This window comes from Takifugu flavidus, chromosome 7 (assembly GCF_003711565.1).
Source record: "Takifugu flavidus isolate HTHZ2018 chromosome 7, ASM371156v2, whole genome shotgun sequence".
Lineage (NCBI taxonomy): Eukaryota > Metazoa > Chordata > Actinopteri > Tetraodontiformes > Tetraodontidae > Takifugu > Takifugu flavidus.
Window position 1 is genome coordinate 2117626 of NC_079526.1, and position 72089 is coordinate 2189714.

General features: G+C 40.9%; 2 protein-coding genes across 4 annotated transcripts; one reads left to right on the forward strand and one right to left on the reverse strand.

Annotated features, from left to right (window-relative positions):
* Positions 1-733: 733 nt before the first annotated feature.
* farp2 (FERM, RhoGEF and pleckstrin domain protein 2) lies at positions 734-24404 on the reverse strand. 3 transcript variants are annotated; one of them, XM_057038743.1, is made up of 27 exons: positions 24276-24404; positions 23546-23766; positions 18199-18303; positions 17787-17829; positions 17630-17708; positions 17324-17421; positions 16962-17076; positions 15052-15199; positions 14875-14970; positions 14595-14758; positions 14409-14477; positions 13897-13954; positions 13539-13794; positions 8669-8799; positions 8435-8524; positions 7878-8011; positions 7723-7804; positions 7412-7649; positions 7136-7266; positions 5931-5999; positions 5756-5845; positions 5035-5117; positions 4842-4960; positions 4528-4691; positions 2335-2442; positions 2100-2251; positions 734-2014 (listed from the first exon to the last, which is right to left on the reverse strand). In XM_057038743.1, the coding sequence occupies exons 2-27, from the start codon at positions 23744-23746 to the stop codon at positions 1921-1923; spliced, it is 3117 nt and encodes a 1038-aa protein (XP_056894723.1). In that variant the 5' UTR covers positions 23747-23766; positions 24276-24404; the 3' UTR covers positions 734-1920. The 3 variants fall into 3 exon arrangements, with proteins under 3 accessions (XP_056894723.1, XP_056894721.1, XP_056894720.1); XM_057038741.1 differs by lacking the exon at positions 4528-4691 and adding an exon at positions 2765-2904 and having other exon boundaries at positions 8621-8799; XM_057038740.1 differs by having other exon boundaries at positions 8621-8799.
* A 2576-nt stretch (positions 24405-26980) lies between these two features.
* On the forward strand, positions 26981-38789 carry hdlbpa (high density lipoprotein binding protein a). Its single transcript, XM_057038739.1, has 28 exons — positions 26981-27129; positions 28198-28269; positions 30358-30470; positions 30559-30725; positions 31440-31655; positions 31767-31973; positions 32053-32268; positions 32354-32560; positions 32654-32761; positions 32990-33094; positions 33177-33255; positions 33354-33493; positions 33570-33674; positions 33757-33870; positions 33945-34031; positions 34113-34244; positions 34336-34554; positions 34630-34851; positions 34937-35155; positions 35238-35376; positions 35476-35624; positions 35852-35956; positions 36039-36173; positions 36278-36421; positions 36524-36703; positions 37129-37245; positions 37341-37472; positions 37565-38789. The coding sequence occupies exons 3-28, from the start codon at positions 30395-30397 to the stop codon at positions 37652-37654; spliced, it is 3810 nt and encodes a 1269-aa protein (XP_056894719.1). The 5' UTR covers positions 26981-27129; positions 28198-28269; positions 30358-30394; the 3' UTR covers positions 37655-38789.
* The last annotated feature ends 33300 nt before the right edge of the window (positions 38790-72089 follow it).

Here is a 72089-nt window from a genome sequence, read left to right on the forward strand (position 1 = left end):
CTTTAACCAATAATATGTCTGTATTACAGCGCTGCACCACTAAATTGAGGAATTTTAGATGTTAATCATACATTTAGATACAACCATTTTAAAAACCAAAGCACAGTACTGAGCTTACTTTCATTCCAGGCTGTTGTGAAGCAATATTGTTTGGGCAACTCCACACCCTAGATTCAGAAGGAATCTGTTCTAGCACCTGAAACTCATGCCCTTGGCAGATGAGTAATTACATCATTAAAAGGAAAGTTGCCACCACACCCAGTGCACACTGTGCTGACATGTACTGGGAATGCTCTCTGTTGCGTGGGACTGATATATTGACACAACTAAGAGCCCAGTGACATGTAGATAATGCAGAAATTCGTCACGCAGTAATAAATCATTCTCATCAGTTAAGGGAACAACACTGCATGTTATTGGGTAGAATATATTAAACCAGTCTACAGTGGTAGCCTGTAGTAGTTTCGGGCAACACGCAATTCTTGTCTGGTGGCAACAGCATCTGCATTTTAGTGACACTTCAAGATTGTCAACATTCTATCATTGTTTGAACTCAAAACTGCTGTGTTCTTCCCATATGGCCTAATCTGGACAAGTTACTGAAAGGTGCTTCACAAATCACCTGTGCTTGTTCAAATTGTATAACTGAAGTTATTAAATGCATAATTGTACAGTATATGCACTGTTACATTCCACTACAAGTAAAACAATCTTTAATGAAAAGTCAGACAAGTAATAATTGCATGTATTTATTTGTTAGGTGTTAGATGGAGTAACAATAGGTCTACATTTGTGTATGTAGGTGTACCACACCGGTGCCATTCCTCGTCTCGTCTTCTTTAGGCGCTTTAATCCCTTTCGGGGTCACGGGGAGGGCACACAATGGGCGAAGGCAGGGTCCACCCCTGGACGAGGGGGCCCTATATGAGCATTTGCGGGTTCTGAAGGTGTTCTGGTAGCTTCCCGTGCGACCAGATCAACTTTCACGTTTTGTCTGCAGTGGCGCACAAACCGGGAACCCTCCGCTTCTCCGCCCAGTTCCCAACAGACTGAGCTACCACCACCCACTATGATGCCATTCCAGGAAATAAATAGGAGGAAGAAACTGCACATTAACTGTTCATCAGAAAATTTCAGAGGAATTTGGGAGGATTTCAATCAGCCGTTTTAGTTATATTCCAGCGGCTGCTCAGTACAATCACACATGAATGCACGAAAACACATTTCCAGTCTTCAGATATAAAAACAAATAATATTGGTACATGTCAGATCACTGTCTTCACCTATAAATCCCATTAATTCTTAAAGCAACACGGTCTTTTTGACAAGAAAATTACTCTTAGAAATTAAGTAACTTACACAACCACACACTAAATTGCATTTCGCCGTGCTGTTATCCCTATATACAAATATAACACACATCTGATTACACTTTTAACAGAAATGTAGCACCAAACAGTCTATGTCGTGTAAGTAATCTGACTGAAGCAGAAAAGCCTTAACACTTTAAGAAATATCTTCCTCCCTCATCTAGAAAAGAAAAGGTAATGCCATTGTCAGCAGTTTTCATATTTTCTCCGAACACCTACCAAAACTTTCCAAGAATCTTTCTCATCACCTTCACCACTGACCCTTCTCCCTTCACTCTCCACATCCTGGATATCCTCTGTAAGCTGGAACTTTTATGACTTAGAAAAGAGACCAAAAATTTAAGCCTTTTAGGTTGGTCCCACACAACATTCCCCACCAGATATAGAAACAGAATATTTAATCAAAATATATTTTCCATTTTCCTTCTATACTGCAAACAATTCCAATTAAAAACCTTAAAATATCAACACTGGCAGCATTGAGCATCTTTACTTTGCGATTATAGTGATAACTGGACCAATGTCAGTAAGGCCCAGCCTCCACCAGCCTTCACTTTCCATTTATCTCCACAGGACTTCCTTTGGGAATGAGCAAACTCATCCGACCTGTAGTGCTGGCTGCACTCTTGATCACCTCCATCCACCTATAAAGGCAACGACACAATGTTAAAGTGTTCCTGCGGAACCGCAACGCTGCTTATTTCCCACTGTCAGACACACTTCACGTACCTTTCAAAAGTGTATTCACTTTCCGCCCTGAAGAAGTACACATGGGACTTAAACTGCAGTTTGAAGACGTACTCCTTGTGGATGCTGTCCGACTCCTCAGGCATGCCGACTGTGTAGCCGAGCAGAGGCAGGCTCGCCAGTGGGAAGTCGTCCTACAGCAGAGATGCATTTTGAGATGAGAACCTTCAATCAAATGGTTGTGCGCTGATAAAACTAATAATGATGCAGGTCTGACCTGGTGAGTCTTATAGAAGAACAAGCAGAAGTTGGTGAATACAACCCACAGTTTCTGCCAGCCATTACTGTTCTTGAATTTCCTTAGGAGATAACCTGATAGCTGGTTCTGTAAAGAAGACAAGTATAAATGTATGTTGGGGTGTGTGTGTGTGTGTGTGTGTGTTTGCCAGTGGTTACAAAGATGAGAATTAGAGTGCACACACACTCACAGACCATACAGCGCGAATAATTGTAATCCCAATAGGGTCCTCACCTGCTGGACCTTGTTTATGGATTTATTGTAATGGTTCACTTTAAGGATGCCCCCTTATGCTAGGCTTCGTTCCTACTTTTTTAATTTTGTTAATTATCTATCTTTAAGATGAATTATTTAAATTTATAATAAACCATTACTGGTCTCTTCTCTCTCTGATCTTTGACACTAGTACCTGGTTCATGTGCAGATAATCAGCGAGAGAAAGGTTCTGGTTTCGGTACCAACAAACATGTGTGATAGTGTTTGGTCTTTGGCCTTGTCCAAGCAGATAGCGTGGAGGAAGCTCTGGTGAGACGGCCGAAGAGCCAAAGACTGAAAGGGCGAGGAGACAAAACAAAGAGTGTCATGATGTTAGTGGATTAGTTTGTGGAGGAAGACGTGGGAAAAGGGAAGAGTTTCTTCTGTGATCTATAGGGAAAGAAGGTTAGTGTCAGACGTGACGACCTCTCAAAGCGTGCCCTCTTTCAACACATTCTAGCAAAAACTCAGTTTCGTTTAGAGAACCAGACACAGAGATGCCACATTCCTGTCACATACTGCACAACTATGGAGGGACAAGTAGATCAAATGTCAAATAATCCCAAGTTTAGCACGAAGAAAAAGAGGAACATGGGATTAAAGAAGCAGAAAGGATTAACAAGAAGTAAAAGATGTTATTCAAGCCCAAAGCGATACAGGTGTCCTCACTATCCTCATTATTGACAAAAGAGATCACATAACTCCTGTACTGGCGTCGCTTCATTGGCTGCCCGTTAAATTTAGAATATTTTTTAAAACCCTTCTTTTGACCTACAAGGTCCTCAGAGGCCTAGCTCCCTCCTACCTGGAGAAGCTAGTGACACCTTACCAGCCCAATAGACCGCTCCGCTCTCAGGATGCTGGTCTACTTGTGGTTCCCAGAGTCTCTAGGAGTAGAATGGGGGGCCGAGCATTTAGCTACCAGGCCCCCCTGCTCTGGAACCAGCTCCCTGTCCAGGTACGGGAGGCTGACTCCATCGCTACTTTTAAGATCAGACTCAAAACCTACCTTTTTGAAAAAGCTTATTGTTACTAATTCTGCAGTTCCAGTTAGTATCATGGACAGACAAATTATCATACTTAGGGGGTCGTCTAATCGTTAGGTCACATCTTAGCTATGCTGCTATAGGCCGAGGCTGCCGGGGTCCAGAAACATGATCACCTGACAGGCCTCTGTCCCCCCCCCACCACTGGGTCATGGTTTCCTCTCCTCTCCTCATCAAGCAGACTAGTTATGCTGATTCTTGTGTAGTTTTTCTGCTTCCCCCCCCCCCCCCCCCCCCGTATTTATTTGCAGGTATCGCCGCCCTCGGAGCTGCATAATGACCTCCGGCCCCGCTGAAGTGATTGTGCATCATATTTTTTGTGTGTGTTTCTGTGCTCTGTGCCTCTCCTCTCCTCTCCTCTCCTCTCCTCTCCCTCTCCTCTCCTCCTCTCCTCTCCCTCTCCCTCTCTCTCCTCTCCTCTCCTCCTCTCCTCCCCTCCTCGCCCTCCTTCTCCTTCTCCTCTCCTCTACCTCCCCTTCACTCTACTTCTCCTCTCCTCTCCTACCTATCCTATCCTCTACCTGTCCTCCCCCTTCTCCTCTCTCTTTACCCAGACGGCCATCAGCAGGAGGGTCCCCCTACATGAGCCTGGTCCTGCTCAAGGTTTCTTCCTGTTAAAGGGGAGTTTTTCCTTGCCACTGTTGCTTGTCTGGGGTCAGGCCCTGGGATTTTGGAAAGCGCCTTGAAACAATTTTGATTGTATAAGAAGTGCATAAATAAAGATTGATTGATTGATTGATTATTCCACCATTCAGGGATAATGGCAGCCACGTAAGAAAGTCATGCAAGAAAGGCTTTTGAAGGTCTGTTAACGAGAGGTGGAGAGCCGACATGTGTGAGTGTGCATGTGACATGGGCAAAGGAGGAGTACCTCCACAGCAATGCTGTGATCAGACATAGACACACTGGTGTTGCGGTGCCAGCACACATGAATGGTGGTGTTGGCACGATGGTGCGCCTGCTTATCCAGAGATGTGTGGGAGGAGTTTATGTCATCCTCCGACTCTTGCTCCACAGAAACCTCGTCAGATGATCCTGGGGGGGGGGGGGGGTAATGTTATGATTATGCATTATTGTCAGGGGGGAAAAAAACAGAAAAACACTGTCCATCTTCAGCTGTGGGGTGAAATTAATTTAGCAGAATTTTGCCATACGCACAGTTGCAAAATAGCAAAAAAAACTCACGGTTGGAGTGATCGCCCAGTCCAGGGTCAAGAAAAAAGCTGGACTTATCTTGAGACTTCCTAGCCATGTCGATAGCAAAGTTCAAGTCTTCAATCCACTTCCCCATCTCCACCTTGGAGCTGGAATCGTACAAACATAAGTTAAAAATAAATCCTTCCACAATTACTGGAAATCAGGACATCTCTGCTCTCACCTGGCAGCCACTACTATGGTTCTCTGTGCAGCGTAGATGGTAAAACAATGGGGCACCGACCACTCATTTTCACTCTCCTCAACCTATGAAATAAATACAAACCACAAAACATGATCACATAGAAAGCATTCAACATCCTCAAAAATAATCTATAAAACAAGGACTGAAGGGAGTTTGGTTGATGGTTCAGACAGATCTGCTGCTACTAAATACTTCCTGCCTAAACCCACTGATATTATGTGCACGGAAATATCAGCAATGTTTGAGACGTCATTTAAATGAGCTGCAAGGATCAATGTGCATCCTGAGCGATGCTTTAGATTTACCTACAAAATACTGGAGAAGAAAGGGTTATGATGGGTTTTGGGTCTATGAACTGGCAGACTTACCGGTCCATCCAACACTATGAGCTGCAGCCAGGTGTAAAGCAAAAACATGCAAGGTTAGGAGACCTAGGCCCCTCCTTTCCCAACACACTGCCACACCGATTCAATAAGACTGACAAACACTAATGTAAAGCTCACACGAGGTGTTTCCAGTATTCTGGCGTAGCACAAAGTAAGAGCAACCGTTTGAATTTGAATCATCTCTATAGTTAATAACAGTGCTAATCAACATCGGTATGACATGTTTGTTAATGAATAAAGCATACAGAAAAAGAGCATTATGTGTATAAAAATTGTCAATCCATACGCTTCCCATAAAGAGTGAATCTACTTACTATCATTCCATGAAGTGGCAGCTGACCATGTACTTTAAACTGATTGGTGGCTGTGACTCCTTTACTTGTATAGAGAAGCATGTCTGAGAACTGGAAAAGATAATAAAACCATATGGCAGACCAGTTTTTCCAAGACTAATGATCATTATTTGACTTTAAACAGCTCTATACCCACCAGAAAAAACATTCTTTGCTGCAGTCCCTTCTTGGTGAGCTTGTAAAGACAGCCCTCCCGTATGAATTTCTATGGAGAAAAAGATATTTGTGGTTCACTGCAAGCGTGCACATCCCAGCATGTTTAGAGGGGTTTGCCAGTTAAATACTGTAGGTAGGTAGTGGAAATCAGTCAATCAACAGACAAAGTGACAGACAATGAATGAAAATACTTAATGTGGTGGGTCATTACAGGAGAATAAAATAAAATATTTTATGAATGAAATGAATGAAATTTCCTTGTCAATCTGGGAGAAGCGGCCACAAGTTAAAGGTCACCCCACTGTTTATATCGAGACTTTGGGATGTACAAGTTACCCAGAGGAAGGCAGGGCCCTGCTGAAGTGACGGATTGTTAAAATATCAGGTGGACAGGAGCCAGGAAAGCAAAAAAAAGTGTCAAATGAATCGAAAATGAACCGAATTTCCTTGAATCGAGCAGCCAAAACCGCCACCACAGCTTCCAGAACAGCTCCAAGAAGCCACCGTTTTCCCCGGGTTTTGTGCAGGTTTCAGTTGGGAAGAAATCCAGATCTCATGAGGTGAAAAAGTCAAAGGTCAAGGGTCGTGTTTGTAAGTGATGTGGGATTAGTGTCACGTGGGAAGAGTCTGCCCGCCAGTTGGGAGAGCTGATAGACCAGGTGGAGGCTTGCCAGCCGCAAGATCCGCACTGCCCAAAAAGACGGAAAACAGTGCCTCGCTGCTCTGGGTAGCTGGCCTGAGCTGCCAGCATTCCCTGTAATCCCAGTTCCTCCGTGCAAGATTGAGTTGAAGGGCGGCAGAGCTCGTGAGGAGGTGAGGCCAGGTAAGCCTTTAGCTAAGTGAGGACTCCCCTGCGCTTACTGGGTCTCCGGCCATGAGGCGGTTAGGAGGAAACACGGCGTAGACACGAGGGTATGGACGTCAGGACAGGTGGAGGGTTGTCCTGAACTATCCTTCAGATGCACAAGTGGACAGATTACCCAGAGAGTCGGATATTAAGATAGTGAAAAGAGCTGTGACACATCCAGGGAGCCCTACAGGTACAGGGCCAGCCATACACGGGCGTGCATCTCGTTGACAATCGTGCTTTCTTAATTAACATGGATGTAGGACACTTTTGCCTAGACATCAAACAAAAGAAAAGACAAATACATGGGAAAAAGCCCAACATAAAGTTTCACCTACCCTGCCAGGTGCTGTTAAGTTCTCTATTCCAATTAGATCCCTCTGCAGCTCCGTCAGTTTCTGGAAATTCTCCAGTCGAATGAGACTGCTCTGGAGCTGAGTGGCTATGTCAGTGACTTCCTTCAGAGCCTCTGGAAGCATAAACCCAGATAAGACTTGACCAAAAACAGCTGGGACGCTGTATTTATTTCCGTACAAATGAATGTTTTCACACCGTTTCACATGAATTATCGACAGATGCTGTTGATGCTACAGACAACACTGATTAGAACTCACCCTTGCAGTCATCGTGATCGCGGTGCATGGGAGGGTAATGTTTGCACAGTCTCTCCAGGATGAGCTTGTAGTGCATGAGACGCTGGATGGGCTTGAGCAGGAACGTGTTGAGGGGCAGGTAGCAGACCTTCTGCAGTTCAAACTCCTTGTAAACGGTCTCCAGATTCTTCAGCCTCTTGGTAGCTTTCTCCAGCTCTGTTAACACCTCATCGTGTTTCTGTAGGTAGCTAGTGAACTCCTGATGATGCCAGAATGTAAAGTGTAAGGTCTGGGGCATTGTGCTTCAAAGAAACTGAGCAAATCCTCCGTACCTTCAGCGCACCCATGTTCCTCAGCATCACATCTCCAATCCTCTGGTAGTCACCTTTGACATGAGCGTTGGAGCGTCCCTCCCTGGGGAAACATTAAAAATGGGTTTTTAACATAATCATCATCTGAAAATGAAGTAAAGCAAAGCAGAACCTACCAGAGAGCCAGCCTCTGGTCTAACTCTTTGAAGAAGTCTCGGTGGAACTCATATATGGGGTCAATATTAGAAAAAAGGAGGGTCATCAGGCCTTCGGGCATGGCATTTTCTTTGATTACAGCACTGCGGAACCACTACAAGTGGAAGACAAAAACAATAACTAAAATGAGAGGAAACTGCGTGTCTAAATCACATCTGCATTTGCAAGGTTCTTTAATTTATGCTAAAGTTATTTTAGGTAGAAAAATAGAGAAATTGAGGGCAAAAAACCAAGATGAAAACTAAGACATGACCTATTAAAAGTGCAAGAAAAGGACAGAGCTTAATCTGACAGGCGATAATGTTAATAATAGCTTAATGATACCTCAAGATTAAACCCATTTAGCATTATTATAGTATCCTGATATGAAGGACAAACTGTTTTCATGCGTATTAACATCCAGAGATAATTGCTAGTACTAATTGTGAATATATTTAAAACACATTTATGATTCCGAATTGTAATATTTACCTGTGCTTCAAGCACATTTGGAAATTAAAACCTTTTAGTAACTCACCACTGTGATGACCTCAAGGTCTTTAAGGTAAGTCCGCTCTGTAGTGAGGATTTCTTTGGCGATAAAATAGGCCTTGTCAGTTGGATAACGCTGAAACAGAAACAAAGTAAGGTTCAAAACTGAGCGATGGACAATCCAACCACCATCAAAGGCACGGAATGGAAATTCAGCATGTTAACAGTCTACCTTCCTCCTTCCCTCTTCCTCCTCCTCTAGCCTGACAGTGCTGCCCACCTCACATAGATTGGGGCTTTGCAGCGGCGATGGGGCCTGGCCAGACAGGCTGAGGTTTGACATCTGGAGAGAGGGTGAGAGAGGACCTTTGGAGCTAAAGGGAGATAGCTGAGGGCTGTCCACAACGGAATCTGAAGGAATTCAAAAAGAAAAACTGTATGAATGGTTAGATTTGAATCGACTTTATCAAGATAACTAGAAAAAGAACAGCGCACACGCCCATACCCTGCCCGGAAACCCCATTTATTGCTTAAAGGACCACCTTCTACCATTTTTCAAGCATGAAGTGACTAAATATGGACAATGCTGCCATCTTTTTTTTCTACAATAATCCCAGTTCCATTCAAAATGGTGGTGCAACAAGACCACTCGCACCATGAAAGGGGAGGCAGAAGAGCAGACTGAGGCAGTAATCAGTCCCAGTTCCCCCTGCCAGTTTTTAGAGATCTCTACAAACTGGCCCAATGGTTCTTTGCCAAGTTTAACAAGCCTGTTGCTGATTCACATTTCTGGCTTTTGTTCTTTTTGGTAATTACAAAAATACTTGACTGTGCTCTTTCTTATTTCCTGGTCAATGCAACTGAAAAATGTAGGAAGGGAGAGGAAAGAAAGAGGGGGGACACGTCTCGACCCAGAAACAATTAGTGATTCTTAGTCCGAAGCTTTGTCAGGAATGTGCCTGGTCTGGATGACAAATGCCCATTAAAATACCAGAAGCCCTGCAGGGAGAGACACCATGGGTTTAAAAGAAAAAGTGGAAGCAAATAGCACAAAGAGGGAAGAACCTTTTCTGGATTTAAGCAGAGGAATCTTGCCTATGAACGAAACCACTTCCTAGCAGGTGACTCGTGCCGTTTTTAAAACAGTCCAGTTTCTCTATGGAAATGTCACCACGCTTGTCCGTGATCTAATGGGACAGCGAGGACGTTGCGGTGAAGGCAACTAATGAAACAAAACAGAAGAGGGATCTCAGAAGTTATATTTAGAGTCCAACGACTTGGTAAATTTGGAATTTAAAGTGGATCATGTGGCTTTTTCCTGCCTCACAGATAAAGCACAAAGGGTAACATTATCATCTGAACATGTCTGGAGCCAGAATGCCGTTTTTTAATCCCCCAATTAACGGAACGCAAAATTCAAACATCATAGCAGTTCTAACAGCTGGATCCTGAGAATTGCCTTCAACTTTCCTGCATCCCGAAAAAACATTTTTAGTCTGACATTTATGGTACCAAAAAGTGATTACTTTATTCTTAGTGTGAAACATACAAACATTAAGTTGTAACAGTAAAAAAAAATAAAAAAAATCAGTATACATGTCCAGGAATTACTGAATATTACTTAATTCCTAAAGGGCCTCGGCGTAGCTGGAAAACTGTCACCCCACTATTAAATAGAGTGGTAAGGAAAGGAATAACATGGCAAATAATTAATCAAGGCTAAAAAAAGAAGATACAAAAGATCAGATAAACTCATTCTACACAATATTATGAAAATCCCCCTTCCATACCTAAAATCTTCCATCCTTCATGGTGACAATAAGAGCTAGTGAGTTTAGATAATTATGAGCAAAATTTCAAATTCAGTTAGGCCCCCTGCCAGACGCTCCCTAGGATTAACAAGAAACTATTATGGGATGAACATGAACATACACCTGAGATGCACAGTGAGGCAAGTTGCATAAAAGTGAAAGTGCTTGAAAGCACTGGTGCAAGGCAAAAAGTAATACAGTAAATGCATACTTTAAATATCAATGCAAACTTTAGGACAAAAGGTTGGACTAAAATGGATTCAAAGCTATTTTGAGGAGACTGCAGCGACTAATCAAGAGTTTTCCCTTGTTTGACAACAGTAAATTCAAGACAAAGTTGACAAGGCCACATATCAGCCACAAATAAAAAGTACCATTAACAGACATAAACGACCGATCAAACGTTGCATTCATGTTCCCATAAGACGACATATTACAAATCTATCAGAACTCCAGCTAGTCAAGAGAAATTCTTACCTAAGTACCTGTGCAAAACATCCTCATTTCCTTCCAATAACCAAAAGTCCATGTGGTAGGTATGTTGTGCAGCAAAGTCATGCTGATACAGACCATAGTATGCACATAATATCAACCTCTAACTGTGTACCGATGCTTCACTATATGCATTCACTACTATATTGAGATTGCAGCTATAATCTTTAGATTATGTTTGTTAAAAATAAATATTAAGTACCAGTGTGCCATCAGTAACACCTTTTATTAATTATTCCTACAGGAGCACCAAGGAGGAAGATGGTACATTCAGGGGCAGGTATTTTATTTCAGAATTGGTGGGTACATTAAACAGGATATTTTCTCAACTGTAATTATTGAGGGGGACAAGAAAGTTGCAATTAAACATTGAGCAAAAAAGTGCTTACAAGTGGTAAACTGAAGGGGAAAATATCTCTATTTTGAATACTTGAAAGGCAAAGATTTTACTAAAGTAAAAAAAAAAAAAAGCATATTACCTAGATAAAGTCCAGTGACTTTATCTGTGCTGCATTTAGGATTAGATTTTATACAGCTAATTTATCTCCATATTTGGGCTGAATCTGAAATTTTGTAGTTTGACTATTTGCTACTTTCAAGTTCTCCGTCGTTTATAAATCCAACCCTACAACAATCATAACCGTGCTGTGTTTATCCATGTGTATAAAATCCCCCAAACTGCCAAACATCAAAACTCTATTATGTGCTACTTGCTGAACCAGAAGAACGGCTCCTTCCTGCCTGATGCATGTAGTGCACCAGCTGGGCAGAGGATCAAACCCCCGATTTTACCTACAACTAACACCAGTAGTTTGAAAAATATGTCATTTTTAATTACAGCTACATAAAATGGTTGATTTGGATTTTGGGGAAACGATTCTAAAGTGTGATTATTCCGGGTCCGGTGGGTCTGGACCCCCTGTCCCCCTGTTATTCCGCCTTTGGCTACATTCATTCACTGCTTACATTCTTTACCTTGAGAGCAAGCTCTACTGCATGATCGACTAATGTTGAGATGTTTGGTGAAGTTTAACAAAGATGCGCGGAGAGGGCTGAGTGACACCTGCCTGGCCAGCAGGTGGCAGTAATGCACACAGAAACATGGTGCAGCTGCAGCTTTGAGGCCTACATTTAATAAACCTGGATGACTTTCACTTTTACCCTGAGATTGAAGTAGAAAAAGTTTCATGCTTGTGATCTACAGGAAAAATTAATGTCATCTAGGAAATAAGACATAAGGCAAATTATTGTCATTATAACATATATATAGTAATCTACTGCACTACATAAACTTTACTATTAGTAACGTAAGTACTTGGTAAATTAAGATATCACATTTTAGTTGTACTTGGTCAAAACAAAATAGGTAGGATTCAACATAAAATACTCTGAATAAACTCTTTTTTAAAAAAATTATAACTTCCGTTCAATGTGCAGAAGCTCTGATGACAGGCAACCTAAAGGCAACTAATATGGTATGCAAACCTAACAAAATTGGCATTTGTTCACGTGTACATTCATGTTTTAATGAATCTGAAAAGGAAAGATAAAGCACTGGGTGTTTTGCGTTACGCAACTTGATTTACAAAAAAAATAAAAGCACTATAATATATAATAGGACCCAGGCAAGGGTATGCCAGGTCAAGTCACTGGGAGAACAATGACTAGATTTGCTAAACAGATTTTTTTTTGTCTTTTCCAACTTATAGACTCATGTTAGCGGTGTATATAATAAAGATGTGCAGCTATTAGATTGGAGTGCAAGCTATTGGAAGTCAAGTGCAAATAAATGTTCTATTGTAACAGCCTTTTACAATGAAAGGCTCTTTGAATGATAAGGGTAAACTATCCAACGGTAAATATGGTGCTGACATGGTGCCGCCAAAGTATTATTTCTATAATATGGAGTCGAGTGAAATCCTATGTGTGGATTATATTATATTTGAGAGGATCCAGAGATGTCTGCAAGTGCCAAGGCCTGCAGGTTCTGGCACTGCAGGATGAAGTTCTCTAATCCACTGCTCCCCGTCAGCGGATTACTACAAAAAAGGTTCTGCTCGGGGGGAAGTACGCTATCAGAGCCCCAGTCAGAGTCTGAGTCGGACTCACCGTTTCCAGAACCCTCAGTGGCAGTGGGTGGGTAGCTGAGCTGTTCCAGCTGCTCCACCAGGTCACTAAACTGCACAGCAGAGCTGCTCTCGGAGCGCACAGAGTAGGCTGGGAAGTTGACCATTGAACTAGCCTCTGAGTGGATCCCAGAGCCGGGCAGGCGTAACGAGGAGGAATCGTGGCCCCCGTAACCCACCGACATGGACTCGCCTGCAGAGCTGAGCCCAAGGTTATCCAGAGAACTGCACTCTGAACGGTTGTTGACCAAGGAACTGGTCTCAGAATGGCCTACAATGCCATCAGGGAAACGATTACTGCTCCTGTTTAGGTCTTCGATGCCTACGCTGAACAATCTGTTTTTGCCGTGGTCAGATTCCTCAACATAATCGTACTGATGGACTTTATCGTCGAGTCTGAAAGGGAAGGCCTCGGCCCCTCCACCATAAAAAGAAATTTCAGTGGGATCGTCGTCTATGAACTCTTCAGTGACGTGAACTGGAGAGCTGGACATGGAGAACATGGGATTTTGTTTGGTACGCAAAAGTTCTACCTGAAAAGCATCAGGGGTAAAAGCGCCTTTCCTGTTTGACCCGCTCCCTCCCACCATGCCCTCAGTTGCCCTCCTCCCACTGAAAGTATCCTCATTGCCATTTCTACATGGCTGTGATAGGGAGGTACTGCTCTCTACACACACAAACATGGGACTGCAGTGTCCTACTGCCTGACTACCGGGGGCACCTTGAAAAGTGTAGTGAGATGGGATAGCAGCCTTGACTGTTTCATCCTTCAGAGGGCTGGGGATCCTGGCAGCGTGAGGTTGGGAATGAAGCGGCTTCTGGAGAGTTGTCGGAGACTGGTTCAGTGTGGGCAACGGCCGGGGATGAGGTTGGACTTCCATTCGTGGGACAATGCTTGGGTTGTGCGTTGGGTAAATAGACACAACAGCCAAGGGAGGGGAGCCTGAAGCCTTCACGCTGTCATTTAATGACAAGCTCTAAGACAAGACACACAAACGACAACACAAAGTGTGAAGTTAGTGGGTAGAATATGCAACGCTTTGAGTTTTCACACTAATTAAACCTGGAGTACAACTGACTTGTGGTGGCGCTTCAGTGGCAAAGGAACGAGCAGACATTCGTACTTTACTGTTCCTCCTGAAATAGAGTTATTTCAAAACATGATTGTGGTTATACACAGAAAACAGTTACCGCAATGTCACCAATAGTGGGCAAACTGATTTTTAAAAGGTTGAATTCATCGGGGTAATGAATAAATTGACATTGTAAATGTCTCGATTGGGAAAGGCTGCAAGATCAGGTATTTTAGACCGCACCCATCAGCAAAGAATAGACTGCAAAAGTCCCCGAGGGACTAAAGTTTATCGACACATGTATAATGCAAATTTTCCCTAAGCAGTTTAAAATGGGATCTGTATGTCCTGACAGAAATGTGCAAGCATAATTTGAAATTTTAGGAATATTTGTTCGTACATATTGGGTGTGTCGGACTGAGTAAATACAGAATTGCTGAGAGAATTCTCCACATTATAAGTCAGTTCATCAGGTTTTGCCCAACTCTACTCTGCATATCGTGTGTGGAAACACGCACCTTTGATATGGGGTTCTTTTTGATCCATTTTCTCGGATAAACTCCACAAGTTGCTTCTGGGTCCTTCCACTAGCAAAGGAATTTTGAATTATAACAAAAATAAACAAAGAAAATGTATTTAGATGTCACTTATGTTGCTCAGGAAAAGGATAACAGTGAGTAACAGTTTCTGTCAATGACAAATACCTATATCTGAAGGACGAGCCCCGAGTGAAAAGGATAGCTTTGGTTTTAGGCTGGGGTTGATCAAACAGCCGAAAAAATGAATGGTATTCCACGCAAATCTTCCAGAATATTTTACACTGGTCTCGACTAGCCATCAAAAACTCCAGTGTGTCCTGATGGGGGCCCTAAAATCAAAATGACAAGAATGAAGTCACAGAGTGTGACATGAACAAATAAAAATGGAAATATTGAACATTTGAATCAACAGATACATCACTCTCATCTTTTAAATATTACATACGTGAACTTCTGGGTGGAGCTTGATAAGGAACCGTTTTCTCTTGAAGCTCAGCTTTCGCATTTTCGACCAATTAAAAGTGTTTATTTTTGTGTGGCCCTGTGGGGGGGAAATGAACTTTAAAACAAACTAAATCTTTTTAACAAAAGCAAAAGGGGTCATGGCAAAGGCTGGAGTTACCTGAAAAACATGAAGGCCCATGTGAGAAACGGCCAGATTAATTTTGGTGTCCTCCCGGTCAGCGGCTGGATGGAAACGAATGCCATACATCTCCAATTTACGAGCAATTTCCAGGATCTGGAAATCTGACTCAGCGGGAGTTTGACCCCTGAACAAGAAAATATTACAGGAACAACTACATTACCACCATCCAGCATCTGTGGATAGGTTAAAGTAAAAAGACGCTTATAAAAACAGTAACACAAGCATTTTTCTATGATTTAAGAAATATTTCTAGAAGCAGATAAGATAAATGCATGATCAGAACATCAGATACAGCTTTTTTAGTATTATTTATTTTTTTAGTAAGTATAATATTTAAAGGCAGGCTGCATTTTCGGTCAACAGGAAATGTAATTATATCAGTATCTCACTAATAACATTTTAAACTTTAGAGCAAAAAAATTGCATTTCTTAGGATGTAAAAAAGACTGCATTTTTGCTTTTATAAAGAGTTAATATTGGCCTTTTCAGGATGACAATATTAATTGGAAAATGACATGACTTGTTTGAAGTTGTGTGTCGTTAAGTCTTGAGTAACTAGGGTCTGAAAGGTCTAATCCAACACCAAGCAATAACAACCAAACAGCTTACAAGGAAGACATATCAATCTTATCATTGCCACATTCTAATTTTGTTCATCCGTTAAGCAGCAAAATCTCCTTAAGTCCCTCCCCAGCCAGTCTACTGTGGGGGGGCGGATGAAGCTTGAGACTCACTGCTGGTGCGTCTGCAGAGGACATTATTATGGGACTAGTTAAGCCACTTCTTATTAGAGCCAGTGGTCCATAATATGCATTAGTGCAACTCTGCGGTGATAATGGGATCTGTAGGTGTCCTACAGGTCATGGAGGGGTTGTGAACGCCCACAAGCGGTCGATGGCTACCAGTAGGTCACACTGTGCATAGCTCCAGCAGTCTGAGGCAGAAACCACCTGATGCTCCACAGTAGCATGAGCAAGTAGGTTATTGACCTAAAACTATGGGGAGAGATGGGCAGTAGCAAGAATACCCAGAGGCTGCAAACATGCCTTCCCTTGAGGAAACAGCCAGCAGACTCAGGGATGGGTGTTCTTATCTTAGAGGCGGAGGTCGCTGCGGCAGTTTAGCGACTCCACAGCAGCAGCATTCCAGGGACGGATGAGCTCTGCCCCCAAGTACCTTAAGTTGCTGGATGTTGAAGGCCTGTCTTGGTTGACATGCCTCTCAAACATTGCGTGGACATGAGGGCATTGACTGTAGAGTTGGTCCCCATCCTTAAGCCCTTCCCAGGTGGCTGATCCAATCCTTGTATTATATACGTGTGTGTGCTTGGCTCATATTGTGGGCAGGAGGTAGAAATATATAGTTATATAACTAGTTATAGCGATGCTTTTTAGGAGTAGCGAGATGGGTCAGAGGGTGAGGGTGAGAATTTAGTCCATCCTTTTTGAGAACGATGTCCTTTCGGCCAAAAGGATCCCTACGGTGCCCAACAGATTTCGCTGGAACAGGCTGAGTAGCGAGTGGCTGGGATGGAGATCAGCTCCTCTAAAGCTGAGAACATGGTTCTTAGCCAGCTCAGAGAGCAATAACGGCCCCCAGTGGGTGAGCTCAAGTATCACAAATGAGCAGGAAACAGATTGTGAGGTTGACAAATGGACTGGGGCAGGATTTACAGCCCTGCAGACACTGACCCAGTCTGTTGTGGTGAAGAGAGAACTATGAAAATTAAAAACAAATGGATTTTTTTTTTTAAATAAAAATGTTTCATCTACATTAATACATGGATTCGCTGCCTATTTCCATCGATTACGTGTTTATAGTTTGAAAGACATTAGTTCGACTCATTGTTCAGCTTTGCAACATTGAATAAAGAGAAAGAAACATACTGGTGCCTGCAGTGGAGCTCCATGATCCTCTCCTTTACCTTCTCTTGATAAGGCAAGAATTTGTTCATGCACAAAAAGTTCATGTCTGCTACATCATCATAGTCACCAATTTCCGCTATGGTGGAAGACAGCAAAAGCACAAGTACATTTAGAAAACGGTACATTTAAAAACCAATATCAAAGTTGGGATACATCAATAGTCCAGTACTGACAGTGTCTACCCTGGATATTTCATTTGATTTAAAATTTTACTTCAATTATATTTCCAATATTTACATTGATAATATAAGTTGTATTAAATATTAGATTCAGGTTCTTTTCAAATCTTTCAGAGTGGGATGCACTAGTTTTTAAACACCTACCCTGGACAAGGTGAGAGACCAGCAGTGCTCCAGTGTTTTCTGCACAGATCAATCTGCCCTCCATCAGATCTCTTTTCATCTGCATTGAGAAGAGGTATCTGTACAAAAGGTGTAGAGTCTTAGTCTCCACTCAGCTTAACAAAAACACACACATTTAATACACTTTGGTAATTTGAGTTGATTTGACCAATCAACCCTTTAACAATCTCCTAAATCATAATTGTGGACTAGAGCAATAAAGTGTAACCGCTCTCAAACCTGTTTGATGATTAAAGTAGAACCTTGTTAGCAATTACAGGCTCTCACCTGGTGTACTCTTCTTGGAGCTGACCAGGGTCTGGGGGGAAGAATTTCACTGCCAGTCTGAACATTGTGTTTGCAGGTCCTAGAAAACATGGAAGAACCATCACTGGATATCATCACTGACTGAATACTCACAGTAATAATTATAATATTCACTCACTTCTGACTTGTTTCACAATAGGTTTTGTGGGTTCAAGCCAAACCTAGAAAGAAGCCAAAAAGATTTAGCTGTTTGGGTTTTTTTTAGCATTTCACAGGTCAACTATTTTTTAGATGAAAATAAGACAGTCATCACTAAAGATAAGGTTTGAGGGTTTAGTCCTGGTCCTTCAGTTAAGGCTTAAGTTAGGTTGATAGTTAGGAATTTAGATGTTAGGGTTATGTAAGGAGGCTGGGTAATTTTTTTTTAACGAGGTCCTTACAAAGATAGAAGTACAAGGATGCATGTGTACATGTTAAAGAAGCTGAAATGGAGTCAGAGACAATTGATGTTGCATCATCAAGATGCGAGATCTGACGTAAACTCAACTCCATGTTTCAAAATGCAACAAATCCTATGTTGGTGTGCATACCCAGTTCATCTGCATGTTCTGAAACTCAAGGCCAAAGTAGTCACTCTCCGTTAGGTTGCCTCTCGAGAAAACTTCAGACAAGAGGGTCTGTCCAAGAGCTTTAGGCTGAAAACAAAGACAAAAACAAGGAGTTGTCTCAGCACAAGTCCACACAACTATACGGTGCATGTACATGTCTGGAACACTGTGTGTAATCAGCAGAGTAGCCCTCAAATACAGAAATGACTCGGAAATTAGAACCAAGGTTTCTGATTCACAGAGTGTCTTGAGACAAAAGCCCACATTTGAATACAATGGAAGAACCTCATTTTTCACAGCATTTTCTTAGGTTTTTGCCAAATTCTGACAAAAGTAGATGAGACATGTCTGTACCAAATTGTGTGAGCAGTTGATCTGTTTGTTTTTGGGTTCAAATAATGCAGTGTTTGAAATGCATGATGCAAAGACTATATTTACATATGTACACAATATTACTGAAGCAAATATGGAAATACTATGTTCTGAAGAAGTAATTTATGTCTTTTTCATTAACTATGGTCTGCATATGTAGTACAAAGTGAATTCAAATGCTTCTCAGGACTACTTTCAGAGGAGCGTGTGGGAATTAAAAGAAAATAATCCCGTCCAACTCGTACGGTGCAGCAGAAAACAGGAAAGGTAGGAAAGCTTCTGGGGTCGACCTTCTCTGCATTCTGGGGTTTGTTTTCACTAAACTAATTACCATGTACCAAAGACACGCTGCACTTGAGGTTTGGAATCAAAGCCTCCGAGTTTTTGAGAAAATTATAGCTTCAAACATCTGGTTGTAATATACAATGGTATTTTTAAGTGCTTATAAAAACAACTGCTTACACTGTAAAGCAGAGAGCGAACGCCAGAAGACTTAGTGCAGTTGGTCTTTTTCTAACCTTGATATGATCAGATAGTCTTAATTGAGGAGTCAGAAGTAAATGGATTACCGTTCATCTAAAGGTGTTCTTAATACTTTCTGTGAGCTGGGTGAGAGTGCAACTTAGCCCACTATAAACCAACGGCATCAGCAAATAAACACAAAAGTATGTCATTTCTTGGCAATATCGCAGCAACAAAAACGTAAGAAACAGTTTTAATGGGTCAGGGACACTTAGACGGGCTGGTCACTGAAGACAGAACCAAAGTTATTCCAGCAAAAGAACAGTTTAACCAGATTAACCCACTGAAAATGGGCCTAAGCAATCACTGGGATTGCTTATGTTTATGATTCAGTTCATTCAAAATGAATGAATATAACACAAAACACTCAAGTCCCAAGGAGGAATAAATACTATTCTAGGAAATTCTGTAGAAACACACACTCTTCTTACTAGCAACATCCTATTTTTTTATGTCACTTTTTGTACAGTACATAAACATTACTTGCTGTTTATCAGTTGAGCAAATGGAGGATAAAATCGTCTTTAAAAAGGCATAAAGTTACAAATAAAACAATATCTTGACATTTAAATGATTTCGGTCTCTGACATTTAAATGATTTCGGAGAAAGAAAGGGGAACCAAAGAAAGCAACACCCCGCTGCGTGGTCATTACCCTGGTAACTACGCTGTGGGATAACACATGCAATTAATCAACCTAGATGCACATTCAAGCCTCGCAACTTGTTGCTCAACCAACTAAAAGCCCACCTGGCATGTTCACGTCTTCACACGCAACTTGTGGCATGCGTCAGTCTCATCCCCGAGCTCTAACTGTAAGACAGGTCAACGGGTCACCCAATCCAGCTCTACAAGCAGCAGAGATTATGACAACCAGATGTTTCTCTGGGAAACAAATCTTTGTTCAGGAGAAAACACATGGTGGATTTGTTACAAGCTTACAGTCACTGGAACACCCTCGGTATTCCGATGGATAAAAATACCACCCCACATAGTTTTCGTGTAGGCTCTGGGAGTAGGGTGACAAGTTAGGCATAGTAGGTCATCTTTAGCCTCAACGGTGCATCGCTACGGTTGTTCCGGACTTGATCGCAGTCTTCTAACCAGCCCCGAGCAGTGCCTTAGTATAGCAGGACCAAATCTAATGCTAAACAATAACCACCGCCGCCATCAAAAGGTTGTTGCACCGAACCAGTTGCCATTTGCAAACACTCACACTGGGAGGAGCACCTATGACATTATCAAGGAAGCTGCTGGAGAAGGTCTATGGGAGGAAAGCGTCTTGTTATACTCCAGTACAGCAACGAGAAGGGCCAGAAAGTGCTGCTGAGAGTCATCAAAGGAGAGTCAGTGGGACCAAACTCCTCTCAGCCGAGGACATATATGAGGCACGCCGTTATAGTGGGGCCTTTAGGATCACTTTCAGCCCTCTCAAGCAGATCACTACATTCCAACCATTAGACTAAAACTTTCATCAAGGTGACCCACATTCTATTCTCATTTAATTCCTACACAGTGACGACCACCTTCACACTGTTGATTGTTGACTAATAATAATAATAATATCTGTACCAATTTATGTTCTTTTCCTGGCTTTGAGACGTACAGGACCAACAGTTGGCCAGTGTCCTATAGTCATATAAACATGGTATATTTGTGCACCTCCGGCTCTCATTACTGGCACCACATGGATATTTTCCAAGCAGAAGAACTTTCCACACAACATATGAGAACAGCTACAAGAGTAACAAAGTAGGGGCCCTTCCTGCACACACTACTTTTTAAAATCCAATATAAAACCAAAAACCTTTAACATCTTTAAAAGGACAAATAAGTAAGTATTACCTGAAGCAAGTGTTATAGAATTATTGTGAATCAGCCCCAACACACCAGCATGTCTACCCAACTAAAATCACAGATACAGCCAAGAAAACATCACAACTTATTCATCATGTAATATTCTCAAATGACCCAAAAAGAAAATCTGTGAGTTAAATTCCAAAAATGTCCTGCATGTCCCCTCCTCCACAAGAGCAGCTCAAACTTTGCCACTACAGTCTTAACACTAGATGCTCTGACTCCCTCCCTTATTAACACTAGATGCTCTGCCCCCTCCCTTATTAACACTAGATGCTCTGCCCCCCTCCCCTACTGTCTTAACACTAGATGCTCTGCCCCCTCCCTGATTAACACTAGATGCTCTGCCCCCCTCCCCGACTGTCTTAACACTAGATGCTCTGCCCCCTCCCTTATTAACACTAGATGCTCTGCCCCCCTCCCCTACTGTCTTAACACTAGATGCTCTGCCCCCCTCCCTTATTAACACTAGATGCTCTGCCCCCCTCCCTTACTGTCTTAACACTAGATGCTCTGCCCCCTCCCTTATTAACACTAGATGCTCTGCCCCCCTCCCTGATTAACACTAGATGCTCTGCCCCCCCCTCCCTAAGCTCCTTTGCCAGCCCTAAAGCACATCCAGGTTCCCTCCCACCGGCGCCCTGATTATCATGCGTTTCCACGTCCCACTCGGGGCTTTTTTTTGCAACTTTGGAGCTGAAAGTTCAGGCCAGCACAGGAGCCGCTATTAAGTATAAAAAGAGCCTGTGTTTGTGGCCCTGCCTCCCCGTCCAGTGACCACAAGGCTGAGCTTTCTCTGGTGCTGGCTGCGGGAGGAGCTAGTGGACAAGAGCCATGCGAGCAAATGTCTGACTCCGACGAGCGTGTGAGGTACCTGAAGTAGCTCACGAATGATCAAAGCACACATGCACTGATTCAATCTGCCTGTTCAAGGTCAACACGACCAACGCTGCACACTCAGACCTCCACAGTCTCCTAGACCATAGCTTTATGGAGCGGAGATCATCATTACAATGGCATGCGTTTAATTCAGTTTTTCATAGTCTTGAAAGGGATTTGTGACGTAAAAACGGCCAATTTGGCAGGTTAAACAATACAGACTAAAGCAATGTTGTTATTTGAGCAGCTGAGCAACTAAAATGACACAAAGAGGGGAGGCAGCCCCATGAATACCACAGCCATTTCAAAATTTCTATTTTTACAAAGCAAGTAGGCCAAGTGGAAGAAAAACTCCAATTACAATCCAGAAAAAGCTTCAAACACGTTTACTGTAAGGACCTGTGGTCCCAGAATCAAAGCTAAGGACACAACATCTTGGTGTGCACACAGACATTACAGAAACATGCTTGCTAGCGCTTAGCAGAAATAATTAGCAACATGGGCAGTCCTGAATATTAGAATGTCAAAGACCCTCGTGTCCACAGGAAGCCACCTTTTACATGACAACTGGATTACTGTCACTCTGCTTTTGTACCCGTGTATTTCTGTCAGGCGCCGCCTATCAACGGCACGCCCACAGCCTTTTTTCAACCTTTGCTGATGGTTCTGTTGCATATGTATCTGCAAGGTTAAATACCTGTTAAAAAACTATTTTTCCCATTGTTGCCACGTGGAAACCGTTTGGTTTCATTTCCAGCTTAGTACCTGACCTAGTTCCAGGTGCAGAGTATAAGTGACTCAGTACAGTGTAATAAATGGCCATCTCCTGCCAAAAGAGGGTGCTGCAGCACCCTCATGGTTCACCTTTTAGCACCCTTATCCAAGTTGATGCTAATGTACTGTAAGTGTCTGGCATAGGTGCTAATAACCAGGCACAAATATTAGAAAACGCCTGCTGTGCAGTACCTACAAATGAAATAAGCTACAATAATTATTGTTTTGCTTCAAAAGAACTTAAATCAGCACAGTCCAAGTTTTATACTTGGGTAAATAACACAGCACACAAAGTCAAGGCGTTGCAGCAGACATTGACTTCTTTTTAACGCCACTTTGACCTTGACTGACGTTCTCTTACCACAACAAAGCACAGGAAATGTTCTCTGACGGAGTGGTTTCCTTATTGCTTCCCATTTGCCTTCTGATTGGTTCGCAGCAAGCTTTTGGCAATGGGCCCAACAAAAGGAAAGTGCTGTCTCAGCACAGCAAACCATCACATTCTTTAATTGGACTAGACAACAGAATCATTATTCTACACACATGGGCTTGAATAAGAAGTAAATATTCTGTCCTATTTTTGCTTCTTGTCCTGGCACCTCCTGCTACCAGAACACCTTCCTAGTTTTTGCCCCAAACTGGAGCTGAAACCAACAACCTCCTGCTTCTGATTCTGGTCTCAAGCCTACAGCCGCTCCATTCCTTGAGTTAAACTTAAAAAATGTAATCTTTATAAAGCACCCTGGTGACTTACACCATGTTGCTCAAATAAGACGCCTTAAGGAAGAAGGGATTTTAGCGCCAAAGCTTATAAGACAGCTGTCAAAGCCCAAGCACACGCAATCACCGCTATATGTGTGCCGATAAGACAAAATGTAGGCTACTGAGCTTCAAACTACAGACTTATCCTTAGGGGGGACACTTACATCTACGTCAAAGAACTCCTGACAGTCGTCCAAGCCATGCACGCGTATCTGTAATGATTTAGCAAAATTTCTGTTCCCGCCGATCAGGTTGCTACCGGGGCTCTGACCGGGCTCCAAAGTACTGATACCGGGGCTGAACTGGGCTCCCAGCCTGGTACCAGGGGTCTGGAGGACCCGGAAGGACCCCTCAATCTCCCCCATCTCTATGCTGGAACTCACTCCTGCAAAAATAAGAAGCACAATGGACAATATTAGGTTAAAATTGGCCAATTTGATCCAAATGCCAGTGGATAAATTGACTGTTGCAGGATATCGGATGATAAAATAGCTTTAAGAGTCTTTGTGTCTTAACAGTGGATACACGTAATGAAAAACTACCCCGTAAACTACCAATATTTCCAGCTGCTTTCAGTCGGTCTAAGGGAGTTTCGAGTGGCTTCGGGACAGCATTAAAAACTAAAACAAAAAGTTCTAGTGTGTTAACCATTCGTCTAATTTCTGACTTCGAAAACCAGTACGAGGGATAGGTTTATAAAGTTTTTTAAAATTAAATTAAAACAACACTTTAGTCTCCAACAAACTCCGCCAAGGCTGGGGTTTAAGGAGAAACGCAGTTTCGGACTCGCGGTAGTTTACCGACTAAATGCAAGGCGAATAATTGGTAATCTACGGATTTCATTTAGTGAAAACTACGATGCCAACCCCGTAAATAAAAGTTAAATTTCCCTACCTTTTGGACTGTGTACAGATATAAAAGTTAAAAGTTTTGGAGACCGAAAAGTGGACTCCAACAGTCCATGGTCGTCGACGTCGGCCAACCGAGCGCTTGTGCCGACGCTGCTTTGTGATTGGCTGACACGGTTCCATCGCTCCCGCCCACGACTTCTACCATTGGTCAGAAAAGGGCAGCTTTGGCCAGATGCCCCTCCCCTCCGCTCCTGCAAATAGACTTAATGTGATGTGTCCATGTGTAGGTTCTCATTATCCAGGTCACCGTAATCCAGTTAAGGCCTCTGGTCCGTTAAAGAAAACGGGAAAACCTTCATCAGAGACGCTTCTTGAGTTGGAAAACCTTCATCAGAGACGCTTCTTCAGTTAAGATCGTCAGACCTCGGACGATCAGTACAGTTGACCCCCTAAATTTAGCAGAGTAGTAGTGGTAGACAACTTAATTATGTCCATAAAGTTGTCTGCCAGAAGGAAAAGAGGGAGAGCGAGGAGGGATGACTTGGTGTGGTTTCTCTGTCACTTGTTCTCAACTGTTTTTGATGCATAAAGAGAGAATCTGAGCTGTTAATACAAAGTCTGTTAATACATTTATACCAAAAGAAGTGCCAAGTCCCCTAAGAGTCTTTAATTTCAATATGACTACAAGTTTATGTTCAGAATGGTTTTTTTTGTATGTTTTGTTATAAACAATATGAATTCATTATTTGATTACTCATTTAACAGGAGGAGATTGTTTTTTACCCTGTTCCTCTCCTTGTCTGCATCTAGATCTTGATTTTTTTGTGATATTGACCAACTATTATTTTGCGGTGAAGGGATTAAACCATGTGGTGTGATGTTATTCATCAGAAGGCTCCGCTAGGACAGTCCCATACGGCTGCACATGTGGCACCACGTGGACCCCAGTAGAAGCGTATCACAACTGCTCCATGGGGCCTCTGCAGTTGTGGGCAGACGGACTGACCAGAACATCTGGGTCTAACTCTTTTAAATAGTTTTGTTTCCTTGTGCTGGTGTTCATCACCTCAGCCCCCCGTGTGTGAGAGTCGCTATCAGCTGGTGAGAAAAGACAGTAAAAGTCTTTTAAAAGGTTTCCCATGACTGCGTGTAAAGCAGCTCCTGCAGTCATTACATTTAAAAATGAGTGATTAAAGGGATTTGAAATGTTGCACTAACAAGTGAACATTTTAATGATCATATTATGCGTCATAATAGCAAATGTTTGTCTTTTAACATTCTATGGGAGGGGGCCAATGTCAATATTCCTAGAAGTGAACAAAACTGACGACTCATTTGTGAGAAGCGCCTATTTAGACAGTTTCCTTTAAATAATGGCGTGATTTCATGTCCTGTTGACTGGAATAACAAACCTCCAAATGTCTAAGATGAGAGCTGTTTTTCATTGTTTTCAAAGCAAGGAGATATTCAACAAGAAGAATGTGAATGGAGGTGTCGCAGTGCCGTCCCCCGGCTGGAATCACAGCTCTGAGCTGATGGGATCTGCAGACAGAGGGAATAATCCACCAGTTTAACAAGGTTCTACTCAGGAAATCAGACAAATTAAGAGTTTCTGACCTCACAGTGAGTGAGCTGAGAGATGTGACCACCTTCCTAAAACTAAAGGGGGCTATTCTTCTTTTTAAAGTTCCTTTTTCCCTAGAATGCTGTAAATTATGACTATGGGTGTCCTACGGAGAGTCTACATGTGTTGCTCATATGCAGCTGCACTGCATGATAACTGGGTTGTTTTCTTCTTTCTTACTGGAGGTTTTTTAATTGCAAACACTTGTTTGTCTTTGATTTTTTTTGTCCATAAATGTTGTTCACTGGAGATCCACTGTTTTGTTCATTAACCTGACACTGAAAGGTAATGGAGCCCCCCCTACTGTTCTTTTTTAAAGCAACACGTCTCTAAACTGGAACATTTTATTAAAGTTGTGCAAGACAACCTAAAATTAATCTTAGAGACAAGACATACAAACCTAGGAATGAATAAAAGAAATCAAATAAGACAACAGACTAAACACTAAAAGACTAATGCTACTTTAAGAAAATCCGCCTACGTGAATGATCAGAAGTATAACAATTGTGGCGTTTTGCTTTATTATTTAGAGCTTTTTAAATCAAAAATAGTCGACATTGAAACGCTGACATTATGTATACGGTGACAGCTTTATTCTTTGTAGCTGCAGATCTGTAAAAAGGAAATTATATTCCAGTTTCGGAGGACATTTTTATAAATATATTATTTTGCTTTTATTCTCGCTTGCTTGATCGAAGTGGATTTAACTTCATTTCAGTTCTTTATTATTATCAAAGCACCACGAATGACTTTAAGCAACATTTTAGTCAGCTTTTTGTCTTTGAATTTATTACTTTAGACCCTTTAAAGACCTGGTTGGCGATCTGAGCTGCATGTGAACTAAAAACAGACGAATGGAAGAGAATCAGAGACACAGCTGCCCCTTCAGTAGGTGTCACGCTGTCACAGTCAGCGTCACATCTGCAACGCTAAAAGCTGCACATCTGCAACCTTAAAAACTGCACATCTGCAACGCTAAAAGCTGCACATCTGCAACCTTAAAAACTGCACATCCGCAACGCTAAAAGCTGCACATCTGCAACCCTAAAAGCTGCACATCTGCAACGCTAAAAGCTGCAGTTGCATCGCAGTTAAGAAGTTGGGTGTGAAAGTCCAGGAGCGTTCGTTTGTAACCGGACACCACGGCGTGACGTCGGGGGACGTGATTGGTGGGCGGTGCTCGTATATACCCGCCCCACTCGAATCCCACCTTCTCGCCAGTTGAATCATCTCAGCTTCTGCACCTTCTGGGCAGACGAGTAACCAAACATAAGTAAGTACTTTTGGAATTTTCAAACTAATGTGATGGGCATTCCTACGACATACGTGCTGAAGTTGCTCTGGTACTGTGTGGCACTTGAGCAAGGTTTTGTTGGTGAAGCGTGAACGGTGCGTCCCGGCCTGTCTCCGTGTCATTTCTCCTCTCAGCTGTATGCCTACGTGGACTTAGCAGCTAGTGGAACAAACTGTAAGCTAATCGCTAGCTGAAGTTGAAGCAAGTACTTTTTAGCAATCTTGTTAACGTCGTCTCTTTTGCCTTACCGTGACGTGACCTTGATCTGCTAATATAGCGGAGATAATTTTTAATCCAGTGTTGATGTCACTGAGTATCTTTCGCTTTGTTAGTTAAGATCGAAGTTCTTGTGGGTCTCTGAGGGATTTGAGCAACATATTAGCTGACGAGCTACGTGTCACGTATACTAACGCCGTAGTTAAAGTTTTTAGCAAGTTTGCTAGCTAGCTTGGGCTCGGGCTAACCAATCCTGCAGTGCTTTTGATACGCAAATCCCTTCAAGTAAATTTAATTGCACATCTTTGCAGTACAACTGACACCAAGTTATGTTTTTAAGTAAATAAGTAATCGTCTTTCCTCAGCAAGGCTATGGCTATTGTGAACTGAATGTGCCGTACATAGTTCAGCCTGGATTCCTTCATATCTTGTTGGCTAGCACTGACACTAACTATCTACCTCAAGCCTAATCTGGGTTTTAGGTATTAGACGTGCTACGGACTTTGATGTCATACGGAACACATTGAATGATTATGGTGGAAATGTGACCTCGTAGGTTGGTCTCTGGGGGGGAGACTCGAATGCAGCCGTGTTTCGGTTACATGTGCCTGCAATGTATTTATTGTGTTGAATTATGGCAAGTAGATTTTCTGCTGGAGCTTTAAAACCTAATGGAAAATGTATTCAGGTGCACTAATGTTAAGATGCATAGTTTAGTGATTCAGCACTTTCACATTGTTTAAGGAAAATCTTCTGCAGCTGTGTGTGTGTGTGTATTGTATGTATGTTTTAATATACTCGTAGGACTGATTTTTCTTATATCGTCTTTAGGCAAAAACTGGCAGGCTGACGGGAGCTTGGCTCTTTACAGGACGGATTATCTGGTAACTGACCATTTAGCTGGTAAGTTCTTGTGTTCAGGGCGCTAACTTTAATACCCTCTTAAGCCCCTTTTCTCCTGATGTTTGCCCACCCACAGCTCAGGTGGAATCTCACCTCGTGGGAATTCTAAATCCAAAGTTTCTACCTTGAACTTGGCAGAAACGTCCTCGTATAGACTCGCAGTTGGCAGGGTTTTCTGTTTTAGCTTTAGAGTTTTTTTACATTCACTAAAATCTGCATTCATTGACCATCATTTTGTTAGTTTAAGTGTAATCGCAGAGACATGGACGAGAGGCAAATATTATTATAGCAAATATTATTATATTATTTATAGATTCGTCTAAAGTGATTAGAAATGGCTGACAAATTAGCTTTAATTTAAGCATCTTAAGGGCTTGACAGAAGAGCAATAAAATGAAACTGCAGGTAGATAAAACAAGAAAAATACTAGTGAGTAAATTAAATATTTTAAAGAATCCTTTTAGTCCAACAGAGGGGAAACCACACCTTTTGTTGCATACAGATGCTACAAAAGGTGTTAATGGAGCTGAGTATGTCTATGAGTATGAAGTTATGTCTAAAACACATGTTTACTTAGTAATACAACACATGTTTACTTGGTAATACAACACATGTTTACTTGGTAATAAAACACATGTTTACTTAGTACTTGGTAAACGTGTTTTAGGTGTCATATAGACATACTCAGTCTTGTTTGGAGAGTAGCTATTATCAAAAATGACACTTGGATGAATAAATAATCTCTCTACGCTGCAACAAAGCAGCTGTAACGTTAGGAAGTCTGTTGGGAGATGAAATCCAGCTCTGATCGTAAAAGGTCAGATCTAGGAACACCCCACATACTCTTTACATAGGACTGAGTGGTTCCTGCTGAGGCCGCGCTTGTATTTTCCACTACAAATGTATTGAAAAGCCCAGAGTAGTTCAGCATTTAGCCTGTTCATGTCCAAACTCCCGCTTGTGCCGATTCTGGGAGGACTTTGAAGATCCTCCTGGATTGTCCAGTAGTCACATCTCCACTCCCTCCCCCACTGGGGGGGGGGGGTCCTCTTTGTCTCAGGACTCAAATCTGATGTATCTGGTTACTCAAAGGACTTTTCTGTAGAATATCTGACTAAAATATTTGCATGTAGTTGTTTTTCTTTTTTAACTGACATTTATTCATTGACATTAAAGTGCAGCTTTCTTCTGTTTAATCTTTTCTCATGTAATAACTATGTAAGAACCACCACATGCCAACATCGTGTGTCCTGACCGTCTCTACCGGACTCGCGTGCACCTAATTTAAAGCAAACATATGAATATTGCACAGCAGCTACCTGTGCACTGACTAATGGAAGGTGGCCTTAAACCAGTGCTTCTCAATTATTTTCTGTTACGCCCCCCCTAGGAAGAAGAAAACATTTTGCGCCCCCCCCCCCCCCGCCGTGACTATAATTAGTATCATTTGTCTATGAAAGAAAACAAAAAAAGAAAGAAATATAGACCAAAGCGGGATGATTGTTGCCAATATTAGGCACGTTTTTGCCGAAAAAAAACTCAAGCAGCTGATCAGCGTGACTGGGGTGTAATGTCTTTAAGTGAGGGTTAGGGTTAACCAGGGTTAGTGTTAACCAGGGTTAGTGTGATCAGCGTGACTGGGGTGTGATGTCTTTAAGTGACGCCTTCATTTATTTGGCTTCATGCTGTCCGCTGGCAACATTTTTAGACACAGTAAACACACCGGTCTTTCCTCGTCTCCCACCGTAGTCACAGTGAAGCCAAGCGCTATATACGCTTCGTCATATTTCCTCGTCTTAGCTTTCGGGAGACTTTCGTATGTCTCATTATCTCCGTCTCTCTCCGCCTTTCTTTTCATCACTGTTAAGTATTTTTTCATGCTGTCTCTTGGTGGTTTGTTCACTGCACTTCCTATCTCTTGCTCTGTGGTGTGTGCGCGCGGGATGTGCAATTACACTTTATTCTAGTACGGCAAAAAAAAAAAACATGTTCTCCGGGGTCACACGCGCCCCCCCTGACATCGCACCGCGCCCCACTATTTGAGAAGCGCTGCCTTAAACCAACAACCTCTGCAATGTTTCCTTTCAGTGGCACACTCGGACTCTGTTAACGTGGGATTTTGACCATGAGCTCAGTCGCCGTACTTACGCAGGAGATCTTCAACGAGCACCGCAGCGGGCTTCTACCAGAGCAAAGTAATGGTGGGTGTAAAAGCTGCGCTGCATACCGTCTGTTGTGCGATCACAGCGATTAGCATGTTGATTCATTAGCATTTCTCCTCTTAATTAGCTGCTGTGGCAGGAACCAGTGTTGGGGAAGAGGAAGATGCCCTTCCTACTTACAAGGAGGCCTTTCCACCTCTGCCTGAGAAGGCCGCCTCACCGGAGGGGACCCAGGAAACCGCCAACGCCTGGACATCCAAGATCCGTTCCCTAAAGTCTTCTATCATTACACAGGCATGCCAATCCTCTCTTCAGTAATTAATCACACTGCTGTTGTAGTTGCATTGTGTTGCTGTATTTTGAAGTTTCCAGGGTAGCTAGATCCTTAAATCTGAATATCCAGAAGATCTCTGCACTTTTATACACTCAGTAGGCTTGGAAAAATGAATCATTGCATTAATGTGAAACTAATCCTGAACTGTACGTCATCTCGTTAGCCCGACGAAGGCTACATTCACGCTAAAGGCCTCAGCGCTCAGTTCCAATTAGTACGCTGCTTTGTTTGGCTGTTCAGGTGACGTATTTAATTCTGGCCTGGCTGCAGACGGCTGGACATTAATGACGTGCACAGAACATTGCTGTTGAAGGCGGCTGGAAGATGTTTTGCCTTTCATCCTAAAGGATTCTGTAGTTGCTTGGCTTTGCTTTTAACAGTGCAGATGCCTCTTCCCTAGACCCTACAGGATTAATGTGACCTGGATGAGTGGAAATTTGCATGGAAACTTGCATGCCGATACCAGTGGCTTGGTATTGGCCCAAAATGTGCCAATTTAATTGAATTTCACAGAAATTATCCTTTGTCAAAATAATTTTGAGGGGATTTTTAAAAAGAAAGGCAATGTGTTACCTATTTTTATTCAGCCTAGGATCCTACGTGTTTGTTCTTTTTTTAAATTAGTCTCTGACAGGGTAGGACACACTACTACTTACTTTTTTTTCTTGATTTAGGTTTTCCATGTGCCACTTGAGGAGCGTAAGTACAAGGACATCAGCCAATTTGGGGAAGGAGACCAAGCAAAGGTCTGTGTTGACATCATGCAAAAAACTGGAGCCCACCTGGAGCTGTCTTTGGCAAAAGATCAGGGTCTCTCCATCATGGTGTCTGGGAAGATGGATGCCGTGATGAAGGCCCGCAAGGAGATTGTGTCCCGACTGCAGACTCAGGTCGAAGCTGTCTTGTTTTTCTTTCTCTGCTCTTTTTATAAGGGCGACACGTGTAATGATTTAACATCTGAGCACCCATATTTATTTATTTATTTTAAAAACCTTCACCAGGCTTCAACGACTGTTGCGATTCCCAAGGAACACCATCGTTTTGTCATCGGCAAAAACGGGGAAAAGCTTCAGGAGCTGGAGCTCAAAACGGCTACCAAAATTCAAATCCCAAGACCTGACGACCCTAGCAACCAGATCAAGATCTCTGGTACCAAGGAGGGCCTGGAGAAGGCCAAGCACGAGATCCTGTTGATTTCTGCCGAACAGGTACGACTCATTTGAGCATTTCAGATATTCCTTTCAGATACTTCTGGTCTATTTACTGTTTTTCCCCTGACTATCTCAGGACAAGCGTGCTGTGGAGAGAGTGAACATTGACAAAGTGTATCACCCGTTCATCACTGGTGCCTATAATAAGTTGGTTGGAGAATTGATGCAGGAGACGGGTGCCCGCATTAATGTCCCCCCTCCAAGTGTGAACAAGACGGAGGTTGTCATCACTGGGGAAAAAGAGCAGGTTGCTCTTGCCATGGTGATGATTAAAAAGATTTTTGAAGAGAAGGTTGGTCACTGCACACTGTTCTCCTGCTCTCAAGGGCCTTTATTCATTTATTTTTGGACTGATTGTTTTCTCTTTGTCATTCAAGAAAAAGAATACCACCACTATTGCAGTAGAAGTAAAGAAATCTCAGCACAAGTATGTGATTGGCCCCAAGGGAAACACCCTACAGGAAATTCTGGATAAAACTGGCGTTTCTGTCGAGATTCCACCTTCTGACAGCAGCTCGGAAACCATCATCCTCCGTGGGGAACCAGACCGTCTGGGACAGGCCCTCACTGAAGTTTATGCCAAGGTAAAGAGCGTCACTGGGTTTAATTCAACTTAGTTTTTCACTTATTTTACAAAACAAGTGAGGTGCAACGCGGCATCTGTGTTTCTCCCACAGGCTAATAGCTACACTATTGGTATGGTATCTGCTCCTTCTTGGCTTCATCGCTTCATCATTGGCAAGAAAGGACAAAACCTGGCCAAGATCACCCAACAAATGCCCAAGGTCTGAACATAGCAGGTTCAACAATTGCCAACATTTGGGATTTTTGTTTAATCTGATTTAGTTTAAGCTTCTTTGCTTTGGCAGCATTGCCTAAATGTCCTCGCTACATGTCAGCAAAAAGTGGTCAGAATGTTTTGGTGCCGATTGGCATGAAGAATGTTGGCGATAAGCAATGTTTACGGTCGTTGGTCCACATTTTTGCTAAATGTTCATGCTTTGCGATAACAGGTGCATATTGAGTTCACTGAGGGAGAAGATAGAATCACCCTGGAGGGTCCCACCAAGGACGTGCAAATGGTGCAGAGTCAGATCGAAGTCACTGTTGCAGACTTGGTAAGGCATGTCGATGTGTGTGTGTGTGTGCATATTTGGATCCAGCTATTATGGTATTAATGTCCACTAATGTGCCTTAAAGATCAGCAGAATGGACTACACAGAGATTACTGTGGATCCCAAATTTCACCGACATCTCATAGGAAAAGGAGGAGTCAACAGTAAGTAATGATAAAGGAAAATTGTACATTTTAATAGGGAAACCTGCATCAATAGCTTTCTGAACTATATGTCTACTAATGTATCTTTTAATTCACAGTAAACCGAATCAAAGAGTTGCACAAGGTGACTGTCCGCATCCCTCCTGACAATGAGAAGAGTAACCTGATCCGTATCGAGGGGGACCCCCAGGGTGTGCAGGAAGCAAAGAAGGAGCTGCTTGAGCTTGCGTCGCGCATGGTGAAGCACAGAATTGGCGAGTAAGGTGCTATGACGTGGGTCCTGGTGCCATTATTAATGATACCGTGTCACACAGGAGAATGAGCGTACAAAGGACCTGATCATCGAACAGCGCTTCCATAGAGCCATCATTGGCCAAAAGGGGGAGAAGATTAAAGAAGTCCGGGACAAATTTCCAGAGGTGAGTTGAATACATTTTATTCTTCTGTCTGTCCTTGACCCCTTCACCCGTCTGTGCCTAAATGCATTTTTATTTGTTCCAGGTTATCATTAATTTCCCTGACCCAGCCCAGAAAAGTGACATTGTTCAGCTCAGAGGTCCACGAAATGAGGTTGAAAAATGTGCCAAATTCATGCAGAAGATAGTGGCTGAAATGGTAAGCCCTCCCTGATGTGGTTACTCTTGTCGTTATAGTAATTTTGAATATGAACCAGTACTTTATTAACCCAGGTGGAGAACAGCTACTCTGTCTCAGTCCCCATCTTCAAGCAGTTCCACAGGAACATAATTGGAAAAGGTGGATCAAACATCAAGAAGGTACCTTGTACAGGAATGCTGTGGAGATGAATGCTATCCTCAGTCGGTCACTGATAGCGATTCTGTTTCTTGGCTGTCTAGATTCGCGAGGAGACAAACACAAAGATTGATCTGCCTGCTGAGAACAGCAACTCGGAGATGATTGTCATTACTGGAAAGAAGGCCAACTGCGAGGCTGCTCGAAATCGCGTCTTGGCCATTCAGAAGGAGCTGGTGCGGTTCTAAATGTCTCGCTATATTTCCGCTCAAACTCTTTGGAAGACATTTTGAAGTTGTCTGACAGAAGTGACTTTTCTTTGTCCAGGCAAACATAACAGAGATGGAGGTCTCCATCCCATCAAAGTTGCACAACTCCTTGATTGGGTCAAAGGGTCGCTTTGTGCGCTCCATCATGGAGGAGTGTGGCGGCGTGCACATCCACTTCCCCACCGAGGGCTCAGGAAATGATAAAGTCACCATCCGTGGCCCAGCAGAGGAAGTGGCTAAAGCCAAGCAGCAGCTGCTTGCTTTAGCTGAAGAGAAGGTTTGTGGCATTCTTGAACTTTTATTCTTTTGGCTTTTTTTTTCTTTATCATCCTCTAAAATTCGTTTTCCACAGCAAACAAAGAATTTCACTGCTGAACTGCAAGCAAAGCCTGAATACCACAAGTTTCTCATCGGAAAAGGTGGCGGAAACATCCGCAAAGTTCGCGATAGCACTGGAGCGAGGATCATTTTCCCTACTGCAGATGACAAAGACCAGGAACTAATCACTGTGATTGGCACAGAAGAAGCCGTGCAAGAAGCCCAGAAGGAGCTGGAAGAACTTATTAAGGGTTTGGTGAGCCTCAGAACAACCACAGGACGGGGGGGGGCGGGAGTTTGCTCCTCAACAACTGCCAAAATCTGTTTTTTACTATTAACAGGACAATGTGATTGAGGACACCATGACGGTGGATCCAAAGCACCACCGTTACTTTGTGTCCCGTCGTGGCCAAGTCCTTCGGGACCTCGCTGATGAATATGGAGGTGTGATGGTGAGCTTTCCACGCACAGGCTCTCAAAGTGAAAAGGTCATAATCAAAGGAGCCAAAGAATGTGTGGAAGCAGCCAAAAAGCGCATGCAAGAAATAGTTGAGGACCTGGTCAGTAGATGCACACTGCTTTTAGTTTTGTTTTTTTGGTGGTCTCATGTGCCATCTTCATTTTCAACATCTTCTTTTTCAGGATGCACAAGTGACTGTTGAGTGTGTGATCCCCCAGAAGTTCCACCGTTCTATCATGGGCCCCAAGGGCTCACGGATCCAACAAATCACCAGAGATCACAATGTCCTAATTAAGTTTCCAGAGCGCGAAGACCTTCAAGGTAACTGATCAGGACAGCAGAGAACTTTATACCCCCATAAATTGTAATGTTTTGTGTCTATATATAAAAATAAAATGTAATCTCTTCCCCCTCCTGCAGCACCTTCTGCTGACATTGCTGTTAAGGAGAATGGAGAAACAAATGGGGAACTGAAGGAGGCTTTGGATCCAAACGCACCTAAGAAGTGTGACGTGATTGTAATTTCTGGCCGTAAAGAGCGCTGTGATACTGCTCTGGAAGCACTAAAGGTTTTTAACAATTTCTTTTAACATGGAGTCTGCACAGTTCAGTTGTTATATTGTTATTTTTGGACCTCAAGTGAGTTAATCCATTCAGTGGGTGATATGTTATATTGGTAATTCCTGGTTTCTGCTATGAGCATCATAGGGGAGGTGGAAAATGGTGGTAAAAGTTGTGCAATTGTAAAATCTGAAAGTGTAGGTGCCATTTGTACATGTTTGGGCTTTGTTTTTAGGCTTTGGTTCCTGTTACCATTGAGGTGGAAGTGCCTTTTGAGCTTCATCGCTACATCATCGGGCAGAAAGGAAGCGGGATTCGGAAGATGATGGATGAATTTGAGGTAGCCATTAACAAGCTTTGTGCAATAATTCTTGTTTTCTTGTGAACACTTTTGTTTGTTTACCGAACTGGTCTTTGTCCAGGTTAATATTCAAGTGCCTGCACCTGACCAGCAGTCTCATAACATTTCCATTACTGGCTTGGCCAGTCAGCTTGACCGTGCCAAAGAGGGCCTCCTGGAGCGTGTCAAAGAGCTGCAGGCTGAGCAGGAAGATCGGGTAAGCATTTGGGACGTTTGTGTCACTACTTTTATCTATATTAACCTGTTAATCATGAGTAAGTGGGAAACAGCCTGTTAATCTTTTAATTTTAACTTTTATAGGCACTCAGGAGTTATAGATTAACTATGACTGTGGACCCCAAATACCACCCTAAAATCATTGGCCGTAAGGGTGCCGTCATAACGAACATCCGCACCGAGCATGATGTTAATATCCAGTTTCCAGAGAAGAATGATGAGAGCCAGGTATGACGGGTTACAGCCATCAAAATAATGTTCTGTGTCTTGGTTTCTGTAGCAACTTTATGAAAATACTGTAAATTCATGTTGAATTTACCCCTTTCTTAGGATCAGATCACCATTACTGGGTATGAACAGAAAGCCATAGCAGCACGTGATGCCATTCAGGCTATTGTGGATGAGCTGGAGGAGATGATCTCTGAAGACATCACCTTGGACAGCAGAGTTCATGCTCGTATTATTGGAGCCCGTGGCAAAGGCATCCGCAAGATCATGGATGAGTTTAAGGTAAAGAAGATGCACTGGTAACACACAGCACTTGGGAGTTGGTCCAGCATTTGGGAATTGATGTGCACGGAAGGTTGGGGGCTTAATTTACAGCCAAGTGTCCGTCAGTGCTTACAAGAGGTGCTGCTTCAGTCACTATTCTGGCTCAGCTGACAGGGGCGAGCTTTGTTATGTAGCTTCACACAGTAATTTTATCAAGCTTTTTTTTATCATTTAAGTTTAGCTGGCTGCGTTAGCATATTGATCACTTTCTCAAGTGTCCCATTACATTTTAACTTCAGTTTTAGATGACTAGTCTTAAATAAACATTGTTTTGTTTAGATAGTTTGAAACATTCATCAACATGTGAACTACTTGATTGGAGGCATTTTTGGTTCTGTCAACAAGTGTCATGTCTTTCATGGGGGGTTATATCCCTTCTTTAGGTTGATCTCAGGTTTCCCCCTACTGGAGCTCCCGACCCAAACCTTGTGACTGTCATAGGTCGCCCAGAACTGGTGGATGAAGCCATTGACCACCTCCTTAACCTGGAAGAAGAATACGTGAGTTTCTGTGCATGCAAGAACATTAAATTGTTTTGTTCAGACACTGAGGGTTGCAGTTTAACCCCCCCCCCCCCCGTAATGTATTTTGTCAGATGGCTGATGTTGTTGAGAACGAGGCAAAGATGGCTTACAGGAGACCTGCTGCGTCCGCTGCGGATGAACATCGTGGTCCATCCAAAGGTTTTGTGGTGAGGGAAGCTCCTTGGGCCACTGCAAATGAGAAGGTTTGCTTTGACACACTTGTGTCTGCTTTTTATTCAATCAAACAAACAGTTTTTGTGACTTAACTGCTTCTCAACCACACACTACTGTTCAGGCTCCGGATATGAGCAGCTCTGAAGATTTTCCCAGCTTTGGAGCACCAGTGGCAACCAAGGCTTCTCCATGGGGTCCCAAGCGCTTCTAAAGTCTTCTGCTTCAGATGGATACACTTAACCGGAAACACCTTCCCATGTATTGTCACTTTTCACCAGGGCTAACCCTTAAAGTCTTCATTTCAGATCAGGAACTGATTCTTCTGTCATAAAGTGCTATTGGATCATGTAATAGGCTTTTGAGATTTGTTTTCCCCAGTAAACAAGACTATCTAATGATGCAAAAGTTTTGCCAACTTTGCAGTTAGGTCCTATCTGGGCAGTTAAGTGTTCTTTGGACAGACATTTCATTGTGATTTTACACCTATACCAAATTCAGAGGGAGCGGTGAAATATTAACATTATGCTGCTACCTTATCTTAGTTGCCTTTACAGGTTGTGGTCAAGGATTGCACAAATGCTAGATGTTGCATCTTCAGACACAAGATCTGAGCATAGCTCAGCATTGTCACCCACCCAACCTGTTTTTACTCAATAGTCCAGTGAGAATCATCAGTGTTTATCCCTCAGACACTCTAGTTATCATCCTATCAGCCTTCATTCACCAGGCTTCTGTGGAAGTAATCATATTATGGCACCCTGGAGCCTTATGATTTCATAGATTTTACAAAGGTGTAGGAGGCTTGGAAATCATGCCAGAACTAAATGTCTTACAACACTAAACCTGCAAACCTCTCACCAACTCAAGAGGTGAAGCTTCGAAGAACTCTAGCTATTACATGTTTGTGACTGAAAAACAACAGACCATCGTGCCAACCATCTGTCCAGTGATGTCCTCTGCTACTCTATAGGGTCAGTGTTGCATCCCTCTGTCTTCCACTTAAAAAACGGATTGTCCTGTTCAATAGCAATGCCCCCCTTTTTTATCAGCCTTATACCTAGAAGGATACAAACCAGGTACGTGATGTTTGTAATGGAGAACTGGATTTAAAAAGAAAAAAAAACACTCTAGAACCAGCTGTTTCTCTCCGCCTATGTAGTTTCTTATAAGCGGTGCAGATCTGGCTTGTTAGCTGCTAGTTACCTGGCATCAGCCTACCTTTGTTTATATCCTCCTGGGATTGAATTAAAAATTATGCAAATACCATTGAAGTTAACGGTTATGGGTGCGGTTGGGGGAAAAAAATGTTCAAAAACTCAATAAAAATTGAAAATGTTATAAATGCACTTGGAACTTTAGTGTATGTTTTGCAACATTTCTTTTTATAAGTAGTTTGTCAAACAATTTGCTTAAATGGTGGCGGTAGCTCAGTCTGTTGGGAATTGGACCGAGCAACAGAGGGTCCTTCGGAGCAGTGCCGAGGTACCCTTGAGCAAGGTACTGAACCCACAAATGCTCATATAGGGCCCTGCCAGGGGTGGACCCTCCCCGTGACGCTGAAAGGGGTAAAACAGTTAAGATGAGTCGAGTCTTAAAATAAATCTCTTTTAAAAAAATGCAATAAAATCAATGCCAAAAGAATATGGAACGCTAAAATCTGAATATATTCAAAAATAAAATGCTACAGTTAAAAATCCTGGTTACAGAAAACTCGAATGAATGCATTCATTAGATTCTGAACTGGACTGAAAATCAGTCATTGTCATCTCGATGGGCCTTACGGAAGATGACGGGTCTCGACCTGAACACGGTCAGTCAGGTGGATGCAACAGTACATCATAACCCAGCGTTGGGTTTCATATCTGAGGTCTGAGCGTCCGACGAGGATCTGCTTCCAGATGTTGCAGGCAGAAACCTGAACCCATCATCTTTGAACAGAACGGCACCACTGGTGAATCTGCCAGTTCAGATGTCCTGAACACACCATCGGGAAATCCATTCCATAATAGTTGTTGTTGGGGCTAATTGCCTCTCCGCTCCACTTGTCTCTCCAATTTTACAATTATTATTGTTTCCTAACTGGAAAGGATGTTATCTTGAAAGTGGGACTAAGTTAGATGATGATGATTATATTTGTGACCAGTCTGGTAACGACTGAGGCTAAACAGGAAGGTTTTAATCAGCAGTTGAGAAAAGGGCTGATGGGAGCACATCTTCATGGAATTAAACCAAACCCATTTTAAATAAAGATCTTACAGCGTTGCAGGTTACAGAGGTGATGAACTTATCGTTGCTAAGGCAACCATGTGTACATGCCTTCTAGACATAGGAGTGATGTATTGTAACTACGTCTAAACAAAGGTTGGGGCCATAAACGGTGGTTAAACAAAGGTTACATGTTGCTGGGGGACCAGAGGCTCCCTGACTTTGGTTCTTTGAGGATCAAGGGATGTAGTCATGCAGATCTGTGATCTCTGGGTCGATCCCCCACCACCACCTCGCGTTACTGGGCCTCAACCAGCAGGGCTTTTGTCCGTGCTTATTAGTATTACTGGTTTGGCTTTTCTTGTCCAGTTTCAAATTCCTAAAGTTAAGGAGGGGGAGGAGGGATACATTTTCTGCAAATCAAATAATCTTTATTTAGAGCCCAAGCCTAAAATCACAAACATTTTTTTTTTTTGCCTCGGAGGGCTTTATAACCCAGTCGTGACAACCTCTTTGTACTCTTGTACTGGGTCAGGAAACAGTTAAAATTAAAGCTTTTATGGAAAAAGAAGAAACCTGAAGGAGAGCCATGAGAGATCCCACTCCCTGGGATGGACAGACATGCCGTAGATGCCACATATACAGAAAACATCAATATTAACATCAGCAATATATCTAAGTTCATTATAATTAGAGATAAGAGCTCGTGTAGGATCTGTCCATGGGCCCAGGTGCAGAATGTTTCAACGTAAAGCTCGCACTAAAGCTTTAAAGCATAATCATGACACAATTAAGATAATTTCTTGAAGACTGCTCGTGGCGAGAAAAGCAATTTTAATGACTTGTAATCAAGTCTGGCTGTCAGATTAAGATAACAGGTGATTTCAGAGAATATTCCTTGGCTCACTGTTTGGACTGGGATCCAGGTGGCCTCAGGTTCCGGCTGAAATCTCTCCCTTGCCTCCTGACTTAAAGGAGACAAGTAACCTGTCGTCATCGTCATCATCATCATCATCATCATCATCATCATCATCATCATCATCATCATCATCATCATCATCATCATCATCATCATCATCATCATCATCATCATCATCATCATTTCTCTAATCCACTTAAAGCGTAACATGATGAATTTAAAGTCAAACACAGGGCCCATTACAAACAAAAACCAACCAAAAAAATCGAAACTACTTTCAGCAACAATTGGAATCATTATTTTAAAAATGATGTTGTTGGATAGATATATATTAATCAATGAAACATGTTTTTTGACAAATATGATTTTTCAAGAAACATGTTATGTGGTTAATAAGAATATACTTTTGAAAATCCAAATCTGGAGCAGAAGAACTGATTGTGTACTGAGATATTAATTTCATTCATAATATCCAATGACGTATTAATGCACGCGGATAGTGTCATACCATATTTGGCCAGTAGGGGTCAGTAAAGACCTGAATTGTGCTTCCGCCGCCGTGTTACCCATCAAAATACTGTATGTAAGAGTTTGTAGCATGGGCTACTGTCGGCAAAGTTCACTTCTTTTTTGCAGTCAAAGCTGTATTATCACACCTCTGTTGTAGTATTCTAATAAAAAAAGTTGCATAATTCATTATCAGCAGCTAAAAAAACACAATGATAGCGGCCACTAGTATTTTCTTCTTTGACCTCGTATTTGACCAACAGTGAATAAATGATTTATTAACCCCACTCACATCACTGCTAAATTTAAAAATACCAATTTTAAACTGATTTTTCAAAGAAATTAGCTGTGACAGTCATGTTGATGATGCAAACTTATTTGTGACCATCTTTGTTTTGTTTGTTTTTTTGCAGAATGACTTGAACAAAGGACAAATATAAACCACATTGATGTATATAGATTTAAACTTCTGATTCTAACATTTTATTTATGGCAAGAAAGACCCCATCTGTGTGCCTGTCTAGGTCGATTTGGATTTTCAGGCCCTGACAGCAAATGGCGCAGGCGGGCAAAGGAAATCCCTGTGATCGAGTCTGGTAGGGCTCAATCACATGCTGAGAGGCGACATATTCATATGCTAGTGACTACCATGTTCCCTGACACACTCCACAGAAAAGGCATGGCTATGTGAAATTTCACTGAACTTAAAGTCTTCTATTAAGCAAAGAGTGGGAAAAAAAACCATCCAATTTTCCTTCTGATTTGTCGTGCACTGGGTTGCCTTGGTCCAGTTTAAAATCAGCAACCCACTTTTTCTCTGCTTTGACAGGGCAGTATGATGTTTTAAGATTTCAGCTAGAGGATTGGTCCCCTCTATATCTGATTCCATCAGCACCTACACAGTGGAAAATGATGTAGGGAAAAGCTTCAATACTGGGACTCCTGAATTGTGACCAGCAGGGGTCTCATGTAGCCATGGAAATGTTGCCTGGTCAGGCAGGAGCACAATACTTGAGAAAAAGTACAGGTAGAAATTAAAAAAGATATATGTCCCTCATAATAAAAGATGGAAAATAATTAAATGTTTAAGGAAATAATTTTTTCAAAAACTCAATAACAACGTAAAATATTATCTAAAGCAGACAAAGACTATACATCACAAACTTGTTTCTCTTGTGTCGGCCTCATAATTAGTGTTATTTCAAAAATGTCTTTATTCAAGTCTAGCTAGATTGGTTTTAATGGTTTGTGGGGAGTAAATGGACTGGGTATAATTGTCAGAGAGGATAAATGGACTGGTGACAATAGGAAAGAGAGGGTAAATTAGTCAACCGGTCGGTAATAGTGGGTCAGGGAGTGGTTTTAATAGACTAGGGAGGATAAGTGGATCAATGGGTTACAGTTAAACAGAGAGAATATAAACTGGTTTCAATAGAAGAGATAGAGTTAGTCAACTGGTCCGACAACAAGGATAAATGGACTGGTTATAGTGGGACAGAGAGGATAAATTGAAGGGTTATAGCGAAGCATAGAGAATATATGGAATGGTAATAGTGGGTCATAAAATGTTAAATGGACTGCTTAGTAGGACAGAGAGGATTAAAAGACTGACTAGAAAATTTGGACTGGGTATTGGTGGCAATACTAGTCCAAGCAGAGAAAGGATAAAGGTACTGGTTATAGTGGGACAGAGAGGATACATGTACCGTCAAATGATTTTCAGTATACAATCTATTAACATTTAATCTTTACAGAAGGCACATTTCAAACATTTCTATACATATAATTTCTATAGATATCAATGATCCAAGTCACTTCCAGTCACATGTACTGTGATGAAATGTACCAGTGGAACTAACGATGCCTAATTAGTGAAAGGAGTCTTTATGATGGCTATCTGCTGCTGTTTCCCCCCCCCCCCCCCCCCTAAATTCTGTCCTGTCCTCCTCATCCCTGTTTTGCCCTCCTCACCTCCAGGTACTATTTACCCTCATCTCTCTCACCTGGCGAAATGGCCACCACACGTTGCCGATATGAGGAGTCTGTCTCAGAAACAGCCACATTCATAAGTTAGCCTGTCTCTCCACTCTCACACTTTTAGGTGTCCACTTCTTTTGGACTTTGAAGCTGATGAGACTTCCCTTAGTTATCAGGTTCTCCCCCTTTCCTAAGAGACCCTGTCACATTACAAACTTCCTCCACTGCAACAACAGTCAACAGAGACATTCTGTAAACTATTATACATGAGTACTCCCAGTAAGAGACAAGGAAGTTCTGTGGGGATCTGGTTGCTCCAATACCTCCTTCTTGAGACCCATCACATCAGTGAGCCTGATTTGAAGGATTCTCCTGTAGAATTCTCAGATCGTTTGTCTTCCTTGTTACCACATTGTGCCATGAAAGCCCATTCCTGGTTATTTACCTCCTAAGGGCCATCTCATGCTCACCAGTTGGACCTTACCCTCCCTCCTCCTTGACCATGCATTACAAAGGACTGAATGATGGAATGTGACACCTTCAGTGTGGATTATGAGTATTTTCTTGTCATTATCAGGTATTATTAATTCTCTGAGGTTTATGTAATAACATCATTCTCAAGGGTTTGGAAAATTGTTGGGGCATTAGTCATATTTTTCAAGGGTCGAGTCCATTATTTCATAGTAAATTATTTGTTAAGTTTGAGTTTCACATCCCCTACAGGTTGTTCCTCAGCTTTATTATTTCCAAAAGGCAACTTCAGCTGGCTTTGATAATCTTTATAGATGCTTTGCTTGGGGATCCAGTTCTGTGGCGGCACCTTTACACACCTAACCTTGTCTAATGTTGCCTTTACCTGCCTCCCCTGCAGCAGGGAAAGTTTTTGTGGAGCCAAAGCTTTGGAGCTTTGGTTTGGAGACGCGCTAATTCTCCAGCAACCAGACCCTCAGACTCAGCTTTCAGGATCCCTTGAACAATGGTGCAGGAGTTGTTTTGTCACTCAAGATAATGAAATTTATTTCTATCTCTACCTTTCTTGTAGGCTGTGTTGCTGAGCCGTTCCGGGTGTGGACAGCTAATGGTAGCTAAGAGCAAAGAGGCTAACCCTGTCAGGTAAACTGGATTTTATTTTTTCTCCCACTTTATCTTGCATTTATCTTATTGACCAGGGTCAAAGAGCATAAAATCTGAAGAGGAGAAAGCCTCAGCAATGAGGCCTGCATTCTGCCACCCAAAGGAGTAGATCCCACCCAGTTATTAAGAGTCTGTCCACCCCAGTTAACAGGTCAGGGGATACTTTGGGCACATGCTGTACCTGTCCTCCAACTGTCTCCTACATTTTCCACATCTGGGGAAGATTCTGGTTGCTGGGCATGCAGGTCATGCAGGTCAAAGGGTTAACTTAACTGCTTAACTTGAGCCCAGAGCACGGTGTTGCACCAGACCTGCTGTATCCCTGGGTTACCTCCATCTAGAAGTCAAACAATGCTGCTGCTAGTGTCCTCAGAAAAGGTCACTCCATCAGCTTCCCATTTGCTCTGCTGCTATACAAAATTCTGAAGAATAGCACCTGATTCAATACTTCATGGGCATTTCTTATTTCTTCGGCTGGTTCTTATTACTTTTACCAGTTCCTCTTACTTCTTTGTCACTGTATTTTCTGCATATGTGTAATGAATAGATTAGTAATAATAATAATAACAATAATAATAATAACGAAAAATCACATTATGGATGCAATTCTGCAGGATACCCCATAGTTTATGTATTCCTGCACAAATCCTAACTATTTATTTAAATTCCACATCATTTAAATGAAATGTACTCATTTCTGTTACTTCTACTGGACCGCCATATTAGTTCTTTCTGTTCTTGCTTTTTTAAAGCATTTCATGCCTGTTTAATGGAGCAACCAGAAGTAATACAATGCAGCACTTTTTCTTTTTCTAAGCTTGACATAATTTCAGAATGCATTATTTAAAAAAAGCAATTTGGTAAAAAAAAAAAATGCAGATAGGTTTTTCAAGGAATTTTAATTTGATTTTGTGAAAACTAGGGAAATGGTAACTTTTACAGCTGAAAAATTACACTTTGGACTTGCATTGTGCTGCATACTTGTTTGTTTAGTTACATTTAATTGATAGCCCTGTTACAAACATGTCCACGCTTGCAGTGATATTGTTTACATTTATTAAAAACCCTCCTCTGTAGTGCTTTTAAGTTTAACGTAGTCGAAATAGCACCACCTTCTGGACGTAACCTGACAGTGGAAACAGTTTTCACAGCTCGCAACTTTATAAATGCTTACATTTACAAAGTTGATTGAGGTCAAAACACCACGAGTCCATCTTTCATCATTGTATGCCACACTGGCATGGTGGCCATGCTGCCACCGCTCCTGTTCTGCAACACACGACTGGGGGATGCTGAAGCTCTCTGGCACAGTGTCATTGTCTGAACTGCAGCCCTGTCTATGTGCTGGGTTCCAGCGACAGCCCTTTAGTATTTCCTGTCAAACAGAGCTTTGTTGCTTTTAGTTCACCTTAAGTGTCTAGACAGTGGTTTTCCTGCTCTGTTGGTTTTCTTGGATTGAGGCCAAATCTTCAGTCTTGAGGCGATAAGAGTCTTATCTTGCTGTTAGAGGGGCTGGAGACTGGAGCAGAGCTCAAGTGAGTGTCACTCAGGTAGGAGTGTGGGCACCTTAAAGAGCAGCAGGGACAGTCAGCCAGCTTACACTGTTGACAGCGCTGACACGGAGGTGTGCAAACATCACATCCTTATTTTCACTTCCACTCATTCTTTAAGGATTTGTTTGAAATCAGGAGCTGTGTCATGTACAAAAAAGGAAAGACAATAATTTTGACTGATCTGTGTAGCTTGGCGTCAGAGCCCTGCCAGGTACCCAAGAATGACACATAATGTAGGATTTATATTCAAACCCAAGTTCACATCAGGAAAAATGTACTGTAGCTGGATAAAAGATCATGAGTAAAAGCATTATTGCAGAGGACAGTTTGGATTAGTGTGGATTCATGCACATTAATCTGGGATTCCATGCTAGAATTGTAAAAGATCCAGAGTATTGATCTCAGTTAATAAAATCATTGGTACAGAAGGTGACTGCCAGAGCTAACCAAGTGGGCTAGGCTAAACTGAGATTTTCTCTAAGAAAAACAGGCATCAATGCTCTAAGCATTCATGTAATACACTGTTACCGTTGATCAGTCTGGTCAAAGATAATTACTAATGTGTATAAAAAGTTCTTATAAGTTCTAAATCTTATCACAGCTTTTCAAATAAGTACCTTTTTTACTTTATATTTTAAATAAACACAATCAATTGATCAATCAATGAAATGTTAATGCTGACATCTGGAGTGGTTGCATTCACCTAGAACATTAACAGAACAGCAAAGTTCTGGAAAAGTATGTTAAAAAGCCTTTATTAAAGCAAATGTGGACGTGTTTACATTAGTAGAATGAACAGAAGACTCTGGGACCAGTAAGGTGTGGCTATCCCTCAGTACAAAAGGTCAATCGACATGATCCCAAAACCTCCAGGAGGAGGTGACCAACTTACAATCCTCCTTCAAAGGGGAGACAACTTTTCCAGGACTAAATGAAGAATGTGATTTTTTTTCCCGATTGCGAGGATTATTGTGCAATAGTATGTAAAAATGGCCTTTTCAGTACCTGCAGGTGTCTATCATCTCTGGTCCTTTTGACATGACCTGTGTTTCGGTGGGTTTTAACTCGTGGCTACTTACATGTCGACTCAACTCAACCTTTATCAACGCCTTTAAAACACCAGAGATGACCACACGGGAGCGTGACGAGTAGAGGAAGTAAACAAAGATGATGTATGTATTTCTGTATAATGATATAATAAGCTGCATTTCAGGCCAATAATTGGGAATTACATTAAAACAAGAACCGTATGTGTTAAAGGAGCTATATGTACATTCTTGGCCAACACTGGTCCTGGTAGTTTTAAAGTGATTAAACTACAGAGCAGACTGCCTCTGTTTTTACTCCTGAGAGACCATCGGAAGAGTGCAACCCCAAAGCCCATTTTATAATTAGAACAGACACCAATTTTTTTCTGTTTTTATACTTTATATTGAAATTGTAGTAAAGTAAGTACACAGTTTTCAGTATATAACCTCAAAAGTTAAGTAGAGTATGGGATGTCCATGTGTCCAGGGTGTACCCATGGGGGTAGAAGAGTACATTTCAACTTTATTAATTTATTTATCCTAAATCAAATACTAAAATATATCATACTTTTATTTTTTTAAATTATATTTCAGAGAGCAAAACATCTGCTCCTAACATGAGCTTTTATTTAATCAATAAGGTTGATTGAAGAGGCATTACATTTCCTTCCAATGGGAGACAATAGCCATTATTCACATATTTTCCTTTACTACATTTTATTTATTTAGCGGACTGTTTTGACCAGAGTAACTTATGTGTATCTTTCCAAGAAAATGTGTAATACTGAAAACGACCAAGGTCCCTGAGGTGACCACTTGCTGCTCCTTACATCAATCAATCTTTATTTATATAGTGTCTTTAACAATCACAATTGTCTCTAGGCACTTTCCAGAATCCCAGGGCCTGACCCCAACAAGAAACAGTGGCAAGGAAAAACTCCCCTTTAACAGGAAGAAACCTCGAGCAGGACCAGGGTCATGTAGGGGGACCTACATCCAACATCCAACAGACAAAAACAGTGCTTTTATTTATTATCTGCCACAGCTGATCCACAAGACGTCATCCAGACGATTCTCTCTCTGAACGGTGGAGCTGCCTCACAAGTGCAGGAGACCAGAAGCGATCATTTTTTTTCACGGGGTTGGAAGGAAGCAAATGACGGTGTTCTTTTAATGAAGGACTTTTAATTAAGGTCATTTTTTTAACAGCACAAGGCAAAACTCTGTTACTACTGAATTCATTCTGCAGTCACCAAAGAAAATGATTAAAGAGAGGCAGCATGTGTGTGTGTGTGTGTGTGTGCGTGTGTGTCTGTGTGTGCACATGAGTGTTTGTGATTAGCATTTTAAGATGCAACTTAATATTGTGATTATATTAAAGGAAATCTATCTATCTATCTATCTATCTATCTATCTATCTCTATCTATCTATCTATCTATCTATCTATCTATCTATCTATCTATCTATCTATCTATCTATCTATCTCTATCTATCTATCTATCTATCTATCTATCTATATATACACCCTGTATAATGTATATAAGGTATATATAATCAATGAATGACAGTTCCTGAAAATCCAGGAGGCCCACCAAGGTATATTCATTACTTTTTGTAGACCTGCCTGGGTTGCCAATCAACTTTTCATCTCCCATCATCTCTCATCTATTTCACTTTCTCTGAAAACCTGTTTTCTCACTCTGGCAATTTTTTCCTGCTCCACTCTGGTATGACCTTCCGGTTTAAATTGCTTGGCTTGTGTTATTCACAGGTTGAGATTTACTGAGAGTAATAAAGAAGGACAGGATTTCCCACACTCTTAGGTGCCCAATAACTTGTGACAGAATTTCTCTGGCCTGTTTGTCTGTATTTTCTCAGCTTAGCTGGAGGTGATGGCAGGTAAGCAAACATGGAACTGACCTCGGTAACATAAACTGCTGCGGTCAGTGTTTCTGACAAGGCTTTTATAAAATGAAAGATCATTTTTGGACTCTTGTCAACATGCTTGTCAGGTATGAGATCTAATATTCAACGCTCAACACAGTGGAACAAAATAAGAAAATCTAAATTCTGAGGACAGACACTTGGTGTGACAATGCAAAGCAATTTGAAATTTATTGGTATAAATATAGTGTAATTATAGTATATTTGCAGTGGAAGCTGAAAATTGAAAAAAAAAAAACTGGAAAAGTATTAAAATGTATTAAAGTACCTCAACTTGTACATTTATTTACAAATGATATGTTAAATGACCTATGTTGCCTGTAACTCCCATTAGTGTTACAACGCTTCATTTAAAACAGTAGATGCTTATCTCTGGTCCAGAGAGCATGAAAGAGAATGTGAGAGAGTAGACCTCATTGCAGTTGCTCTGCCTCGATCCTACAAAGAGGCTTTCACACTGTCATGCTCTCATTTGGGCCACATAATAGTGTCTGGAACTCTCTGCGGTCCATTGTCATCTACAGGACTGGTAGTCCATTTGGAACATCTAAAATACTGGGAGGGCTTTAATCTTTCTTCATTATTTTCCAATTTTGGATAAATGTAGTCATAATACGTCCTTCTTACTCTAAATGAATCTCGTTGACTCCCTTTCCACATCTGTAGGCTTTTCTGCCACTCTACAGTACACTTTGTGAACTTGCTTTCATCTTTTTTCTTTTCCCCTTTTCACACAGGACAAAAAAGCTGTCTGAGCATATGGTGTAAAGGTGGAGATAGAAGGATAATTTAGTTGATAAACAGTCAGGTCAGGGTAAATCATTGCTCGGGAGGTGCTCATGCACATATTACCATATTTCTGTCATTTTGACCTAACAGCGAGAATTGACCCTTGATGGCTGCTTTACAAATCTGTGATTGCGTGGGTGGTTAAGAAGACATTTGTGGGGTTACACGGTGACCTCCTGCATCCCATAATGCAACATGACACCACTATGCAATTGATTTTGATATCTGAGATGAAAAAGTTATGGTTACTCAAATTCTGCAGCAGACTATATTTATGGTGTGAAAATGTATATAATTTGTGACATCCTCGGTAGAAATAGGCCACACAAGATAATCAGTGTGCCTTGATCTGACCCCAGAGAGCGTTGTGACCATGACCGATATGATTGGATCTGAGTAGACAGGCTGCTGAGACTCCCACTCCACTCCCAGTTATTTTTCTTCTTATTTTTCATATTGTGCATTATTTTTAAGTTACAATGCTGTCATTGATTCTACGGAAGAGTGTTGATTGCTAAATATTGACTAAAAGTTAGTTGTTTTCCTACAGGTAACTACAATATCACCTGGATAATGTCAGTGGTTGTGGTTATGGAAAACAAAATCAAATGGAACTAATCTGTTTTAAAGAGCATCTTGACCAGATGTAAAATATTAGCAACTTGAATTTTAAAGTCATTATATTAGTTCTAAACATGAATCACTCCTTTGACATTTGTCTATTTCTGTGTGACATATTCAAAAATACTGTAAATGCAGAATGATGCTATCGTTGATGACATACTTCAATTAAATCCTGGGTAAACACCAATAAAATGGAAGCAATTGTTCACTGCAAGCAATGTGAATTAAAATTAAAATAAAAGACATTATTGCTATTACATAATCGCACTGCTGTATTTTAATCAGTTTGAAATTTTCCCTCCTGTTCTTCCATTTCTGAGGTTTGTACATTAATCCCTGTGATCACAAACCCCAAATTATACAATTTCTCTGGAAATGATCTAAACTTATATTGCAAGAAAGAGCTAATATGATTAAGTACACCAGCCTTATTTGAAATATGGACATTTTGCTTGAGATGTGTGTGTATGAGAGACACAAATTGTCTGTACCACATAAAAAGTCACCATGAGACACCAGCTAGAAATGATCAATATAACACAAAGATGAGAAATACCGAATGAAAGCTGATACGAAGGAAGCACGAGGGTATTTCTGAATTAAACCTTTCATCATCCAAAGGGGAAAAAAAGGTGTATTTTTGGGTCCTAATCTTTCACTCCAAGCACTGCACTGCTAAGCTCTGGTTTGGGATGACAGGTCCCCCACCTGGACAAGGTTGGACAATGTCTCATTTCGGCGGGAACAGTGCTGCACAGACGGCTAATCACATGCGGAACCAAAGACACCTGCCCTATCTGCTTCTGCATTTGGTGGGGAATCTTTAAAGAGGCTAAACCTCACTTTCATGCTTGTCTTTTATTCACGGTAAGTGCTTATCGAAAACCGAGCTGTTGCCACTGCCCCATCTTCCCTCCCACAAGCTTGGAGAATGCTTGACGTAAGTACAGCCAATCTGGGTAAATACGAATCTCTCCTTACTGTCACTGCTGGCATATTATGCCCCTGAGGGAACATTCTTTTCATAATATCATAAGCTGCTTAGCGGTGTGCTTCTATTTAAGGCATACATATTAATAGCTATAAGGAAATCATATTTGAACTGCTCCTTGCAATCAATGTCTTTGGGTTTGCTGTTATACTTTGTATAAGAAGGTGCTAATAACTTGAAGGCACTTAAACTGGGCAATCTAATCCCTTTGTATGATAAAGACTCATTTTGGCAGGAGAGTCTGCTAGATCATAGGACAAGGTGCTGCTGAGGTTTAGTCCCTCTAACACACCCCTGCTCTTTCTCTTGTGCTTTCTATTCCATCTTCTTTTCACTGGGGGCACTGTGAGGCCCAGCAGTCAAAGCCTGCTAATACTGAAAGTTGCCTGATGCACTTGACATCTGCTGCTTTAACCCTTTTCCAGAAAATCTGGCAGCACTTCATACTTACAGCACATTACATGCTGAGAGGGCAGCGAAGGCCTTTGGGAATTCATTGGAATTTTAAAATAACTTGCCGAAGCTAGCACACTTTCATTGCTAATAGATCTGCCTATAGCTTCAATGACATGTCTATAGATGTGGAACATTTATTTCAAATTTCAGGATTGTAAACATCAAATTTCAGCCAGCGTTGTAAATAAATTAAAAATATCTATCGATATTTGCCTCAAATTTGGCTGAGTTCAATACACACCGGACAATTATCAGCAAGCAAATCCTCTTTTGAAATAAATAAAATTACTACTGTTGCTCCTTTACTTAATTCACGTCAACATTGTTACAGGTAAACATGACACACTAAAAAGACACTTAATATGCATTTTATTACAAGATGTTGCCATTTCCTATATATTATATACAGACAATGCTAATATAAAATAAAAAGGCTACATAGGGAGCAGTTCTGTGTGTAAAAAGAGGAACCTTCAGCAGGGGATGGACGGTGGGTGGGACTACTTTGTGAGTGACACAAATGCAATGCAAATTGGATGTAAACAAGGTTGAGACTCCTAGTAGAACAAAATCCTGGGTGATTTCGATATTCGGCTCTGGACACATTTTTAGGTCATAAAAAGAGGATGTGTCCGGGCGAAAGAGAACGTCGGGTCACTGCAGGTTACGTAACTTTTGCTGTATGATCACAGCCCCTTGGTTTTGATCATCACCTATGATCTTGGGAAGATCAAGGTCGTAGTCCCTCTGCAAGCCAGAACAGCTTTAAATGTAGCGATATCTTCCTTTGCCCAATATCAGCGACATTTAGGTGCTCGCTGCTCTTTAGGTCTTTTTTGAGTTATTTCATCTTTTTGAGTTATTTTATTTAAAGCTCAAAACAAACAAACACTGGCTGTCACATAACCTCCTTGGTGGAGATTATACAAGGGCTGGTGTATTTGGAATTAATGGCCTACAAAAGGCTTAGTGACCAGAGAAAGGAAGGAGGAAACAAACCTCTCTTTAGAGATGATATTATATAGAGATATGGAAAATATTTTTTATATATTATGCTGTAAATTTTATATTGAAAACAAGTGAATTTTCTCAGTAATCTAGGCGGAAGAACTCCTCATAGGGTACTGGACTTTCATAGAATCGCTGCTCCTTCCAGCAGGAGGCGCTAGCTTACAGGACTTCAAGCCTACTTGCAGGAGGGGGAATGTGGCGGTTGTGGTGGTTGCTGGGGTACAGTTCCCTGAGCCCAGATGAGTGCTTCAATTGTGGGGATATTTTCCTCTAAGCCTGTGGTTGACAGCAACATAGTGCACTTATTTAAAGCAATTTCAAACATGTCTTGTCTGACAAGTTTTAAATCCTACTTAACACCCCGTAACAGCCACGAGTTTAGTGTCAGAATTAAAGAAGAGAATTCTCAAAGGAAAAGAAATGATCACTTTCATTTTGTTCACCACTGTTGTTTATGAAGGAGATGGCAGGGATGTTTACCTAGGGATGAATATTAGTATCAAACTGTTGTTCCATGTCGGAGAAAAGGCTGTTTAAATGTTTTTTTTTCTCAGTATCAAATTGCTTCTATTATACGCCTTAGTCACACACAGTAATATGCAAACAAGGTCAATTGCATTTTTTCTTTTGTGTTTTTCCTCTGCTTTAAGGTGCACATTTCTGTGGGTCTGTATTTTTTAAGCATTTTCGTTTATTAAGATATAGGGGAACAAATCTAGCAAATCTAGGCCTGCCTCAGCAGCTGCTCATGTCCCGCCTCCATAGACGGGCATTTCTGTTCAAATTCCACATTCTTTATCTGTGCCCAAAAGGAAAAAAAAAACAAATCAACAAATGTAACAATCTTCCCCCTGTCCTTCTTGTGATTGCATGTGAGGCACTGGGATGATAAACACTCTGGTACGTGTTGTTGCTGTGTGAAAGACACCCTTTATCAGCTCATACCTCTGACTCGTGCTTAGTCTAGTAAGCTGGAGAAATATGACGGAAATCTGATAGTGGGACGAGTCCCATCTCCAGATCAGTGCAAAAATGCACGCCTTGCAAGCCAGTGTTTATGCTTCCTGGGCCTTCTGTTCTTCAGGGTAAAAATGTCAATAGAGTGTCACATGTTTCCAGTGAGAGGGTGTCTCCTGGTCTAAATGGCACATACAGAATGTGAATGATCGTTGTTTGCAGCTTCTGGAAGAGCACACGATGGCTCGTCTCAATTAGACTTTTTCTTAAATAGTGATGTAGATCTATAAAATAGCACCATTTTTGTGTTACCACAACAAATACTATTATTAATACTAGGAATGTGTATTTTTCCCTAAAGACTTTTAAATGAACATATATTAGATATATTTTTCCAAGGCTTTCTGCTAATATCAGGGAATTTCCTATCCTTTATTAGAACAATTCACCTCCCTCCTAGAAACCATAAAGTTTTCCAGCATTCATTTTTGTTGATGTAAAAACTCTTTCTTTTAAATGTACATCACTTGAGGATGCAATGAATACATTGTAGTGTATTTGTAATAAAACATAATTTTTTTTTTTTATTGAAAAGCAGGATTTTGTTGTAAAAGGTTTAGTTGTAAAAAACAAGATAATTTAATACAAACCCAAAAACTAAATGTACAAGTTCTTCTTAAGGCAAACTGGATATGTTAAAAGATTAGTCATAGATTTAAAAGAAACTGTTTTTCTTAATTTTACTTTACAAAAGGCTATAATTCAGCAAACCTATTGTGTGTTTCCTCCTTTCAGTCTCTGATGACTGCAGAAAACTCGTGCATTTTCTTTTTATCTTTGGTGTTTTTGACTTTGTGTCATCGCTGTGATTCCACCATTCTTTTGAGGTGTCCCACAAAAAGGGGGTGGGTGGGTGAGGGGTAGGGGGGGTTCTTGTGGAGAAGGACTGAACAAAGGCGTTTGTTTCCATCTATATTGCCACCATCACCGGCAACATCTTGGTCGTGCAGAGAGAACGGTGATGTGTATAGGGGTATTTGTAGGTGGAATAAAGGAGATACTATCCCAGGTAAATGAGGGAAGATTCACACAGTATAATGATGGCTGGACCCATGGTTTCACAGCTGATATCCATCTAAAAGGTCCTGATAAATACTCATTCAGAACAGAAGGCTTTATCTGCAGATATACGTATCCCCTGCAACCACTGGCCCCCACATGAGGGCCAAAGCTATCTTCTAGATCACTTTTATTCGTGGTTGTTATCTAAAAGGAGCGAAAATGTTAGAAAAGTTCCTGTAAGAAATCTGTCATTTAAATCAAAATAAACCAAAAAACAGCTTAAATTACGTCTCTGTATTTGAATCATAAAAGTACTTATCAAAGTGGCAGAAGTCAGCTTTGCATTTAAAGACATATTCTATACCATTCTATACTACCAAATGTCAAAAATCAAGTGTCGCTCAGCAGACTATATTAAGTTAATGTAATTTGTAAGTGGGATTCTGTACTGATTCTCGAGCCATGGTGTCATATTGAGGGCATTATGAAACATATTTATTTAGGTAGGACAACATAGAACATCACTGAAGGCCTGGATGTGAAATGCACAGCCTGCCACTATTAATATATGAAACCACATGACAGCATCAAAGGGGAGATGATGTGATGTGTCCATTAAACTGAATATTTGTTTCATGTGTACTTCAATTTTCACCTCTCTGTAGTTTACTTTGATATCATTCAGTGCCAAATATGAAAATGATACAACAAATTTTAGTTGTTTTTTTAGGGTTTATACTTTGACCTTGGTTTTAGTTATCTTCATACATGTGAATGTCGTGAAGTGAATATAATATCCACATACTGTATCATATTTCAATAACTGGTTATTGCATCTAAGACTGATTTTTTTTGTCTGTATACACTTTAAAATAGTGTTTACAGCTTTTCAGTCTATGCAATAGTTTTGTAACTGGCTATCTATGAGGATCTGTCTGCCTTCTATTTTAGCTTTATTATTTTGTCAGTTTAGTCTGTCCTCTCAAGTGATTTACCTGCTTAATTGTCCGTACTCCATCTACCATTACCATTAGAGTCCTGCTATTAGTGCTTGGATTACTGACATGATTCACTGTCTGCTGATTCTAATTTGTTTGCCTGTTTGCACTGCCTGTTGGTAAGACCTTTGTGAAATAAAACATTGCATTCTACATGGAGTTCTGTCTAACTAGTTCTGACAGTACAGCATTGCCATCTGTTCTACTAGGTCCAGCATCTGACCCCTCGTTTCCCACCACCTCACAATCTGCTGCTCAAAGGCAATGATTAGGATACGATAAAGAGAGAGAAGCATTCTGGATTACACCATGCAGTTATACACTCTTTCTGCACTGTTTAGTCGACAGCTTTTTGAACTGATCACCTCAATACAGGAGATCTTCCCAATGAGCTGGTCGCTGGAGGGTTGGTCTTCTAAGATTGACATGGTCATTGCTGAACGCCATTGCTCCGGTTGCCCACCATGGGAGAAGTGCTCACCTCATCACCATCTGAAAAAGGAGATGATCCCATATGCCATTAGTTTCTCCTCCCAAATTGATGGAAGTCTAAATTCGCCCCTTAAGTGCGATGCTGCAGAGTCACCATTGACTGCTGCCTTTACTGTGTTCAGTCAGGTCACTCCTCGGCAAGAAGCCCCATATACCTCGCCAAAAATCATCGAAAAGTCATCATGTCTCGCTAGTCTCTTGAGTTCTTTTGGACTCCGAGGCTGACTACAGCTCCATTTGTCATCAGTACCTGGCCCAATTCAGTAAAATAATTTAATCCTTTATTGCACCAATCTCCCACTGTAACTAACCTTCTTAGATGGTGACTTTCTTCCCAAAATGTATTAAGCAGTCCGACTTCAAAGATGGAAGAAACCCCAGATCGGTCACTTGTACTCAGATAGCAATAGGATTTAACAAATGTTTTGTCAGAGTACCATGGCATCAGCTGCACCTTTGACCTCCTGGTTCACCACCTAAATGGTCATCTTTGTTCCCTGACTGGTCCACATTGCCTACCACCTGGTTCCGTCTTCTCTGCCCTCAAGGACTTGCATGAGGGTATTGAGTGAAGGTGGCCTTTATTACACCCTTTGGGCCTTGTGAATATTAAGTAATAACTTTTTTTGTTAATACAATAATTGCCTTCTAAGCCTTCAATAACAATGTGCTACACACATGGCTCAAATTTGTATCCGTTTATTTAAAGACACTCACATCAGTTATATTCTTTAAAATTTTAACTTGGATATTTTAGATCAATCATTTGTAAAACTACAGATAGAGCCTGGGAAGGTATAGGCAAAAACCTTTTGTGCTACCTCAGCTTTGCAAGTTTTTATAGGTGCTTCACTAGGGGGTTCATTAACCACATCTAATGTTTCCTTTTCTTGGTCCCTTGGGAAAGCCTTCAGGGAGTTAAAGCTGAGGTTCATGGAAACTCCAATCCTTGGGGTCAAAGAACACAAACCCAGATTCTTTCTTAAAGGACCCAAAGCCTGTCCTCACTGACCCAAGAACTGATGGTCTGGAATCTCACCTGAGGGCTACCAGATGTTGAAATTGACAGACATAAATAATGAGTAAGCACCAGGTTTTAGACCTAGTGGAAATTGGTATTAGTTGCATGAAGCCAAGACCTTGCCATTCAATGCCAGGGCTTTTACTTAGATGGGACAGGTTGTATGTCCTTTTTGTGAGAGATTGCTTCCTTTTTTCTTGTCACTGCAATTGAGCTATTGGCACTGAGGAAAGGAGAGTAGGAGAAAGGTCAACTGTATGTGAAGCTACCATTATCAGAAATCTTCCCCTGCCTTCCTTAAGCAGCTTGTTTCTGAGTTGCAGCCTAGCCAAGCATGAAAAGAATATAATTTCTTCTCCCGGTAGCCTGGGGCAAAAACCATTGTAAGAACAGTAAAACAGCCACAATATAGTCACTGGCCTTCCTGATAAAGATCTACATAGGAGATGTCAGGGCAGCAATGAAGGCAATTTTTTTTTAGCATCCTCACATTTAACAGCAGGACTCACTGACTCGTAACACATTCACCAGTCACACAAAACAACCAACAGTTTCTATGCTTGGAAGGTAACTATTAGATCATTAAGAGTTCTTTAGCTGCTATCCAAAACTCATTATTTTGTTGTAATCCCTCCCAAACACTGGCTATATTTTGAGTGCACACCTTATAGTTTTCATACAGTAATATAATCCTTTTTGTCCAGCTGATTGTTTATTATGAGACACACATTTCAAACATTTTGCTGTCCAACAGCCTGTCATATGGCAGATATATTGTATGTGTCAAGTTAATAGAAAAAATAGATCTTTTTTTTTTTTTACACAAATATAGACGGTAATGTCTACAATGTAGCAGACATAGGGTGATACAGAAGAAATGTCCAGCAGGTGAAATTCAACACAGCACAGACAATGAAACCAGTGCAGAAAAAAATAAAAAACCTCAAAAAGTCCACACAGACACAGAAAAAGGCGCATAAAAGCAGAATCCATGGTTGGGGACAGAAGGCTGAGGACAATCCCAGGATTCAGACAAGGTTGGCAAACAGAAATCAGCCCATTCTTGCACACAAAGACCAATCTGGCCGGTAACCTGGGAAGAGCAGGGGTCTTTATCGTGAGCCAGTCTGACTGAGAGCAGGTGACTGGAGTTGCCTTGATCAGAAAGGTGTGGCTGGCAATTGGGGTTGGTTTGAGGTGGGTTGCATGGGAACGGACTGCAGAAGGTGAGCAGAATGGCAGAATTGTGACAATTAAGACATTGGAGCCCAAGACAAAAAGAGGAGATTATTATGTATAAATGCACTTTAGCATTATAGGTAAATCACAAATTAAAAACAAAAAACCGACACCTGCTCTCTGCTGGTTGTATTTGCACCTTTATTAAGATTAAGGTGGAGAAAGTTCATGTGCAACCATTGGACTATTAAAACACAAGCAAGAAAACAAAGATTGCTGTTTTTTGTATTTGGGCAGGCGGCAACTTTTTCATTGACTTTTCAGCTGACGTTATTATAAGGTTATGACAACAAGTGCACTTCAGAATGTCACAATGAAGATATTGGTTTAAAATTCCATTTTGTTTAGCATTAAAAAAACACAAAACATTTGTACATTTTTTTTTTTATTTAACTAATTTTTCCAAAAAGTCAGCTGTTTAGCAACTATGATGCAGTAAGAAGTAGGGAATGTACAGTAAACACGCAGAAAGGAGTGTCAAGGTTGGAGAAACCTAAAAAAAACAACAACAATGAGGACAACACAACAAATCGGACTCAAAGACCAGAACTTTTGTTGTAACTTCATCCTTTGAATGCAGTCACAGTTGACATCGACATTGTGCCCCAAACAATGTACTGCACGTGGTAATTGAGTCCAACATTGTTATGCTTTTAATTACACCTGAAACTCACTTTTGTCTTAATTGTTGGCATCCTTTTAACTGAAAAAGAATCACTTATCCTATAGAATTATAAATAAAAGTAATTGCTAGTATGCTGTTTTGATTTAGGAAACACTTGAAACACTAGACTATGTCTTTGCAAAAATAAGACTGCTGAGTTTGGCATTTTGGTGGGGTGATGAACAGGGAGAGACAAACTGGTAACTGTGGGCCATAGAGGCTTAATTGGCTGAAGAGTAAACTTAAAGGGGCTTATGGGACAAACAAATGAACCGGACAGAGTGGGGCAAAGAGACCATCCAAGGTTGAAATATTTGACGAAAACAAAACCAAAAGTTGGAGAGCCTAAAGGAATTGATTGTTAAGGGGAAAAGGAGGATGAAATGGTTAGATAAATTAAAAAATGTAAACTTTTATCTTCCCTTTTTGCAACAAATTAATACAACCTGATAGTGTCCGAACGATTTAGGCAGGACTCAAATGTGAGATGCAAGGAAGACAAATTGGAACATTTTCAAATTCTATGCCCCCAACAACATTTTCAGCTAACAATAGATAACCTGTCAGTCACTGGACTTGACCTGAGGTACACACCTACTAATGACACATCATGTGACCCAGCACCATAATTGTGAAATATGTTGTTTTTTTGTATTATATTTTGTCTCAAGGCCAAGGCTGACTGATGGCACCCTCCAGTAGGTGGTGCCCTAGGCAATTCCAAAAATACCAAATCCGGCCCTTGAGCAGTGGTTCCAAGCATATTAAGCAGGTTCTCCTATGTCATTGTCGTTCTCTTAACGCGCTGACTGGCCAGAGGGTTGACTTCACTGATGAGTCACATGAGCATTGTGTTTTAGAGACCTCAAATGTGCCTTTTTTAAAACCCTGTAACAGCATTGTTATGTATTTCTTCATTTTACCATAGAAAAATTGAAAGTAACAATCAAGGTGATAACCTGGTCCAACAATGAGGGACAGACATTTTGGAGATGCATGAAAGGTAAACATTAATTATGGTCTCCTGAAAGTCTCTGATGGCTGCTGAGAAGAACCAGCAGACCTAAATGTGATAATGAGGAAAAACACCAAAGAAGAATTACAATCAAAGAACCAAGTGGGACTAATGGAAAGAACTCACTTTTTTTTTATTTATAAAGAAAGGACTATAAAGGGTTTAGCCAAATGGATTCTATTTATGACACCAACTGGCAATCAATAAGCTGGCTAGTTAGCCTCCACTGCTAACTCTGCCTGCAATTTGCAATTGATCTTTACGAGAAAAAGCAACATTTCCTAAACTGAAATAAAGATGTTCTTTCATGTTGCAGTGACTTAAAGTCTAACTCAATCCCACTTTTTCTGATGATTTAACATTAATTGATTCTGGTGCAACTCTTGGCATCTTAGTCAAGGCATTTCAATTTGGCACATTTTGTATGATGTGTGTAAGGGGTGACGACTCTCTATGGGTTGAAACCTGGCTCCACCCCACTCAATTTTCTGTATCGGCTTAGATGAAGGACGTTAACATTTTGGATGCAGGTTTTGTCACAAACCACCACTGCCCCACCCCTACTATAAAAAAAATATTACCTGTCAGTCTCATCATTGCTGGCTGCTGCCTCAAATGGCTCACAACTGGTTAGGCTCTGGACCACTGTGGTCATGACAAATGATCCCTATTCAAAATGGTCCATGCTACTTGTAATTGCTAATTGTCAGCTCATAAGCTAGCTTACGTCAATCATTCAATCTTTATTTATATAGTGTCTTTTACAATCTAAATTGTTTCTAGGCCCTCTCCAGAATCCCAGGGTCTGACCCCCAACAAGCAACAGTGGCAAGGAAAAACTCCCCTTTAACAGGAAGAAACCTTGAGCAGGACCAGGCTCATGTAGGGGGACCCTCCTGCTGATGGGGGGCTGGGTAGAGAGAGAGGAGAAGGGGGAGGACAGGTAGAGGAGAGAATATTTAGAAATACAGAAATACATAGAGAAATACATTATATTAATTAAAATAAGCTGCCGGTAGAGTCGAGTTGAGTAGGTCAGCTGGGTCGGAGGTCAGTAGGGCAGCATGCAGCTATAAAGGCGGCGATACCTGTAGATGATACAGAGAGGGGGGGGAGGAGAGGCAAGGAGAGGAGACGAGAGGAAGCCATGACCCAGTGGGGTGACAGAGGCCCTTCAGGTGATCATGTTTCTGGACCCCGGCAGCCTTGGCCTATAGCAGAATAACTAAGATGTTAACCCAATAATTAGACAACCCCCAAAGTATGATAATTTGTCTGTCTAGGATAATAACTGCAACTACAGGAAGGTTTTAAGGCACTTCTAGAGACTAATTTAATGTGTGAGTTGAAGGACAGATTTTGATCAAAAGTTACTCCTAGATTCCTCACAGAGAGAATAGATGTTAATGACATACCATCTAGAGTGATGATGTGATCTAATCTATCCCTAAGAGGTTCAGGACCAAACACCATGACCTCAGTTTTTCCACAGTTAAGGAGGAGGAAATTTGAAGACATCCAGGACTTTATGTCTTTAAGACAGGTCTGGAGCTTCACTAACTGCTCTGTCTCCTCTGGTTTCATGGATAAATATAGCTGAGTGTCATCAGCATAACAATGACACTTTTTTCCATGCTGCTAAATAATGTTTCCTAAGGGACGAATGTACAAGGTGAAAAGGATTGGTCCAAGTACAGAACCTTGTGGAACTCCATGGCTAAGCCTACTGTATGAAGAGGGAACGCCATGGACATGAGCAAACTGGTATCTATCTGATAAATACGATCTGAACCAGTCTAGTGCTGTCCCTTTAACCCCAATCACATGTTCCAGTCTCTGTAACAGGATACTGTGATCAACTGTATCGAAAGCAGCACTGAGGTCCAGCAGAACCAGCGTAGAGACCAGTCCATGATCTGAAGCTATAAGAAGATCATTAGTAACTTTAAGAAGTGCTGTTTCTGTGCTGTGATGAGCTCTAAAGCCTGACTGAAACATCTCAAACAGACTGTTCCTCTGCAGGTGCTCCAGTAACTGAGTCACCACCACCCTCTCAAGAATTTTAGAGATAAAAGAAAGGTTGGATATCGGCCTATAATTTGCTGATACGTCAGGATCCAGTGATCCAGTGGTTTTTAAGCAACGGCTTAATCACTGCCACCTTGTAGGACCAGGGTACATAATCTGTCACTAAAGAACAATTGATCTGGTCCAGGATAGAGCTGCCTATCAATGGTAAAACATCCTTCAACAGGTGTGTTGGGATGGGATCTAAGAGACACGTGGTGGACTGGTGGATTTCTGAATTAGCGATGATGCCTCAGAAAAATATATAGGGCTGAAGGAGTTTAAGGGCTCGTTGGAGAACCTGTATGTTCCCACAGTCAGCACATCTGGTGATGGTCCAGTTGTTGGGATGGCCTGGTTAGCTTTTTCTCTAATGGCTAGAACTTTATCAGTGAAGAAGCTCATGAAGTCTTCACCACTAAGGGAAGAAGGGATACGTGGATCTAAAACACTGTGACTCTTGGTTAATTTGGCCACAGTGCTGAAAAGAAACCTGGGGTTGCTCTTATTTTCCTCAATTAAAGAAGAAAAATAAGCTGTTCTAGCCTTACAGAGGGCCTTTTTGTAGACTGCCAGACAGTCTTTCCAGGCTAAATGGGAGATATCTATTTTCCAAGAATACCACTTCCTTTCTAGTCTTGAGGGTCCTGATATGTGAATTATACCAGGGGGCACACCTCCTCTGAGTTACTATTTTCTTTTTCAGGGGGGCAACAGAATCAAGCGTGATTCTCAGTGAGGTTGCTGCACCTTCAGCAATAGAGTCAACCTCAGCAGGGCTAAGATTATAATGATTGATCCCTGGAGAAGCACACCGTGGTCCTGGGATCAGCACAGGGATCGCTTCCTTAAACTTACCTACACCATTATCTGAACGACATCTGCTTGAAGCATAGAATCATATCAAGGAATGGTCTGACAGGAGGGGGTCCTGAGGGAACACTGACACATGTTCTACCTCAACACCATAAGTCAGAACTAGATCTAAGGTGTGGTTGAAGCTATGAGTTGGTTGGTTTATCTGCTGGAGGAAACCAACTGACTCAAGTAATGAATTGAAGCCATTTCTAAAGCTGTCATTTACAACGCCTACATGGATGTTAAAGTCTCCAATAATAATGACTTTATCTGTTCTGAGGACCAAGTCAGATAAGAAATCAGAGAACTCAGACAGGAACTCTGAATGTGGCCCAGCAGGGGGCCGATATACAACTACAAACAAAAGTGGCTTTTCTGTCCTCCAGTTCAGATGGGTGATGCCAAGAGTCAATCTTTCATATGAAGTGGAGCTGTGTTTTGGTCTAGGATAATTAATAACTTGGTGTGATAGATTGCTGCCACTCCCCCTCCTCGACCAGTAACACGAGGAATATGATAATTAAGATGGGTAGGAGGAGTAGATTCATTTAAGCTAACATACTCCTCCTCCTGAATCCAGGTCTTAGACAGAATAAATCAATGTGATGATCCACTATCAGATCATGCACTAACAGGGATTTACACAGAAGAGATCTAATATTTAACAGTCCACATTTAATTGTATTGTTATTGTATTCTATTCATGCTTTGGTATTAATTTTAATAAGATTATGGTGATTGACCACTCCCCTGCTCAGTGCTTGGTGAACTTTTAACTCTGAAACAGAGACTACCTCTATTGTGTTAAATACTGTACGTTATTGTTGGTGGATGCGGAAGCAGCAGAGAGGTGTGTAAGACTACAACTCTGCATCCTGGTCTGGACCCTGGTTTGTCAGGTCACTTTGGGTCTAATAAAATTGGCCAGGTTACTAGAAATGAGAGACGATCATTTTGTGTAATTGCACATTGACTCTTTGTTAATTTTAAGTGTCAGTGTGTATTTATGATTTTTTTTACATGTGTGAGTGCAGTGAGGGTGAGGAACAGGCTGTGGGAGAGTTGCTGGGCATATCTTTACCGCTCCATGAGCCCTGCCCATCACAAAAGCATTTTTTTTTTAACTTCCAGCTTAGTTCACCAAAACCTAAGGGTGGTGAAAATACACACACTTTAAGTTGTGTATAGTTTTGGTGAATTCTGGATACATGCCGTGAGGACGCAGACTTTGTTGCACACTGTAAGATGCAGGGAACTGAGTTCCTGTGGTTGTTCAGCTCCTACACTCTCAGCCTCATCTACGGTAATCAATATCATCGTCTCTATGAATAAAGTGATTTAAATGATTCCAAATGTTCAAACTTAGCCGGTTCTTTGAATTAGTAGGGGGTTAATTGGCTGAAACAATTGCAATTTAATGCTGAGGCTAGTGGCTCTCTTCTGCTCTCCTGGAAGCTTTTGTTGTCCTTGCCTGTACTTGCTGAAATGCAAGAAACATAAAACAACATTTTAAAAGAGTTTTTACTCACTTTTACTTATACTGTACTTTATTACAATCATGAAGACAGAAAAAAAAAGTATGACATTAAGTTGCATTCAAATGCATGTACAGAAATATTAACTATATAAAGATGTTATATTTTAATTAAATGATCAATTACTGTAGTCTAAAGGCTGTTTCCGCCCCCCCGTGTAATGTGCCATTGTCATGGACTCCACTTCTTTAACTCTTTTTGGTGTTTTTCCCCTTGAGGTAGTTCATAGATTTATAACACCACACTGTCTACCTTGGACACACTGTCTCCAAACTATTTTCTCAGACTAGTTACCAATAAGCAGCTGTGTAATTGTGGAATGATGTAGAGAGCTGGTTATATATTTATTCATAGAAACTGAAATCGATGCTGTGGGGTTTCTTTTTCTGTGGCCCATGGTAGACTGTTTGACATTAAACAGCATTCTTCTAGTGGAGAACTTTCTGTTTGGACTTTACTAATTGCTCTAAATGCACTGTTACCAAAATGTTGTGCCTTCTACTGTTTTCTGTTATTTTATAGTGTTTTAAATTAAGTACGACACAGGTCTGTTGTAAAAAAATTATTTTTGGTAAGATATTTACTTCATTCTGGCATTTTCTTTTTATTTTGCAATAAAAAAACAATTATTAAATAATTTGGTTTCCATGTTTATTCATATCCCTTGAAAAACATACAGCTAATTAAATTTAGGTTCAAGTCAATTATTTAGAAAATCACTTCATACACAGAAAATAAAATATGCAAAACTTTATTATCCTTTTTTTATTTGTTGGCAACTCTCCAGAGGGCACCCATGCAAACAGAAAGCATGCAAACAAGTTTATATTGACTGGCAGTGAGTGGGAATCAAACTAGTAAACACTAATAAGGTGGTTGACCATTTCCAGGCCATTTCTGTTTAGGCCATTTGCACAAAAAAAGAGAAAACAAATAAGAAACAAACAAACAAACAAACAAACAAAAACTACAACTGGAGTTGGATCAATTCCACCCCACAGAACCATTAAGGGAAATGCAGTAAACACGGCAACATGGTGATCGAATGTTATTTCCATCAGAAGTCGTCTCTCCTTCTTTATTTTTATTTTTTTTACAATGTAACAAGGACAAGATGTGAAAGAAAGTGCAAATGAGGCTAATTCATCAATATACAGAGTGATATTTAATAGGAAGCTCTTTATTTGAAATGAAGGTGATAAAGGAAAGCCTTGACATGTCCTGTGAATAGTAATAATACAGACAGACACATGAGGTATGGATGATTTACAAAGATTTTAAATCATCCAGAAATGATTAAAATGATTAGTCCTTAAACACTAGACCTGTAATGTGTAATTTTAGAGCTTTTTAAAAAAATTTAGATTCATTATGTTGAAGGGTTCTCGGGTAGAGGCCACTGTTTTGTATAAATATTGTTACAGTAACTTTTATCCTTAGCACACAAAAAAACAAGCAAAAATGCTGGTCATACATGTTGTGCAGCATTTAAAAAAAACAAAAAACCCTGCATTCTCTTACGCTACAATAGGAGAATGATTTGCTTGAGGTAAAGAAAAGCAATGGCCATTTAATTAACCTTTCCCGCCTCAATCTGCTCACAAGTTTTTCCTGTGACTCCCTTTAATAGTTTAATGACCTTGCTGTCTGTAAGACTGAGACAGAATGAGCTAAGGTATGATTTAATTAAGTCTATATGAATCTCCATATGGAAATGTAGTATTATGGATCCTGAAAATGACAAAAAGCGACCTTGTTATTAAGTTTCAAAATGACATTGTAAAGGACGATGCAGCGTAAATAGTTATATAAGCAAAATGCTTAAAAATTACTATTTGAATAAGGAGAATTTTTGTACCACTAATTTTTATAATCAACATCCAGTAGTGCATCATTTTTTCCACAATAAGGTGCTACTGCCCCTCTTTTTAAATGATTGCATCGATAATTTAATCATTCGACAATCACTTGAATGCTTCCATATCGCTCAATGTAGATTTCTAATGTTGTAGTGAGGACTGACTGCAGAGTTTCATCCAGCCACACACCAAATTATTGCTTTCCCTGTGAAAATCCTCCAAGTTGATCAGCAAACAAAAGCATGCATAAATGTGACGTAGTTTAGTTTCCATAATGCACTAAAATGGCTTAGAAAACAGTTTTCCATTGTTGTTGATCATGCGTCCAAGATCACCATCTGGATTATTATTATGTTTCTATCCTGCTGGGATCTCTGAGTCTTATCATTAAACACTAGCATGATGCTCAAGACTCTAGAGCTGATGGGGGTTAATTCTTGCTGGTCTTTAATGAAGAATTGACTGAACCTTTACTGAGCATTCTAAAGGCACCCCACTAGTCAGTCAATATATTCAAGTGTTGAAACTTGAATATAAATGTTTACCACAAAGCCACTTAATCGTGATGGTTAAATTTGTATCCACACTTTGGATAAAACACTGTCTCCTTTGTTGCAGCCTACAATGATGGAAGAGTGCCTTGGTCACCTGTGACAGAACAACTGACTGTCATATACAGTACCAGTCCACAGAGGAGAGGGAAATTACTTCATAATAGTCGGGGTGTTCCTGGGTTTATATAACGATATGATAATCCTCTTTTCACACAATGATGATAATGATCATTATTATAGCAGGGGAGTAGGGGGCGAAGAAACTGCTCGGAATGGAGACTTTGCTGCATAATCCTTGCGCCTTGAAAGGTTAAATACAGATTTGAATACCATGATCCCCTACTCTGAAAATGATAGTTCCGTATTGGAAGCAAATGTGCTCATTGTGCACTTTACCTCGTGGCGCAGCATGAGAGGCATAATTTACCAAAGAAGACATCCCTCTTGTGCTATATTTGCAAATAAAAACAACATTTCTATCAAGAACCAATATCTCCATAAAGGTTGACTGGTGTGTTATAGAGGGAATTAAATGTATTTTATCTGTGTTTGTCTCGTGATTCTTATAAACTGTCATTGCTTTACAGCCATTAGCTGCCAGCTATTGATAAAAGCACACGATGTAGACACAGATCCAAACCATATTGTTGGCAGTCTTCAAAATTTGTTAAAAAAGATGCAAAGCTTATCTCAGTGGAACTGGTAGAAGTGCAGTTGGAGAATGCCACCTTTCAAGCACCTGGAGGATTTTTTTGTGGTATTTCTCCCTCACATTAACTTGGAACCTACATCTTTTAACTTATCTGATATTTGAAAGATAAAAAATAAATATTTAAGGCTCATTTGACATTGACATTTTGTAATTTTTTTATTATATTTATTATTTATTATAATACATTAGGTGATCGAATACTTAATAATCACCACAATGATCTTTCTGGGAAAAGGCACTAGACTAAAGCAAATCAATGTGTGGCAGACGTGGGTAGTGCAAGGAAAAGACATTAAATTAGGCCATGATAATTCCCAAAACAACACAGCTATAACAACAGAAAACAATGGATGTTATGTCTGCCAGGCCTTAGTTACAGTCCACAGCACATATACAAAAGCATTCAGAATAGGCCCTTCTCAACTGTATTGAGACCGGGGCTTTGACTTGGTCACTCCAGATCATTCGACTTGATGTCTTTGAATCGTTCTGTGTAGTTTTTGCTCTGTGCTTGAGGTCATTGTCTTGCTGGAAAATAAATCTTCTCCAAAGTCGTAGTTCGCTTGCAGGCTGAGTCGGATTATCCTCCAGGATTTGGCAACATTTTTCTGCGTTCCTGTTCCTCACTACCTTTACAAGCCTTCGAGGGCCTGCTGCTGAGCCGCATCCCCATGCTTCCCTGTGACGGTGGTATGTCTGTCTATGCCAAACATTGTTGAGTCTGATGGCCTCAAAACTCAATTTTTATGTCTTAGACCAAAGAATCTTCTACCAATTGACCTTGGAGTCTCCCACATTCCTTTGGAGGACTTCCAGGTGAGCTTTCATATAAGCTTGTTGTCAACAGTAGCTTTCTCTCTGCCGATCTCACATGCAGCTTAGACTGATGAGGAACCCAAGCAACAGTTGCTGTACACACAGTCCCACCAATCGGAGCCACTGAAGATACAAACTCCTTCATATTGGTTGTAGGTGTCTTGATAGTTTCCCTTATTAGTCTTCTCCTTGCTCGGTTACTCAGCTCGAAGCAGATTTAAATGTGCTATATTCTAATTCTTAATGGTGTGTTTAACTGAAATCTGCAGGATGCCTGTTAAATTAGCCAATTTTGCAAGTTCAAACCTCCCCCCACATTATAATAATCAATTCATGTATAAAAGCAACAAATGGGGAAACATCCAAAGAGGCGGTGGATACTTAAGTATACTCACACTTACTTAAGTATAAGTCATTGTATATGCACGTTATCAGATATACAGTATACTGTATGGATAATACGAGGCTTTTGCCGGAGACAGAGTGAGTGCAGTTGTGGCTGTGTAATTTGTGCCAAAATTCAAACATGATTTACATTCTCAATGTAATGTATTAAAACGTTGACAGGGCCAAAGGGATTCACAAGATGCTGCATTAGAAACTCAATTTCTGTGATGAATTGCCTGAAGCCACTGAATTACAAACTGCTCCCTACCACCTTCCCTGACTCACCCCCCTCCCATGGCTCAGAAGTTTTTTTCTGTGTGTGTGTGTGTGTGTGTGTGTGTGTGTGTGTGTGTGCGCGCGCACATGTGCGTTTCTCTGAAAATCTTCTTAAACCTCTCTCTTAATCTGATCTGCTGAATGTGAGAGGGTGAAAGGATTTTCAGACTAAAAAGCATTCATTTTTCATCTTGTTGTGCATTGGCATTTCCAAGTGCTGGGTCAGTAATATTCAAAACTTGCTGCTTTGCTCTTCCCTTTCGTCAGCTCTGTTCTGGCTGTCTCAGGCTTGGATGTCCCTTTCCCCAACTACTCTTTACACATTATGTGTGACAACTGAAAAGCTGCTCTCTCTCTCTCTCTCACACACACACACACACACACCCACACAAATGTATTTGTCATTTCTGATGACAAGAACAAAAAAAGTGAAAATTGTCCTTTATGATCCTCCTATGAGCCAAATATTTCCAAATGAACCATGTAAAGTTTTTTTCCCCCCATTATTCATAGACATACAAAGTATTCATTATCTAGCATTTCAACTAACTGCTAGTAATGCCGTTTTGTAATGTATGTGCTTCAAATGAAATCCTCAACCACTGTCCAGGGTAAACATGCACACTAATTGTGAGGTTTATAATCGTTATCATGATGAGACATCTGACTCTTTTCTGCTTTCAGGCTGTTTGCATCTTTTACAAAATCTAATTCTTGTTTGATACTGGAGGTTTTATGTTGGATTTGATCAAACCTAAGCTGACTCCAGATATCTTTGTTCCCCTTTTAGAAATGTTTTCATACCCAGACATGTTTTGGCACTGAGTTCTCCATGTCAGAAATAAAGAATAAATTTTAAACAGAAGGCTATTCAAGATACAAAATAAACACAAAGAACAAGTGAAGAAATCAAGTTTGTTTTTCCCACACAGATGTCTGAGTCATTGTTCTGTGGGTTGATGTTTTATATAGATGATAGTTCCAGCCTGTGTGATTGTGCTTCTTCCCTTTGTTCTTGTTGATTTACAGCAGTAACACAATGGCGTAATAGGAGTTTGGCTTTGCTGCTGCTGAGAAGACGTTCTGACTAATTCAAGTAGTCCTTTGTTTGTCAGCTTGATTGCAAAGAGTGGGGAATCCTTGGAGCTGTCATCCCAATAAAGAAAGCTCCCCAGTACAGCATTAACACCACCATGCAATCAAAAGAAGGGGGAAAACAGATTTAGCTCACTGCTGTTTGCTTTTCACATAGAGAGGCCATGTATTAATGGAAATCCAAATATTCCAGCATTACCAGAGGATGATAATGTAAATTCAAGTTAATATTGGTACAATATGTGTGTGTGTGAGTGTGTGTGTGTGTGACAGTTTGCCATAATGCGCTCTTAGTGGATTAGTCATTCATTAAACAGGTTTGCCATGCAAAGCCACTGTCAGATTTTTGTCAAGGAGGACAGAAAAAGAGAGAAAACAGTGCCAACGCAAGCTCTTACAATTAAATTCTGCAGCCTGATTATGGTGACCAGTTTAATCTCAAGCATGTGAGTTCCTCTGTAGATTTGGAGCAACAATTCTTTGCAATAATGGGACAGAAATACAGACAAAACAAAAGTGTGTATTAAAGCACCCTGGTTTCAAAGACAACAGTAGGCATTGTCAGGAAAATGATGGTGTTTATCATCTATTTATACCACTTTTCTTATCCCTTCATTGTGGCGTCTATTTACTTTGCAGCATTTCACAATAAGAGATAGGTAGAAATGATAAATGCTATTGTTGTAGGTGTGCAGTGAGTGCAGTGAGTCTTTATCTAGACTAAATAGTTACCATTTATGTAAAATTAAGAAAGTTTAAAGTTCAATATTGAACTAGTATACATAGTATCTACACTAGATACTAGAGGAAGGTTAGTAATGCTAATTTTCTATCAATGTAATGCAAAATTATACTTCAGCAACAACATGATCAGTTTTCGATCAGCTGGCTCTACTCTCGATGTTTTCAGCACCCTCTAGAGTAAGATCTGCATGTGATCTCTAGCACCGATCTTGTAAAGAACATAAATTACGATACAAATAGCAGTCAGAGTAATCTTCTGTCACATTAGCTGAATCTGAAGGGCTTCACACACTGGAACATTTAAATCGAGGATTTTTCCTGAAACCAGATTTCATGTCTGATTTCTGGGGTTTTATCGAAGCAGCATATCGGTCTCACAAACACACACACACACACACACACACACACACACACACACACACACACACACACAGATAAAAAAATGTTTCACGTTCAAATACATCTCAATGATTGATCTCATGACACTGTTTTCATAATCATTTCTTGTAATATTTTAGTTGAAGTGATTATCTGCAGATGCTTACATGTCATATGACCAGTGTATATGTTTAACGCCTATGGTCTACATTTGAAGGCCTATTAAGTTGCAGGAAACCACAAAGGACACAAAGTTATTGATGAACGTAACTGATACTATAGTTCCAGTATGCTGACACTTTTTGAGGACATCAGATTTCAAAAAGACTCAAGGAAGGAAGAGATAAATGAAGAGATAAAGAAGGATAAACAAAGTAGAACTGTGTATGTGTTGTACTATCCAACTATCTGCCAGCATTAAAATGAACTTACATAGAAATATATTATTATTAGGTGTTTTTTTTGTTTAACTTTAATTTGTTTTTTTGTGGTTGTTTTGATTATGGAAACATAATTACTAAATGTTTTATAGTAATATATTTATTTTAAAAAATTCTCTGTGCTGATTGACTCAATCATTATCGATTTTCTCGTAAGCACAGCTATAATTGCTCTAGTGTTAAATATTAAGTGATGCAGAAGCTGGGCTTTTGTTTTTAAAGATTTTTTAAATACTATTATTAAGATTTCTTCCTTTGTCATCACAGTCAATGGATCCTTTGATACATTTCTTGCTTTGGCTTTGCTTGTGTTTATCACTTTGGAACTGATAAAGTGA

Coding starts and splice junctions, on each gene's coding strand:
- farp2 (XM_057038740.1), bottom strand. CDS start 23,746: ATGGGGGAGATTGAGGGGTCCTTCCGGGTCCTCCAGACCCCTGGTACC. Junction 7,805..7,877: donor GACCAGAGGCTGGCTCTCTG/GTAGGTTCTGCT, acceptor ATGTTTCCCCAG/GGAGGGACGCTCCAACGCTC. Junction 2,252..2,334: donor TCTTCTATAAGACTCACCAG/GTCAGACCTGCA, acceptor TCTCTGCTGTAG/GACGACTTCCCACTGGCGAG.
- hdlbpa (XM_057038739.1), top strand. CDS start 30,395: ATGAGCTCAGTCGCCGTACTTACGCAGGAGATCTTCAACGAGCACCGC. Junction 33,494..33,569: donor TTGAGCTTGCGTCGCGCATG/GTGAAGCACAGA, acceptor CGTGTCACACAG/GAGAATGAGCGTACAAAGGA. Junction 33,871..33,944: donor AGAAGATAGTGGCTGAAATG/GTAAGCCCTCCC, acceptor TTATTAACCCAG/GTGGAGAACAGCTACTCTGT.